This window comes from Triticum urartu, chromosome 4 (genome assembly GCF_003073215.2).
Source record: "Triticum urartu cultivar G1812 chromosome 4, Tu2.1, whole genome shotgun sequence".
Classification (NCBI taxonomy): Eukaryota; Viridiplantae; Streptophyta; class Magnoliopsida; order Poales; family Poaceae; genus Triticum; species Triticum urartu.
In genome coordinates this window covers 551,108,171-551,180,259 of record NC_053025.1, presented here as the reverse complement: position 1 = coordinate 551,180,259, position 72,089 = coordinate 551,108,171, and positions in this window count along the sequence as shown.

Below are 72,089 nucleotides of genomic sequence, written 5' to 3'. Positions count from 1 at the left end.
AAAACTAATTGATTTTGAATAAGATGAACTATAAGAATTAAATGAAGGTCTACATCAGGCATATATGACTCAGAGCTTACATGCTACAGTATGGTATTTATTCTGTCACACCCTAGCTAGTTCAAGCATTAGAGTGTGCATCATGTTTAAATTTCTCTTAAATTTGAAATGGGGATGACAGAACCCCCAGCACCACCCCCCTGGAACAACTAGGGTTTACTAAAAACTTTTTCAATGAACCTGAAATGCCCTTCTAAAAAGCCCACCCTTTTTGTTTTGGGTTAAAACCTTTGACAAAAATGGTGCACATTTTTCTAGGACATCTTAAGGTCATTGGATTAATTCTTATAGTATTTGCATTTGGGCATTTAAATGCTATAAAATATTTTAAATGCTCAAATAATCATAAACTAAAATGTTTGCTGTTGGATATATTCTAAACAGTGGCCATGATTAATTTTATGATTTTTGGAAATGCCCTGGCATTTTTAATAAAGCCCTGAAGTTACAGAAATAATAGAATAAATAAAAAACAGAAAAGGAGAGAGAGAACAAAGACTTACCTGGCGCAGCCCACTTGGCCCACCGGCTCGGCCCAGTCCACTGGCTCCTGCCAGTCGTCCTCCTCCTCTCGCCAGGAGGACGAGAAGCGCTTGGCCAGTGCCCGCGGCCACACGCCGGCCACCTCCTGCTTCCGCCGACGCCCCGGACGCACCTACGAGTTCCACGCACTCCCCCACGTCCCCCTCTCATTCTCCCCACTCCCCCCGTGGCCTCTCCCCCTCTCTGGCTCTCTCCCCTTTCCCTGTCGAGCGCAGCCGTCGCCGCCGACAAGCTCCACCGCAGCCACTGCCGTCCACTCGTTGCCTCGCCGTGCCAAGAAGCTCCGCCGTCGTCTGCTGCTTCGCCTCGACCCATCCCCGAGCGCTCGCTCGCCCTGGAGACGCTGCATCGAGCTCGTCTTCAACCTCGGTCTCTGGAGATCCCCCTCGCCGCCCCGCTCGCTCCAACTCTTCCCCGAGCTCGCTGATCGATCCCCTGCAACCGCAGTGAGCTACCGACCCATTTCCCCCTCTCCCCGTGCTCGTCCGCGTCCTCTAACCACCATGGCCATCGGAGCCGAAGCTCGCCGCCGCCACTGCACGTCGCCGTCGTGGCCACAGCCACGTTGGGTCACAACCGAGCACGCCTTTGTCTTCAACGCACTCGCAGGAGCCCGTAGCACCCCCGAACGCCCCTCGCCGTGCCTGCTATCGAATAGTTCAACCTCACCCGAACTCCGGCCGCCGCGGACGTGCTCGCCGCCGTCATCTCCGGCCACCCCAGCTCCACCTACTGCCACCCCTCGACGCGGCTCACTCCCCGCATCACGTAGATGGTCTTCGCCGTCCTTTTGGTCGCTGGAGTGCAAAACCCGAGCCCTCCACCGCGTCTGGCCTCGCCGGCGGCTAAACGCCGGTGAGTTTGACCCCTTTTGACCGTGGACTGACGCGTGGGCCCAGGTTGACTCCCCCCTGAGCCTATGACAGGTGGGGCCGGCCTGCTAATTAGTTTAGGATTAGAGTTAACTAATTTTAATTAGTTTAGTCCCTGACATGTGGGCACAGGCCCTACTGACAGTTAATTAGTACTAATTTAATCATGTTAATTAGCTGAGCCAATGACAGACAGGGCCCACCAGTCAGGTTTGACCTGGCCGACCCAGTTGACCCGCTGATGTCACACCTATGTCATGCTGACGCATTAATTCAATTACTGGAATTATTCTTATATAGAAAATTCCAGAAAATAGCCAAAACTTCTAAAATCATAGAAAATCAACCATAGCTCCAAATCAAACAATTTATATATGAAAAATGATCAGAAAAAATCAATCTATCCATCTGTAATGGTTTCATGCATGACAAAACAAGTAAAGCTTGTTGTGTAAGCAGAATAAGATAATGCACTAATAAGGCTATATTAAATGAACTAACATTTGAATCTTTGATTCAAATGAGCTCATTCCTTTCTGTTTTAGCTTGCATTAGGCCAAGACACATTCATTTTGCCATGTCATAGCATGCATCATATTGTTGCATATTGTCATGTGTTGATTATGTTCGGTGTGACTTTCGTGGTAGGTTCTGCCTCCGAGGATAACCCCGAGTATCCGTCTGAAGGGCAGTACCCTACTACCACTACAACAGGCAAGCAACCCATTGATCATTCCGATACAAACCCATGTTCTCGCTTTTCCTCTTGTTTACTGCATTAAGACAACGCGATTCAAACTTCTGTGTGCTACGGTAGTTGAACCCTTATCCTCTGCATGACCTGTCATTGCCACACTAACTAGATGAAACCCACAAGCATGTGTAGGAATTTAGTGAGCCATGTTTGTGTTTCCTACCTTGCTATGCCTGCTATGCTTAGAGTTGTGTCAGGTCTGGTTCATCTGGGTGATGGGCTAGAGTGATATGATTATGTCGGTAATGTGAGGGATGTGTTGAACATGATTTGGTAAAGGTATCGATGAGAGGCCATGTAGGAGTACATGGTGGGTTGTTTCATCGAGGCCGTCCATAAGAATTGAGATCTGTATGTGTGATTTTAAGAATCAGCTACTACCATGCATTGGGATCCTTAATTGACCCTCTCGGCTTCTTAATCACCCTAGTACTCTGTCCAGGAGTTGCAATTAGTTTCTGGTGTTTTTAGGTTATGTGTTGGCGGCCTTGCGTAGCGCTGACCCTAGGGGTGGGCTATGTTGCGGTAGATACACCGTGGCACGGTGTACCAAGTCACCCGTTTGGTGTCTCGGGAACCCTGTTCACATCGTTCGGGGCCGTATGTGGAAACCTCGGCCGGACTCCCTGCGGATGGAACCTGAATAGGCGATAAACCTAGACTAGAGGCTTGAGTGTTTAGGTAGGCTGTGGCCGACACCCTCGTTGGGCTTCCGCTTGAAGGTTGCCGAGTACATGTCGTGTAAACGGCGGTAAGTGGTGATGGCGTGTATGAAGAAGTACACCCCTGCAGGGTAATAAACTATTCGAATAGCCGCGTCCGCGGTAAAGGACTACTTGATTACCTATACAGTTCATAGACAAGTTAATGGATACTACTAAAAGACTCAAGATAAGTGTGAGTACCGAGGATGGCCCTCTCGTAGGATGACGAGGGAGGATCCCCGGTGGATTATTGTGTTGGTGATTAGTGGACTCGTGTGTGAAAACTATTTTACTAGTGGAGTTCCGTAGGATTGCTTAGCCAAGAGTCAAAGCTGGCTTGCTGCAATAACCCCACCACCTTCTTGACAATGAGCATGTATAGTAGGTTCTGATGTAAGACTTGCTGAGTACCTTTGTACTCATGTTTGCTTAATTACTGTTTTCAGACGACAACACCGCCCCCTCCGATGGGTTTTATGTAGACCTTGATGTCGACGAGTGACTAGCCACCCAGGTGGTGATCCTGGCCATGGAGGGCCCTATGTAGATAGATAGGCTTCGAGAAGCCTTCTTGCTTTCTAGTGTCTGTACTCAGACTATTTGCTTCCGCATGTGCTTGTATGCTTGTATGACTTGAGTGTCGGGTCATGTGACCCCTATCTGTATGAACATGTTATGTATGGCTCTCTGGAGCTTTAAATAAAGTACTTGAGTTGTAGAGTTTTGTTGTGATGCCATGTTGTATGTATTCATATCGGGCATATTGTTAGTATGATTGAAATGATTGGTATGAGTGGGATCCGACAATCTAGTTGTTTATCCTTGGCAGCCTTTCTTATGGGGAAATGTAGTCTAGTGTTCCTCGAGCCATAGTAGTCTGCTACAGCCCGGTTCACCGGAGTCCTGCTAGCCCAGCACTACTGCTCATGACACTTGACTGGCCGGCATGTGTTTCACTTCGTTCCTATGTCTGTCCCTTCGGGGAAATGTCACGCGGTGACATCCGGAGTCCTGCCTAGCCTGCTACAGCCCGGGTTCCCTGGAGTCCTGTTAGCCCAGTGCCACAGCCCAGATTCACTCGCTGATGACCGACATGCTCGATGTGATTCATGTATGCCTGTCTCCATAGGTCTGCGCCGCTTTGGGTTCACGACTAGCCATGTCGGCCCGGGTTCTCTGTCATATGGACGCTAGCGACACTATCATATACGTGAGCCAAAAGGCGCAAACGGTCCCGGGCCATGGTAAGGCGACACCCGTGGGGATACCGTGCCTGAGGCCGCAATGTGATATGAGGTGTTACCGGCTAGATCGATGTGACTTGGAATCGGGGTCCTGACAGCGTTGGCATCAGAGTCGGACTGCCTGTAGGTTCATTGAGCCAAACTGGTCGATGTCGAGTCTAGAAATGCTTTAGCTATATGTAGGGGAATTGATTGTGGGAGGGAACGTAAGGCTCTTTTACTCTTTTACCTTATGCCCTCTGATCTGAGTCATTCTCTTCTCATTCAACGTGGGTTAAGGACTAGGCCCTCTTCTTCTATCAGGTTCACGTGTTACTAATCTGTAGTAGCTTATAGGATTGTTGTTACAAGCCTTAGTACAGTTTCTACTACTTTTAGTATGTTATCAGTTGAATCAGAACCTTGATATGATGTTGTTGAGTGGTATTGCAAACTGTTGTGGATGTCTCAAATCCTTTTCTGAGCATTTACAGCTGTTATGCCGTCCAATTTTCCCTAGGAATTCTAATGCCTTTGCATTGTGGTTGTGCTTTCAGATGTCCACTCGTGCTCAAAACCAAGTGGTTCGCCTGACCCGGTGCCTCGATGTGCCCGGTCATACTACTATGTTAGTCCGGGTAATGATCGAGACGGGTTACTGTTGGTATCCCGAATACACTGTCGAAGAGTAGTTCAGAGACTTCAACCAGAGCCAGTACCTCTGTACCATCAGGATATATCCCTCTTATCCTGGAGCCACTGAGCCCCTTCATTGTTCCTATGGACTCGGGGTTACTGTTGAGATAGCTGTGCAGGATGCTGCCTATTCCATGATAACCATCATGCGAGTCCGGACTAGCCTGCTTTGGAACAACGACTTCCGTTATATGCCAGCTTCACTTCCGGGAGCGCAAGGGTATCTCCAGGCTATCTATGCTGACCCTACACATGAGCAGTCACTACTCCGCACCACTGCCGAGATGCTCGAGGATAAGGACCGCGAAAATCGGGCCTTCCGTATGGAGCTTTTTAACTCTTGTGCTGATCACTGGGCTACTTTGACTCGGTTTGCACCGGCGGTACAGGCGGGATACATGGATCTGAGGGATCTGTACCCTATATGATCTGGATTGCCAGATTGTATGGAGAGGCGCGATGTGGGAGGCATCACCCCTCCTCGTGGTCCCCGTCTGCCACCACCTGTGGGACCAAGGCCACATCCGAGTCCCTTTGGTCCGCAGGTTCTGCAGGACCGTCTGTTCCCAGATGATCATGTTCCACTTCCAGGTTTTGGTGGCGACTTCTATGAGGATTACTATGGAGCCGTCTGAGCTAGTAGTAGTCTCACCAGTATTGTAGTAGCTATATTCTCCACAGTCCTGCGTGACCGTGGGATACGGCTTGGTGTGTATCACGCTCCGAAGGTATAGGAAAAATAATGTATAGGAGCTTGTAATGCCTTCGATGAGATGTAATGTCTTTCACCGTAGTTGTACTCTAGCCTGGGCTTGTACTAAACTATGTACGGTGGGTATGACCATTGGTATATATATGGTAGTTTCTATATTACCATGTCGTGCAATGAACATCTCTGCATTCCGTGTTATCCATTACATTCTGCACTTCCTTGCTAGGTTTGTGCCATCCTTATCTAAACTGTTGTCTTGTTTTCTTCTAGGATGGTCAACACCCGCAGCAACCCTGCTGCCCCGGAGCAGGGGGAAGCCAGTGCAGCTAGGGGTGAAAATCTGCCCCACCCGCCTTCTCTGGCCGAAGTAATGCTGGAAGTGGAAAGAAACAAGCGTGAGACTAACCGCTTGTTGGAGCGGATTGAGCAGAACACTGCTCGCCATCAGCGAAATGACTTGGTGTCAATCAATGACTTTATCAAGCTGTACCCACCAAAGTTTAACCATTCCGTCGAGCCTCTCGACGTGGATGACTGGCTTTGCAGCATCACCCACAAGCTACGTTCTGCCAACGTAGTCGAAGCCGATAAGGTTACTTATGCTGCGTATCACCTCGAAGGCCCTGCTAGCCTTTGGTGGGAAAACTTTGAAGCTATGCGCCCGGTCGGCCAAATCACTACTTGGGCTGAATTCAGTGAGGCTTTCCGTGAGCATCACATTCCAGAAGGTCTCATAGATCGCAAGAGGGAAGAGTTCTGCAACTTCACCCAAGGAAGACTGACTGTGGATGCACATAGTCATGAATTTGGGAATTTGGCACAATATGCTCGTGAAGAAGTATCTACCGACGCTAAGAAGCAGGCAAGGTTCCGCAAGGGACTTAGCCCTGAGCTTCGCCGCGATCTTCGTCTGCACGAGTGCACCTCCTTTCAGAAGTTGGTCAATAAAGCCATCAGTGCTGAGTCAGGCCAGTCTGACTATGACGCTTCACGCAAGCACTCACGTGATTTTGGCTCTTCATCCGGTTCTGGATCTCAGAAGCCCCGGGTGTGGATTCCAACCACGGCACTGCCACCCAGGTTCATTCCGAGGCCATCCTTTAAGGCGCCTCGTCCCAACCAGCAGTTTGCACCGCTCAAGCCCTATGGTGGCCCCGCTGCTAATGCTTCTCCACGTCCCAATGTTGTGACGTGTTTCAAGTGTGGAGAGCCGGGTCACTATAGCCGAGAGTGTCCTCAGAACAACAACCCCAATCAGTCTGGAAAATCCGTTGGCCGTGGTAAGCCAGCGGGAAAGACATTCTACGCCAAGCCGGTCACCACTGCACGTGGCCATGTCAACTATGTCTCAGCCGAGGAGGCTCATGAGGATCCTAACATCGTCCTTGGTACGCTCCTTGTTAATTGCCATCTGGCATCTGTTCTTTTCGACACTGGAGCATCTCATTCATTCATATTCGAGAACTATGCTCGATTGCATAACACGACATTCTGTGACATGCCCACTTCCATGGTAATTCAAACTTCGGGTTCCAAATGGCAAACTTCTAGAGTAAGCCATGGGAACGAAATTCTTGTCGATAGACTTGTCTTCCTTGCATCCTTAATAGCTCTCAAGTCCTCGGACATAAACATCATCTTGGGTATGGACTGGATGTCAGCTCATTATGCTAAGATTGATTGTGCCACTAGAACCGTTCAACTTACTCATCCATCGGGCAAGACAGTCAATGTCTTAACCCGAGTGGCCAAGCGCCAGCTTTACTCCCTAAATGCCAACCCCCTTCCAGACCTTGAGGATGTTCCGGCAGTCCGAGACTTTCCGGATGTCTTTCCAGAAGAACTGCCAGGTGTTCCACCTGACAGGGATGTTGAGTTTGTGATAGACCTTGTTCCAGGAACCGTTCCAATTTCTAGGAGACCCTATAAGATGGCACCCTTAGAACTAGCCGAGCTTAAGAACCAACTCGATGAGTCCTTGAGAAAGGGTTTCATCCGTCCTAGTTCCTCTCCTTGGGCTTGCCCCGTCCTCTTTGTCAAAAAGAAGGATGGAACGGATCGGATGGTTGTAGATTACCGACCTGTCAACTTGGTCACTATCAAGAACAAGTATCCGCATCCCAGGATCAACTATCTATATGATCAGCTCACTGGATCCTCAGTCTTTTCCAAGATGGATTTGAGGTTGGGCTACCATCAAATCAAAATCAGAAATGGGGACATTCCCAAAACGGCCTTTGTTACTCGTTATGGCCAATATGAGTACACCGTTATGTCCTTCGGTTTCTTAATCTGAGGCCGTCCATAAGAACTGAGATCTGTATGTGTGATTTTAAGAATTAGCTACTACCATGCATTGGGATCCTTAATTGACCCTCTCGGCTTCTTAATCACCCTAGTACTCTGTCCAGGAGTTGCAATTAGTTTCTGGTGTTTGTAGGTTATGTGTTGGCGGCCGTGCGTAGCGCTGACCCTAGGGGTGGGCCATGTTGCGGTAGATACACCGTAGCACGGTGTACCGAGTCACCCGTTTGGTGTCTCGGGAACCCTGTTCACATCTTTTCGGGCCGTATGTGGAAACCTCGGCCGGACTCCCTGCGGATGGAACCTGAATAGGCGATAAACCTGGACTAGAGGCTTGGGTGTTTAGGTAGGCCGTGGCCGACACCCTCATTGGGCTTCCGCTTGAAGGTTGCCGAGTACATGTCGTGTAAACGGCGGTAAGTGGTGAAGGCGTGTATGAAGAAGTACACCCCTGCAGGGTAATAAACTATTCGAATAGCCGCATCCGTGGTAAAGGACTACTTGGTTACCTATACAGTTCATAGACAAGTTAATGGATACTACTAAAAGACTCAAGATAAGTGTGAGTACCGAGGATGGCCCTCTCGTAGGATGACGAGGGAGGATCCCCGGTGGATTATTGTGTTGGTGATTAGTGGACTCGTGTGTGAAAACTATTTTACTAGTGGAGTTCCGTAGGATAGCTTAGCCAAGAGTCAAAGCTGGCTTGCTGCAATAACCCCACCACCTTCTTGAGAATGAGCATGTATAGTAGGTTCTGATGTAAGACTTGCTGAGTACCTTTGTACTCATGTTTGCTTAATTACTGTTTTCAGACGACAACACCGCCCCCTCCGATGGGTTTTATGTAGACCTTGATGTCGACGAGTGACTAGCCACCCAGGTGGTGATCCTGGCCATGGAGGGCCCTATGTAGATACACATGCTTCGAGAAGCCTTCTTGCTTTCTAGTGTCTGTACTAAGACTATTTGCTTCCGCATGTGCTTCTATGCTTGTATGACTTGAGTGTTGGGTCATGTGACCCCTATCTGTATGAACATGTTATGTATGGCTCTCTGGAGCCTTTAAATAAAGTACTTGAGTTGTAGAGTTTTGTTGTGATGCCATGTTGTATGTACTCATATCGGGCATATTGTTAGTATGATTGAAATGATTGGTATGAGTGGGATCCGACAATCTAGTTGTTTATCCTTGGCAGCCTTTCTTATGGGGAAATGTAGTCTAGTGTTCCTCGAGCCATAGTAGTCCGCTACAGCCCGGTTCACCGGAGTCCTGCTAGCCCAGCACTACTGCTCGGGACACTTGACTGGCCGGCATGTGTTTCACTTCGTTCCTATGTCTGTCCCTTCGGGGAAATGTCATGCGGTGACATCCGGAGTCCTGCCTAGCCTCCTGGAGTCCTGTTAGCCCAGTGCTACATCCCGGATTCACTCGCTGATGACCGACATGCTCGATGTGATTCATGTATGCCTGTCTCCATAGGTCTGCGCCGCTTTAGGTTCACGACTAGCCATGTCGGCCCGGGTTCTCTGTCATATGGATGCTAGCGACACTATCATATACGTGAGCCAAAAGGCGCAAACGGTCCAGGGCCATGGTAAGGCGACACTTGTGGGGATACCGTGCGTGAGGCCGCAATGTGATATAAGGTGTTACCGGCTAGATCGATGTGACTTGGAATCGGGGTCCTGACATATTCGTAATTTGGTTGAAAAATCTGACGCGTGCAATGCATGTGTACCTTACTAGTACTTCGAGTATGTGCAAAACACAATGGCACGCTTCACAGTGTCTCTCTTACAGTTCATGAAGCCACGTGGGCAGGTGGCACATGTGGAGGCGTTGTCGCGACATCCTTGTGTGGATTGATCACAGTGATGTGCTGCTGGTTCCAGAAGAATGTACTCGTCCTCCCTAAGCCGCCCTGGCGGTACATGCACGAAGCAAAGATGTGCACGCACGCCACACACGCACTCATTCCCTCGCATGCACAAGCGGGTACACGGGTGGACGCAATTTTGTACCAAGATCTACCCCATGTGATAATTTGACGCGTGTAAAGTCCTTCACTTCATTGATGGTCAATTAATACAGTGCATGCAAATTGAGTGGACGTGAGGGCAGAAGAAAGACATTACTACTCCACTGCGCGCATGCGAGTAGTTAAATCATGGGTTGCTAGTAGTACTTCCATTGATCTCCTTCGTATTTTGTGCCAATTTTTGACAGTAACGTAATATTTACGTATCTGAGCAGGGCAGTCTACTTGAAATTTATGTTCCACTAAACTCATAGGGAGCCGTTTCGGGCCTCGAAACAAAAAACCATCAATTAATCTTTACCTTGTTCCCATCACATTCGGAAGTACTAGTGCTACAATTAAGTGCAAGCCTGCTCACACCTACCAGTACGTACCAAACCTGAATGTGTTCCCACTATGCAGGTTTTAGTACTAGTGCTAGTACTTAGGTTATGAAAAGGGGAACTACCTAACCGAAAATGACTGCACATTCCTCCTCAACTCCTCATCCACAAGAAACAATCAAGCCATAGCCAGCGTGAGTTCTGGGTCGAGAGATTTCCACCAGGGAGAGGTGAGCATGGAAGAGGAAGCACGAGAGATGTCCCGCCTCGCCGCGAAAGCAGACGACATGTCCAGCCGCATAGCAGTAGCAGCACAGAGGTCCCGATGCGCCGCCGAAGCAGCATGGAGGTCCCGCCGCGCCATCACTATAGCAGACTGGTCCGGCCACGCCGCGGAAGCAGCAGAGATGTCCCGCCGCGCCGCCGAAGTAGCAGAGAGGTCCCGCCGCGCCGCGGCAGCTTGGGAAAATTTCTCGCTGTCAGTCGAGGACTCTTACAGGCGCATGCATGCGATAGTCCATAGCCAGATGGATCAGATCTCCGGCTGGGCGAGGATGCAGGACGAGGCTACCGGCGTCATCTGGCAACTCGAGGAGGGTAATGCGAAGCTCCGGGGCGAGTGCGACCTGCTGAGGGCGAAGATCGCCGGAAGGGCGAAGCAGGAGGAGGAGACCGCTGTCGTGTTGCAGAGGACGGGCGTCTCAATGTTTCCAGCTGAGCCATGACGCCTAGATGTTTGAATTTCATTCCCATTTCTGGCATGGGACCTAGAAATTTACCCGAGGACACACATGTGATTTTTCAACCAGCTTTGGTGCAGTGGAGCATGTGCTTGTATTTAAAATTTGAATTATGCACTCAAAGGTGACGCGTTCCCTCTTAGAACCATGAGCCTTCTTGAGAGAAGCTCCGGTTTGCAAGAAACTTATACCAAAACTTGTTCCTATTCTGCATTTTTTACCACATCATGGTAGTACCATGACATGACACCATGCCAAGTTTCATGATTTTCATGCGTGTTTTGGATTTACAAGAATTTTAAAACCAAGCTTCGCAATGTTCTCGGGCAAACCATGATGCCCAGATGTTTGAATTTCATTCCCATTTCTTGCATGGGACCTAGAAATTCACCCGAGGACACACATGTGATTTTTCAGTCAACTTTGGTGCACGGGAGCATGTTCTTGTAGTTCAATTTTGAATTATGCACATTGAATGACCAGAAACTCAATTAATGTATAAAAAAGGCCAAACGAACCTGGAATAATTCCAACATTTAACAAGGCACTCATATAGTTCTATGTTGCCTCTGTAAAGAAAATCTGGCGGTAGGCAGCGTATATTGTTTCGCACACAAAGGTATAAATAAATAAATAAATAAATTAGCCCTATTTAATTCTTGGGTTCTTATTATTTATGCCACTAGTTGTGTATCACTACTCAGTTTTGCATTAGAAGTTACAACTACTCAAAAAATGCCACCGATCCGTGAGATGCCTGCTCAAAAATGCAATTAGATATCTAAAAATGCCATCATTAAGTTAGATATTTGCTCAGAAATGCCATTAGACATTGTTATTTTCACGTCAACCCCCGTTGACCATGTTACATGACAAAAATAAACCGATTCTCACAATGATAAGTTAATGGTGTCCAGCACAACACACCCCTCAAATAAAACTAAGCACACCCTGGAATTTTTTGACAAAACTAAGCACCCTGAAATTCTTTGACAACTAAACTGATGGCTATATGATGTTGGCCATATATATTGTACGTATATAATGTTAAGAAACGAGTGGTAGTACTATACCAACTAAAAGATGAAATGTACGAAATATAACGAGAAGAAACATAACATAGTTCTGCTGGGGGGCTCAGCACAACACACCCCTCAAATAAAACTAAGCACACCAGAAATTAAACTAAGCAACTAATCCGGTAGACACTGCATTAGAACCACCATGAGCAACGACACTGCCACCTTACTCGGAGTCCTCGTCCACGTCCTCGACTTCGTCCTTGTCCCTCTTCCTCTTGGGCGATACTTCTTTGCTTGAACCGCACACTTGGCTCTTGCTCTTCATCCAACCCTTGTAGATATTGAAACAAAGGTAGCCATCCATTGCAGCGTAGTGGATGTGGTCCATATCTAGTACATTCCACTACCATGCATGATGATGAAACGTGTACGAAGTTTTCTCTAGTTTACCGTACGAAGGATGAACCATGGCTCCTGCCAGGGTTAGCATTGAAGGCTGGTCGAGGGAGGGCACCAGCCCTTCCTTCTGGAGGTCGAAGGGGTTGCCTACAACAAGGCCTATCCGACCCAGGATTTCCTTGTCATTCCTAAAGTCTACAGTAACGAATTTGACTCGGCCGCCCTTGAGGAACTTCTTAAATTCCTCGCACTCAACGTCGGCTTGGCATATGTGGTAGACCAAGCATAAGTCATGCACGCAAACCTGGATCACGGCGGGCTTCTTCTTCTCTGCCTCCTTTAGTTTCTTCTCGCTTCCCAGGACTGTGGTGTACTCAACATCTAGCCCAGCGACCCACTCATCATTTGAGTTTTCGAACATGCGTTTGAAGCGAGCAAGGCATTCTTTCACCGTTGCGGAAGAACGGGTGTAGATGACGTCGAACTCATCGCCGGTGATGGTTCTAACCTTGTACTCACTGCCGATCATGGAGATTTGGGATGCCATGGATTTGGGAGGAGGGTTAGGATTAGTGGAACTACCGTAATGTGGAAGGACGGGACGACTATGAGCGGTTTATCGATTGTAAAAATGTCGAGTGGGGGGTGGCGTGCGAATGGAAGGGTAGTCGCTTGCCTGGTGGATAAATGGATTCATGCACAGTACTATGGGGGCCCAATTAGATGTCATGTCTACTCAACGCCCATTTAAATGGCTTTCTATGTCATGTCAAGCGTCGGGAAAATTACACGTGATGCGAAGCTTTCCATTCTCCCAGGATACGGGCTTCTGAGAGCCCTTGGATCTGCGATCGAACGGTTGCATGGCGTGATTCTAGACCTATGGGTGAATATCCTATCCTAGAGGGTTATTCTGCAAATTTTCAGCAACTTAGCATGCGACCATTCGATCTCAGATCCAAGGGCTGCCAGCAGCCCGTATCATGGTCGCGCCTACCACGACCGTCGCCTCGCTCGCGCGGTCGCGCCCTTCACTACAAAAAAATACACTTCCGTGATGATACGTGTTTGTCATAGTAGGTTGCGTTTTTTGTCATGCATGTACATCCATGACAAATTTATGACAGAATCAAGATAGTCATACATGTGCTGTCGTAGAAGTGTTCCATGACATTACCAAAATTATCATCACGGAAGTGTCCACTTTCATGACGATAAATCGCGCGTCACAAAAGTGCTTTCGTCAAGGGTGACCGACACGTGACATCCACCATGACGGAACGCCGTTAAGCTATCGGGTCGGGTTTTGGATCCGATAACCCGTTAACAGCCCCGACCAATGGGAAATTTCCACGTGTAAAATTCTTATTGGCCGGGCGAAACACGTGTCAGATCGTCAGTGGGTCAGATAGGCGCCTATGATATGTCGACACGTGACACGGCCCACCACTTGCCCATTTAACTTACGAAGCCGGCCCGTTTGACTTGGTCAAAAGTTAACGGGCTGGCCCATGAAAAGCCTGTAATCGGTCTCTTCGCAAATAACACATTTTACGGCCCGTTAACTCACGGCCCGTTAGGCCCTAAAGGAAATCGGCCCAACAACGTCATGTGGGCCATTGAATATAACACCAGCCCATTTCACTTTCGGCCCATGTATGGCCCACGACGTCTTTCGGCCCATATGAGGCCTTCGTATCTTTCGGCCCTTTACAAGCCCACGGTGACTCTAGCCCATAACGAACAGTAATTTTCTTTATACCCGTTAACAGCCCATGACTTACATGGGCCGTTTCTAGCCTGTGTTAGCTTTCGGCCTATTGACGGCCCATACATTCTTGGGCTCCTTTTCGGCCCTCGGTTACTTCCGGCCCGTTACTGGCCTGTTCCCCTAATGGGCCAAATTCGTCCCATGGCAAGAGTCAGCCCGTTATTGGCCTGTTCCCTCAATGGGCCAAATTAGGCCCATGGCCAGAGTCGGCCCATTATTGGCCTGTTACCCTAATGTGCCAAATTCGGCCCATGGCAAGAGTCGGCCCGTTTCTGGCCTGTTAACCCGTTGCGCCGTTTCCAGCCCGTCCTATATTCTGGCCCATTAACGACTCGTTATGCCTGTGACAGAATTAAGCCTTTGCTGTCCTACGGCCTGTTACCGTGCTGGGCAGATACCAATTACGCCCGATTACGGCCCATGTAGACCCATTTATCCGACGGCCCGAGGCCCACCGATTACAAGCCCATTTATCGACGGCCCGTAGGAGACCCATGGATCCTACGGCCCGTATATGGCCCATGGTAGTTGTGGCCACTAGCAAACTAGGGAAAAATAAGACTAGGAAATAAATAAGGCCGAAACTAACGCTAGGCTATTAAGGCGATTGCATAGATTACATCCACTCGGCATCAAAGATCGCCACCAGTGCAAATATAGGGAACACCCTACACTATACAAAAATGGCTTGCTGTTTTCTTCAGTCGGTGGCTGCACGTTAAGAATAAATTTTGTATCGCACCAAAACAAATTACAACTATATAACAAAAGGAAGGTTGGCATAAAACTTAACAGTCTAGCAGATAAATGCACCACCAGAAGTTCAGAAGCTCAGTTCATTTGACCTGACTGTTATGTTTTCATGATGTATTGTCCGATGGAGCACCATAACCCTCGCCTTCATTTCCCCTAGGCTCCTGAACAACATAGCAAATGTCTGATAGTCTGGTTTCAAAACCATGCATATCTTGACGACATTTAGCAATGTTTCTCCTTGTTTCACAAAGGGTCTCTGTTAGGGAATGGACTTGTGTCTGGAGCGCAGATACAACATTGCTTTGAGCTTGCATATCTTGATCATGAGGTAGTTTGCACGATATTGCCTTAACAACCAACCCAGTATTACGCAGGAACATGCTTTTGGCACTGTTAGTGGACATGTACTGACCCACTGCAGCAAGAGCTGACATTGCGGATATAGTTGCCTCGCCACCTTTAGAAGGTGGCGGTTCCACCATTTTTCCCATAGCTCGCTGAAAACTTGAGGTTTTACATTAGTAGTACCAGAACAAAAGATATTAAGGAGGCAGCAAAACCAAACAAAATAGCTTTGGTCTATATACAGAACTTATTCTGGTGAACCCATGTAAAATATTAGTCGTATTTTATTGCAAAGTACATAATAAAACTAGGTTCCAAACATATGACCATGTACCATCGCTAATGTATTGTCTATTTCTTCACATTGTATTGAGGGCTAAGGATAAAGAGATGAAGTTTATAATACGGTAAGCATAGTATGACATCATTCATATCACAAAACAACTGAGAACAGACAAACAGGCAATTGTAACATTGTGTGGGCAAGTCCAGCACGGAACTAGATTACGGGTCAAGATCAAAGGAACATCACTCCTCTCTTTTAAACCTTGTAAGGTGCAATGATACGCTAAGACAATTGTGTATAAAATTGAAAAGAGTAATAGACAATGGCTATAAACCATGCAGTTCAAGGCACAAGTCAGAGTAAGTAGTAGTTAAAAGGCATGAGGATTAAGGACTTACAACAGCGGCTTTGACTGGTGTAGTCATGCTCTTCTTCTTGCGGGTGTGACAGTCCTTGAAGATTTCCACAACATTTGGTTCAGGTACTTTTTGGTCCTTGTGGGCTTTCCTCTGCAGTTCGAACAAGTCAATATAGATGTGATAATATGGTACAACGAAAAGAGTGAAACAACAGCTAATTACAAGAGCCTCGCAGCGTGCAATATAGTTACGAGATCCTGTCGTCTGTTGGAATTTCACTTTCGTACGGTTGGCCTTGTTCTTTGAACAGTTCACCTACAAGAAGATAGATTTGTGTGGCACATGTGTAAATAGGACTTCAACATGTGATCTGATCACACACACACACACACACACACACATATATATATATATATAATGTACCTGATACTTCGGATCAGACCAGTGTTTAACAAGGCCCCTCCAGTCTTCATCCGATATATTTTCACTGGAGATGTTTGGGAAAGTTCACTGTTAGCCCTGCCTTCAGAGTGAGTTTTCCTCAAGTTATACCGACACTGTCGCAGAGAAGACTTGAAAACATGGGTGCAAGCTTGTCTGGTTGCATCATCTTGGCTATCCAACTTGAACCTCATCTGTTGAAAATTATGGGAGTCTCATTATCAGCAACCTAGAAAGTATGGGACAGAGCAAGACGATATTACTAGTTTCCATACATAACCATACTTACAGATAAATGGTCAAGGAAGGTTTTGAACTGGGTTTCGTCTTTGTCATTCCTGTACTGGATCCATGTTGGGAGGATACGTACATGACACCTAACGGCAACCGCTGCCTCTGATACTAACTTGGCTGACTCTGTAGCATCACGTGGCCTTTTTAAACCTACCTCAAAACGGATCTCCATTCTTCCTCCTCTAGATTTAGTTAACCTATCGAGCATTATCCCTGATGTTTGTTTCCTCTTGCGCCTAGGTGCTAGTCCAACAACGAACATAGGAAGTGTTAGTGTACATCAAACTGTGAGACTACATATAAAGAAGCATGCAACTGTAACTTGACTCCAGCAACTACCTTCTTGCTGTTGAAGCTCACAATGTTCATCTGATATTGCCAACTCGTCTTTTGTCAAGAGTGCTTGGGAAGTAGTGTCAGGTGGCAAGGGAGCTTGGGAACATGCTGCTAGCTCAGTTGACACATGAGTAAGTCGTGCAGCTGGTAGTACTGTGGTAGGTGTTGCAAGAAGTAGGGCTGTCTCTGCTTGTTTGGTGGCAGCTATTTGTTTCTGTTTGGCTTTTTTTGCAACTCATGTAGCATGGGATGTCGTGTTTGTAGAATTTTCCACTGGACTTTGACCTTCTATTGCACCATCAGTACCAGTAGAATCTACAGGATTCATCCGCTTCTCATGCCCTGCCATTCTATGTTTCTTCCTCTTTCTCTGTGCCATGTTAAGTCAAGCCGACAAGAAAAACGAATAACAATTTAGTTCTTCAGAACAAACTGATGCGTGATGCAGACAAACTGAACTTTGATGTTAGACAACCACATGATAGGAGGATGTAATATGTATGAAAAACAGGACGGAAGAGATAACCAGAACTATGATGTGTAAACTAAGAAGAAGACATTTCACCAAATTAGAAGCAATGCAATGGAAGGTAGACACCATATGAAAGATGCTACAAATATCGCTCTGCCAAGTTAACAGTGTCTCATCATAAATGGCGTTTAAACAAATGTGAAGCAGTACAAGAAATAAATCATACGCAAGATGCAAACAACATCACACTACCATGTTAGAGGTCTCTCGTCATTAGTGCCATTGCATATTCACATCTTATGATGTGTAAACTAAGGAGAAGGCATTTCAACAAATTAGAAGCAATGAAAGCTAGACACCATATGAAAGATGCAACGAATATCACTCTAGCAAGTTAAAATTGTCTCGTCATAAGTGCCATTTCAACAAATTAGTAGTACAAGCTAGAAAAGAATGTGAGATGTAACCTATATCACACTCCAAAGTCAAACGTGTCTTATGATAAGTGATTGTTGCAGGTTACACAACAGTAGTAATTTTCTGTAAGAACATGGTGTGATAGACAGATATTGTATGTTCTAGAAACATGAACACATGTCTTATTCAAGTATAATGTGTAAAGTAAGTAGATGGAATTCAACAAAATTAGAAGCAATACAAGCTAGACATCACACATAACATGCAACCACATATAACAGTGCCAAGTTAGAGGGAGCACCGGTGATGCTGCACTAGGGGAGACGTGCTCATCATAAACACAGCTTTGTTGAGTGTCTATGCATGTGTTGTCTTGGAAATCATCTTGGGGGTGTGGAGGAGTAGAAACTGTAGAGGCCCTCCGTTCGGAAGGAGCACCTTTATCTGCTGCCTTGCTAACTTCCTTCCGCTTTATTGATTTTGAATTGTCAAGTAAAACCGACAAGAAAAAGCAATAAAATTCTCTCTTCATAACTCATTCATGCATGATACTGACAATCACTACTTTGATGTAAGGCAAACACATGATACCAGGATGGAATATGTACGAAAAACAGGACGGCATGGCATGTTCACAACTGTTTGTGTAAACTAAGCAGAAACCATTCCAGCAAATAAGAAGCAATGCAAGCTAGACACCACATGAAAGATGCAACCAATATGACTCTGCCAAGTTAAAAGCGTCCCATCATAAATGGAATTTCAAAAAATTAGAAGCAACGCATGCTATAAATCATATGAAAGATGCAACTAATATCGCACAGCATATACTAAAGGTGTCTTGTCATGTTGATTGATGCAGGATACAAAAAAAATAGTTTTATGTAAGGACATGCTTAATAGACAGATGTACTATGTACTAAATACAGGAAGGCATGTCACATTAACAGGTATAATGTATAAGCTAAGCAGACTAGCACATGCAGTTTAACCAGATTGGAAGAATTACAATCTAGACACCATATGCAACATGCAACCACATATCACGCTGCCAAGTTAGAGCAAGCACCTACGATGCTAGTGTAGGGGAAATGTTGCAATCAACTACAGAGCTACGTTCACTATCTTCATCTAGCATTTCTGTTTCTTGAGAATCATGTCGGGAGGCTGACGCTGCATTCTTTAAATGAGGAGTAGTCCCCTTGCCTGCATGCCTCGTCATAAGTGATTGATGAGGGATACACAAGAACATTAGTTTGCTGTAAGAACATGGTTAATACACAGATGTACAAGTATGTACCAAAAACAGACAGGCATGTCATATTCAAAGGTATAATGTGTAAGCTAAGCAGATGCAATTTAACCAAATTTGAAGCAATCACTACTGGAATCAGCTACTTTGCCATCTGCCAGCTCTTTGCCGTCAGCTAGCAGACGGCAAAGAAGATCTTTGCCATCAGCTACCAAAAAGCAGATGGCAAAGAACTGGCTGATGACAAAGACATAATTTGCCATCAGCCAGTTCTTTGCCGTCGGCTAGCAGACGACAAAGATTCTTTGCCGTCGGCTAGCGGACGGCAAAGAGGGAGGGGGCCCCACTGACGAGCTGCAAAAAAAAAAACCTAACGCCCCCCCTCTTTGCCGTCCGCTAGCGGACGGCAAAGGGGGGCGGACGGCAAAGAGGGAGGGCCCCACTAACGTTAACGGCCGCCCCACCCCGCCCCTCTCTCTCTCTCTTTCTCTCCCCTCGCCGCCGCCCCGTCGCCCCACCACCCCGCCGCCGCCCCAGTGCCCCCCCGCCCCGTCGCCCCACCACCCCGCCGCCGCCCCGGCGCCCCCCCGCCCCGTCGCCCCCGCCGCCTGCCGTCTGGGCGCCGCCACGCCCGGCCCGTCGCCCTCGCCGCCCCGGCCGCCCGCCCCTCCTCCGCCGCCCCAGGCCGCCCCGCCCCCCTCCTCCACCCAGGTGAGCTCTCTGCCTCCTTTTTTTCCTTTTTCTATTTTTTTAGTTTTAGGTTTATGTTTAGTTTAGATTTAGGTTTTAGTTTTAGTTTTAGGATTAGTTTTAGGTTTATAGTTTAGTTTTAGTTTAGTTTTAGGTTTAGATTTAGTTTTTTCCTTTTTCTGTTTTTTTAGTTTTAGGTTTAGGTTTAGTTTAGTTTTAGGAAAGAAGAAGAAGAGAAAAAGAGGAGAGGAGAAGAAGAAGAAGAAGAAGAGAAGAGGAGGAGGAAGAAGAAAAGAAGAAGAAGAGGAAGAAGAAGAAAAAAGAGGAGAGGAGGAGAAGAAGAAGAGGAAAAAGGAAAGGAGGAAGAAGAAGAAGAAGAAGAAGAAGAAGAAGAAGGAAAAAAAGGAAGAAAAGGAAGAAGAGGAAGAAGAAGAAAAGGAAAAAAACCCGACCCGGACACGGTACCCAAACCCCGACCCGGCACCCCGACACGACCACCCCGACCCCGAGACCCCGACCCCGACACCCCGACCCCGAGACCCCGACCCCGACCCCGAGCCTGACCCGACACCCCGACACCCCGACCCCGACCCGACCCCGACACCCCGACCCCCCGAGCCTGACCCGACACCCTGACCCCGACACCACACCCCGACCCCGAAACAACACCCCAACACCGACACGGCACTACCCCGACATCAACACGACACCCCGACCCGACATGGTACCCAGACCTCGACCCGGCACCCCGACACGACAGAAGTTGATGTTCCCCGATGGGTATGCAGCGAATCTAAAGAGGGGAGCGAATCTTGATAAACTGAAGATATTTGGTCTCAAGAGTCATGATTGGCACATATGGATTGAGCGGGTAATGCCGGTGATGTTGCGTGGCTTCATCCCTGAGGATGAATGGCTAGTACTGGCAGAACTCAGCTATTTCTTCCGTGTTCTTTGTGCTAAAGAACTATCGCCTGGCGTGCTAGAAGAAATTGAAGAGTTGGCGCCGGAGTTGATCTAAAAGTTAGAGAAGATCTTTCCACCGGGCTTCTTTAATCCAATGCAGCATTTGATTTTGCATCTCCCGACCGAGGCAAGATTGGGGGGGCCCGTGCAAAACCGTTGGTGCTACCCAACTGAGAGGATGCAGAAGACGCTTCAAGAAAAATGTAAAAATAAACGTAGAATTGAAGCATCGATGGCTGAGGCATTCATCACAGAGGAGGCGGCAAACTTCGTAACAGCGCACTATGAAGCCAAAAATCTTCATTTGCATAATCCAAAGCCACGGTACAATGCTGACGAGCCTAAAAAGGGTGGATCCAACCTCAGCCTATTCAAAGGGAATCTCGCACCAGCTAGTGTTTCACATCCAGTATCTTTGGATAACGAAGAATGGCGGACCATTTCGTTGTATATCTTCAACAACCTGATAGAAGTGCGGCCGTACATCGAGTAAGTTCTCGGTACATTGTTTCGCAACTTCTATTTCCTTTGAACTGCTCTTATTCCTGGATATGTCATACAGTCGATACGTCGCCATATTCTCATATGGAGCGGAGATCCAAAAGGATTCCGTCGAAGAGTATGAGCTTCTCGCAAAGCAAGGAGGTGGCTATCCCGGTTTCATCTCTTGGTTCAAACAAACGGTAGTTTCTATTAGACAATTTCATTTCATTCGCTAATTTGTGCATAATACAACAATCCTTTCATATTAAACTTGTAGGCTAATTCAGAGTCTATGGACGCCGAATTGAGACAAGTCGCTAATGGTTTTGACTATAAGGCCCGTTCATTTGACAAGTACGACATCAACGGGTATCGCTTTCGTACCTATGGCAAAGAGCTATCTATGGCCGACCAAAAGTCTACAAATTGTTGTGTATCTTCTATCGGCGAAGGAGGTACCGAGTATTATGGGAGAGTTGAAGCAATTTATGACCTTCTGTTCTATGGTGAAAACCCACCGAATGTCGTAGTCTTCAAATGTTATTGGTTTCAGCCGAAGGAGACTAGAAGGACTCATGAACATATAGGGATAGTTGAAATCAACCAAACACCCATTTAGATGTTCCTGATGTCTATATTACGGCTCAACAGGCGACCCAAGTATTCTATCTACCGTGGGCCTGCCAAACTAATCCAAATCTAAAAGGTTGGGATGTCGTTTATGAAGTGCCGCCACGTGCTAGACTTTCTCCCCCAAAGGAAGAGGATTATGAACCTCACATTAACCCAGACACATATGAAGGAGAATTCTTCCAAGAGACACGTCTTTCCAAAAAGCGTTTCAAGAACCGCTATACTTCACCCCAAAACATTGAAGTAGACAGCGACAATGAATCCGACATCACCCCAGAGGAGGAACAAGAAGAGCCGGAACAAGAAGAGGTTACTGCTGCGGATGACCTGTCAATGCTTGACCGATTACGTCAAGGTGGCCTTGCACATGTTGATGCGAATGAACCCTATGATCCCATCATTGATTATAGTGATGATGATGATTATGCATTTATTGATGATACTGATCGAGATTATTAGTAGTGTCAGGTATTCAATTTTTTTATGTTGTACTTGATGATGATGATACACTTAAGTGATATACATATTATTATTCATGTCGGTACTTTTTTTATGTTGTACTAATTTCATTTATTCTTTGTCATGGCAGGTGTTGAAAGATGGTGGGGGCTGGTCGGGAGCGCGCCGATGCCCCTTCTTCGTCGGCGCGTGGTGCGAGGTCTTCCATTCCACACGCACCTCTCCGTCGAGCGTTGCTGGACAGTATGGCGACACCGCCGGGCCCTTCTTCGTCGACCGCGGTGCCCAGCAGGGGACGAGGTAAAAAGAAGAGAGGAGGTGGAGCACGTGGTCGCGGGAGAGGAGGTAGGGTGACTCTTACGGCGCCTTCCTCGCCGCCGCCCCCAGCTGTTTCACCCGAGCACGTGACTGCTAGGGTGGACTCGTCTGAGGAGGAGGTTGCACGAACTCCGGTCCATGAGCCTCCGGTCCACGGGTCTTCGGCCCACAAGCCTCGGGTCGATGGGCCTTCGACCCACAAGACCCTGGAGGAGCACACGTCTGGATGGGGTACCTGGCCTGAGGAGCCGAGTGGCCACGCTGATGATGGCGGGGAGCCGAGTGGCCATGCTGATGATGGCGGGGAGCCGACTGATGAGGAGGGGGAGGAGGGGGCAACGTCTACCAGCGTGGTGCTACACGGCTCCCGTCCGTGCCAGCGACCCGTGAGCAGAGGTGGTTGATTTTCCCTGATGGGGAGAGGTAAGTGCATTTAATCTTTTTGTACCTTCTGCATTCACGTTTCTTCAAATAACTGATGTGTTGGGCTTGTCACGCTGCAGGGGTTGGGACCACCATGAAAGTGTCCGCCAGCCCAACTCCGTCCTTGGAGTTCTGATTCGACAAAACTTCCCGCGGTTTGTCATGTTGCCTGGTGAGGGTCGGCTTCCAGAGGTTGGATTGACTTGGGAGCACTACTTGGCTACCCCGGCCCCGCCGGGTGAGATTATCGACGGTGTCTTGTTCAAGACGAGGGCAGACATCGTGAACAGAAAGTTCTGGGTAATTGCTCCCTTACACAATTAAAAATCTTCAACTAGCTAGTTATTAATTGTACTAATCAATATTGTCTCATTTGATTGCAGACATTCTATAGGTGTGAGGAGGGATACGAGGAGGAGGCGGATCATGTTATCCACAAGGAGTGCAAGCGCCTACTTCAGAACTTACGGCATGAGGTTCGGGTGAAGGCTGTTCGAGACTACTACGCCGGGCATGGTATCAAGAAGCCCAAGCAGGAGTGCCGCGATAAGTTCTTGAGTAAGGAGAAGTACATGAAGGTAATTCTTAAGGCCTTGTACTTACTTCCTTCATTTAGTAATTCATAGCCGTAGCGCTCAAGTTTCTATTTGCTAACTTAGGCCCCTCCGAGATGGTGTGCGGATCGGATGGATTGTTGGGAGGTGTTGGTCAATGAGTGGTGCTCAAAAGAATGGCTGGCCACCCACAAAGAGGCCAAGGACAAACGTGCCCAAATGGAAGGTGTGCCACACCACCAAGGCAGCTCCAACTTATTTCAGTACGGGCGGAACTGGGTATGTGGTTTGCTTCATGATTCATGCAATTCATTCATCATGCTAGCTTTAGCCCTTTAATTACTAATTTACTTTGTTTCTCTCTTTCAGGCACGCTACAATAAGGCGGATAAGGTGCTAGAGGTGTACGACCTGTATGCCATGGCCCACACTGGCCCTTACAAGAAAGTCAAGGCATTCTCTGTGTCTGACCTCGATGATCCAAAGAACTTCACCAACATCTCCGCCCACGACAAGCTCGTGCAATATAGAGATCAGGGGAAGGCGAGGAAAGGGGAGGACTTTAACCCGAGCCAGGGTCCCATTGATACAGAGCTGCTGATGATATCTGGTGGCGGGAGGTCCCATGGCTCCATAGTCATGGGAGATGGACTTATCCGTTGTCCTAGCACTCTCCCGGAGATCAAGGCACGCTAGTCGAGCTCCGCTCCTGAGATAAGGCCTCGTCAACGGCCAGTCGAACTCGCCTTCAAGGTTAGTTATACATACTCAGCTATCTTTCTCCATTACATTGTGTGCGCTTCCATCAATGATTACAAATGGTCATGTGAGTGGTCTTGCAGGCTGCTATACAGAGTGAGAGAGATAGAACGGAGAAACTTCTGGCGGAGGTGGCGGAGAGGCAGCGGGAGTTGGAGGAGAGGACGACAAAGATGTTGGAGGAGGAGAGGGCACGGAATGACATGCGGGCAAGGGCCATGTACGAGCTCCTTGTGGTAAGTTTCTTCTGCAGATTACTTGCTAGTCTTAACATTTGAGTCTCATTACTAACTAGTATGACTCTGTTTTGAAAACCAAATGTGTAGTCTGTGTGCGAGAAGTCCGGTCAGACCGCTCCGCCGATGCCAGTGATTGCTCCTGGGAGCACGGTGAGTTTAATTTGAATGGACATTACTTGCTAGTCTTAACATTTGAGTGTCATAATGCTAACGAGACATTGGAAATGATCTTTGGTGCAGCTTAACTCAAGAAACGCATCGCACGATCCTTCTCCAGCTACCGGTGCGAGCAGCCCGCTCCTTCTCCAGCTACCGGCGCGAGCCAGCCCGCTCCTACATCTCCGTGATCACGGTAAGTTTCTCTAGTGTTTTGCTTAACAAATGCATAAAGACCTAGACTTAGCTTTATTTCCTTCAATATGCTTACCATAATGACCTAGAGTTAGCTTCTTTTCCTCCAAAATGACTTAATAAGCTTACTGACCTCATAAACCATCCATTCTACCTAAGTTAGCTCTAAAATGACTTATTTTACCTTAGTTAGCTTACAAGTCATCCAATTTATCCAAGTTAGCTCTAAAATGACCCATTTTACGTAGATTAGCTCCTAAATGATCCATTTTACCTACGTTAGCTTTAAAATGACCCATTTCACCTAGGTTAGCTCCAAAATGACCCATTTCACCTAGGTTAGCTCCAAAATGACCCATTTCACCTAAGTTAGCTAAAAAACGATCCATTTTACCTTAGTTAGCTCAAAAACGTGGCATTTCACCTTAGTTAGCTCATAAAAGACCCATTTCAACTAAGTTAGCTCCAAAATGATCAATTTCACCTAGGTTAGCTCATAAACGACCCATTTCACCTAAGTTAGCTAAAAAACGATCCATTTTACCTTAGTTAGCTCAAAAACGTGGCATTTCACCTTAGTTAGCTCATAAAAGACCCATTTCAACTAAGTTAGCTCCAAAATGATCAATTTCACCTAGGTTAGCTCATAAACGACCCATTTCACCTAAGTTAGCTAAAAACGATCCATTTTACCTTAGTTAGCTCAAAAACGTGGCATTTCACCTTAGTTAGCTCATAAAAGACCCATTTCAACTAAGTTAGCTCCAAAATGATCAATTTCACATAGGTTAGCTCATAAACGACCCATTTCACCTAACTTAGCTCAAAAATGATCCATTTTACCTTACTTAGCTCAAAAACGTGGCATTTCACCTTAGTTAGCTCATAAAAGACCCATTTCAACTAAGTTAGCTCCAAAATGATCAATTTCACCTAGGTTAGCTCATAAACGACCCATTTCACCTAAGTTAGCTCAAAAACGATCCATTTTACCTTAGTTAGCTCAAAAACGTGGCATTTCACCTTAGTTAGCTCATAAAAGACCCCATTTCAACTAAGTTAGCTCCAAAATGATCAATTTCACCTAGGTTAGCTCATAAACGACCCATTTCACCTAAGTTAGCTCAAAAACGATCCATTTTACCTCAGTTAGCTCAAAACGTGGCATTTCACCTTAGTTAGCTCATAAAAGACCCATTTCAACTAAGTTAGCTCCAAAATGATCAATTTCACCTAGGTTAGCTCATAAACGACCCATTTCACCTAAGTTAGCTCAAAAACGATCCATTTTACCTCAGTTAGCTCAAAACGTGGCATTTCACCTTAGTTAGCTCATAAAAGACCCATTTCAACTAAGTTAGCTCCAAAATGATCAATTTCACCTAGGTTAGCTCATAAACGACCCATTTCACCTAAGTTAGCCCAAAAACAATCCATTTTACCTTACTTAGCTCAAAAACGTGGCATTTCACCTTAGTTAGCTCATAAAAGACCCATTTCTACTAAGTTAGCTCCAAAATGATCAATTTCACCTAGGTTAGCTCATAAACGACCCATTTGACCTAGGTTAGCTCATAAATGACCCATTTCACCTTGGTTAGCTCATAAACAACCTATTTCACCTAGGTTAGCTCATAAACTACCCATTTCACCTAGGTTAGCTCATAAACGTGGCATTTCACCTAAGTTAGCTAATATATGGCATATACTTCTTCTTCTAGTCTTCTTCTTCTATTCTTTTTCTTCTAGTCTAATTCTTCTTCTAGTCTTCTTTTTCTAACTTTCTTATTTGTCATTTTGCAGGTTTCATTCACTTCACGGAAGCCAGCTTCCTATGATGGATTGCTTGCTTTTTCCTGTTTTTTCCTTTGATGCACTTCTTGTATTCTGCTCGCTTGCTATGATGAAACTTTGCATATTGTAATATGTATGGATCGATGGAACTATGTGCAACCTACTATGTATGTATGGATGGATATATATGTGCTGGATATTTATTATGTTGGATATATATGTGCTGGATATTTATGTGATGGATATATATGTGCTGTGAAATATTTGTTGTGATAATTGTTGGATATAAGAAAAACAGAACAAAAAAGAGGCAGTGCAGGCTCTTTGCCGTCCGCGGCAGACGGCAAAGACCCCTTTGCCGTCGGTGGCAGACGGCAAAGGGGGCACGTGGCGCCCACCTGTGCTTCCTGGGGATGGACCATTTGGCCAATTTGCCTACCGTGGCGGACGGCAAAGCCAAGCTGATCGCAAAGACTTTGCCTTTGCCGTCCGCCGGGCGGACGGCAAAAAAGAGCGGGCGCTGACGTATAGCTGACGTCGTCTGACGGACGGCAAAGAGGCGCTCAAATTTGCCGTCCGCTGGCGGATGGCAAAGGCCGCCTTTAGCCGCCTAACGGAGTGACGCTGGCGGACGTGCAACATTTTGTCGTCCCCCCTCTTTGTCGTCAGCCGCTGTAGGCAAAGGGCTCTTTGCCGTCCGCCATAAAAAGCCGACGGCAAAGGAGCTGTTTGCCGACCCTATCTTTGCCGTCACTGTTTGCCGTCCGCGGCGGATGGAAAAGTGCTTTGCCGTCAGCCGTCCCTGCCTTTGCCGTCCGCCATGGCAGACGGCAAAGTACTGGATTCCTGTAGTGAATACAAGCTAGACATCCGGCTGGAGTGGTGAGCATGATCATCTAGGACCTGAGAGCCTGGTGGGAGGCGGGCTGCTTCGCCACCATCGCGGCTTTTTAGTTGGCTTCCAGGTGATGCCTATCTTTGTTGGGCTTGTCACTGGCTCGGCCAGTGCCCTGACTAGCTATTTGTCGTCTTGTGCTCACGGGATGGTGGTTCATCTAAAAAAATATCTTTCCTTATCTTACCGACTTCGGCCTTTCGAATACAAGCTAGACACCATATGGAACATGCAACCACATATGACACCACGAAGTTAAAGCAAGCACCTGGGATGGTGGTTCATTGCGAGCGAGGTCATCAACTCCAGAGCTACGTTTACCGTCTCCATCTGCTGACACTGCACCCTTTATAGCGCTATAACGTGTCTTGCCTACCCGCATACAAAGCTGGAGCGACTTCTCTCTTTTCTTTTTGGCTTCTCTTGTGGCAGCAGAGTCTGAAATACCCTTGCATAAAAACACAATAGTGAGAGTAAGGTTGAAGTGTGTGCAGAACTAGTGCACTGTAAAAGTAGCAGATAACATGTGGCTAAAAAATAAATGACAGGAGACATATGATAGCTCTACAACATTGCATGGAAAAAAAATTAGATTCTACTACGTATGATTTTGTAATATATGAGCACAGGAAATGCAGGTACTCCTCCAGCACACCACCACATGTGGTCATATCTAAGATAACAGTCGACTGAAAATAAATAGGTCAGTTGATTTTTTTTAACGAACCGTCTGATCTATAAGGAACAGGCAGATGGCCTTCGTCTACCTCCCGCCAGTCACTGTTGACGATCTTTCTCGAACCGCCAGCGACCACCGGCCCAGACCCCTACCTCCGCCGCCACGCCCTCCCATCGACCTCACAGCACCGCCGTGCTTGCCAGCACCCCGAGGCCATCCCTTTAATCCAGGCCGAGCTCCAGATCGGGCGCCAGTAGCTCTAGGCCGCACACGCCCCTAAGATATACAGCAAGGCGCTGCTTCCCCGGTGTAATAGGCGCACTAGCGCCTGTTATGCCGGGGAATGCTTCCGTTAATTGGGAATCAACTGGCCAGAAATTGAAATTCAGGGGGCGACAGACCTCTAGCTAAGGTGAAATAATATATGAGGAGAAACCTTGTGCATCGCGAGTTACTAGGAACATCTAGTATCAAGAAGAAGCGGTCAACTAGTGTCCTCTGTGGGATGAATACCGTGCAAGAAGAGACGTAAGATTTGCACGAATAAGGGAAGAGGAGTACCTTTTTCGGTTGCCGGTGTGGTCACCTCCACATGTCGCGCCGATCTTCTTCTTTTTACCGGGGAAACCGATGTTCTGGAGGGTGCAGGCTTGGACGAACCCATGGCCAAATTGTTGACTGTGTTGCCGTGGCCGTATGTCGGCGGAGGGGAAACAGATCCGAGACGGCGAAGGACGGCGTAGCAGGAACAGCTCCGGTGCGGTGGAGGGTGGCAAAGTTGGAGTGGCAGTGGTGAGGCGCAGGACGGCGTGGTTGAACTGGCTCGTGTACGGACGGCTCGGCCTCGGCTTCAACTACTAGCCATGGAGGGCATTGCCGTTGAGGTTGCGGTGGACGACAACGTCGAGGTATCGGCTCCGGCGTGATGGAGGAGGGCGGCGGTTGATGGGTGGGATGGGTGGCGGACGGAGGACGCCGGGGTTTCGCGGCTGGTGGAGAGGTAGTTTTGGCTACCACAGAGTATGAATGGGGAATAGGACGGGTGGGGGGAATCGTGTTTCGGTCTAGGACGCGCTTGGTTTTGGCTTTTTTTTAATAGAAGATGGGACGCGCTTGTTTGAAATTTGGGGAAAGTACAAACTTTTCCCCCCTCTTAAACTTCAGACCTACTGCGGGTCGGGGGTAGGATGGTAATCCCAGGTGTCCCAAATAGTGGGCGGGAGCGATTTCGGCCGCGCGCATGTCTGCTTAGGCGGCCATTGTGTATGAATGTTTTTCGGATGCGGTTGCGTGGCGTCTAGATGAAGCTACAAACCTACCCTGGTTTAGACCATTGGACGTCGGGCCGGTAGGTTTCACGGGTCGGAGTTATTAGAAAAGTAATTTCCTTGTACTACCAAAGATTGGTCTCACGCGGTTTCGGGCGAGTAGAGGCTCTTTTGGCGCTTCGTTCGAAATTTTGAAACACACGCATTCACATTTAGAGTACTCTTTTACTATGAGGATTGACCTAAATAGACAACGTTATATTTGACCTTGTATTTTTGAAAACCTCATTAAATTATCCGCTTCTTTTTGAAATTTTGACATTTGAAAATCCTATAACTACGATTATTTTGGAATGGAGGAGCTAAATTTGAATCTATTTTGTACACGACTACATATGCTATTATGTACAAAATCAGAGAAAAGATTGGTGCCCCCATAATTTAGGTATGGTTTACAAATGCCATGATATCAAATTCAAATAATTTAATGGACTTCATGTTGAATTCGATTTTTTAAACCACCTTAAGTTGAATTCAAATGTATGCTAGTTCATAGGTAGCTATTTATAATGTCCATTGTGTAACTTTCGTATGTATAATGTGCTTTACACACACAACATGAACTATACTCATGTTTATATTTGATTGCTAAAGCTATGCATTGTCTGGAGTTCAAAATACTAACTATGTGGATCAATTTTGTCGAATAATAACATAGACATGCTCAAATTTTATAGAATCTAGATGTCTGATGGATCAATGACCGCTCCTTACGTGAATTGCAAACATCATGATCCCATCCTAATATTTGGATACAATTTATATCTTTAATCAAATGTGTAGAGTAGTCTTTTACGTGTAGTTTCACTCTCCATCGGTGGTCTCTCACACATGCTCACACACGCTATCCCGAGGTGTCTTTCTCGCACACATGCTCTAGATATAACCCTCCCTCCCTCTCGTAACCATTTACAAGTGTTTCCACTAACCTTTATCACAAGCACTCTTCCTCTCGCAAACATACACAGGCACAATCCTCATCGACCCTTTCTATATACATGGACCTGCCTACGTGTCTCATGTATGCACATTATCTTTACACATGTCTCTCACGCATTGTCTCACACCTCTCTTCCTAATCGACGAGTATGATTCTAGCAGAGCATTCTGTAGGATGCCCCTTAAAGTTAGGTTGGATGAATAGTAATATCAGAGATAAAGGGGTTACCTTAGTCCGAGAACCTAGGGTTACAAATCCTAGCCGGCTTTGTCAGTGGACACAGAGTCCTTCACAATTCTGCTATCTTTGTCTTGTATGACTAGTCATCCATGGGTCTTCCTAAATGCGTCACGGGCCGACCAATGTGGCGCAGGACAGAACCGAACGAAGGGCCTCACCTCGACCCACCGGACCTCACGCGGTGACACACCCTCTGCCCCCACGTCTCATTATCTTCTCACACACACACATACCAACACAAACACCACACACACACAGAAAATTTCTCCGGGTGCCTCTATTCCCTCTCCCCCTTGCATATACACACTCAAGGGAATGGAATCTCTTGTCGTGACGGCATATTCCTCTCTCTCTCTCTCTAGACCACTCTCATTTCGCGTGCTATCTCTCCCACACACCCCCCCGTTGGCCCCTCTATCCATGCCTCTCTCGAATATGTAATACACACACATACCTCTCTAGGCCCCGCCAAATGCATCAACTACACATTTACACATGTTACATCACGTACCCCATTGATCTAAAAAGCCCTCTCTTCACGTTTATTTCACATACAACATTCCTTTTGAATAAAGTGTGGGCAAAAAATTATTTTAGCTTTTCTACATATATACAACATTAGAAAGTTATATCGAGGAGTACGAACGCTAATTTGCATTGCATGGTGCCCACAATGATATTTAATCTGCACTGTGAATTTGTATATTTTTATACTATATACAAAGTTAGTCATAATAAAGAGAAACGAAGAGCATCTCTCTCCATCGCATACCCCCATGTACGCCCCTTTCACGTATGCACACAAAACTATCTCCAGGTCCTCTAAAAGTAAGCCCCCAAAAAATTCACGCATGTTTCATCTTTCTCTCGCGATATATGCAATGACAATCATTGTATTTGAAGCGAAAGCACGATACATACATTGGACTTCAGAATCTACTCATTACGGTCACCATTTACGTTTAGTGGTTATTATACGGTCACGGGCTCACCATACAACTCTGTATTTGCTCATGACATGACTAGTTGACCAGTTAAACGCTCCACGTGGCACCTCTAGTGTTGCATCACATTATCTCACTACCATCGTGCCCACTTGTCGACTTGTATCTACTCTACATCTACACTCTTAATAAATACATAAAATACACCCTTATAAAAAACAGAGTTGGTGATGATGGTGTGCCTGCCATCCTGCAATATAGGCCGTCCGATCTATATCTGACGGATAGGAAAGAAACTATGGCAATTTTGCAAAAAGGTACCCACACACCTCTCCACATTTGCAAATAAGGCCTTCCCTCGTTCATCCTTTTCTCTCACAAGATAAAAAAGTCATACAAATGCATCTTGATGTTACATGCAACGCATGGGCATCTTGCTAGTAAGAATGAAAACAAGCGACAAAAATATATTTGGACGGTGGTTCGAAGTCATGACCGCGGGCACAGCGGACAAGGTGGCCATGTATTGGTATGTTGAGCCGTCTGTTTTAACACACAGGAGCTGGTGTGGTGATTATACACACACGCATGCATGCACACGAACTGCATCCACGCAGCACTCACACAAACACATGCACCCACGCATGCACGCAACACTCACACATACACACACAGCCACGCACGCACGCAACACTCACACGCACACACGCACGCATGCATGCACACACCAGTACACCACACAACCAACACACACTCTCATGCTCAAGTGCTCAACCTACATGTGCATGCGCACACATCAAGCCCTGACAAACACATACACAACCAGGTGATTCCCGCGCACGGGTTGGAGCCTTGTCGCGCCTGCATAAATTTGTGTTTATCTGACATTTTGCCTATGCGAACTGACAGGTGGAACCCACAAGGAACGTGGTCGATTTAACTAGTCAACATGGCTCCACGCAGACTATTTGGCCAGTCAACAGAGTGCAATCCGATGCTGAACTATGAGCAAGTGACCGTATAATCACCGCAAAATGTATATAGTGACCGTAATCAGCTTATTCTGAAGTTCGGTGACCGTATTACGCTTTTCTCTCTGTAGGCCCTCCAAAACTACATCTCTACACGTTCTCGCATGTTACATCTAACAACTATGCAATACAGCACTACTACTACACTCTAACACAATAAATCATATGTGTTTTTAGTTTTACTAGATATCATATTGTTACTTATAATTATTCAGTTTGCATACATTAAAATTGCCTTTGAAATGTATGGCCAGTATCATCTACCGCGCAGGAAAAATCCTGCCCTTTCCTGTTTAATCGGGTTTGTATCGATGGATCGTGCAAGACAGCAAAACTATAGTACTATACAGTACAAGTGACAGTTGACTGGGTCGTCGTGTCGTCTACTCCTCCATCGTAAGAGTTGAGCGCTCGCTTTCATAAATCTTCTAGTCCCTTTCACCGACATGTGGGACATCAAGCTACCAGGTCCACGTGCCATAACGGATACAGTGCAGAGCAGCCGGGGTGAAGCACCGCAGTCATGGCGCCGGCATAGTAATGAGCAATGAGGTGTCAAATCACAAAGTTGCACCTTTCCCACAGTTAACTTGGAGGGACGAAGCAACCATCATTTCACTCGTTGCTGAATCCGCTTCTCCCTCATCTTCTTCAACTTAACCACGTGTTGCTTCTGCCGTTGTTCTACCTCATGTGGGACGCGGATAGGCTTGGTAAAGCACTGACACGTGGGACCGCATGTTAGCAAACCACCATGACAACGTCCTCCGAAAATAAGAAGCCTAATCCTAGACTTACAAAGGGCTACGTAGCTGCTACTTATACTTTCCATCTAATCTATATATGCCCCCCTGATTTTCAGGTGGGGTGGGCCTAATCCTCTCCTTTAATCCAATCAAATAGTCCCACATCACATCAGTTCATAACTTTACGTAAACCATTACGTGAATGTAGCATTGCTCAAATAAGAAATCTCCCCCGCCATCCGCGCGGCAAAATCACCTCCTTTTTACTAATCTTGATTCTATAATTTTTAGATCAATATAATTGAGATTTGTATAGATAGCACACAGGAGCAAAACCAAGTGGTATGGTTAAGGGCATCCACAATGTGTAGCCAAATGTGAAAATAGCTTTTGGCATCGTGGGAACCATTGTGGACAGTGTTGCCAAAGCCAAAAATATGGAACCGAAGCTCCCTGATTGATTGATTGATTGATTGAAGGAATAGAAAAATGCAACGTCTCTTGTCTTTCTCCCATGCTTGGACGCACGTAGTACAGTATAGAGCGCAGAGTCTACTCCCCTGTCCCTTCTATCACAATTCACAAAGCAGTGAGGCGTCAAATCACAAAAGCACGGACGAAGCAACCATCATTTCACTCTTCGCCGACTCCGCTTCTCCATCGTCTTCTTCGAGAAACCATCTCACCGCACTAGTACTCCTAGTAGTACTCCCTCCGGTCCTTTTTTGTTTGCGTCTAAGAAAATTTCGTTTTCCCCGCAATGCTCTGCGCATTGGCATTTTTTTGCTGCTCTTTCCAACCGGGCCCTCCATCCCTTTCCACCGCATGCGTGCCTGCAGTAATCCCATCTTTCTTTCGCATGTGCTTCGCATCTTCCCAAGGCAGAGAGAGCTGCTTGCATGCAGAAACAGGAGAGAGAGCGAGAGGCACATGCGTGTAGAGAGATGGACAGTGGAGAGAGAGAGATGACATGCATGCAAAGTCTGAGCCAATCTCGCATGCGACCAGGGTCTCCTCGGATGAATCCAGGGGCAAAACAGTCCATTTGCAAAGGGCCACTAACACTAATTGAGGCAAAATTGATGGGGTTAGCAACCAAGGACATTAATATCCCCTACATGCATGCGGAAGTGAGAAGGTTGGTTTGCATGGCGCTGCATTAATCAAGCGATGAGGAGTGAGATGGTTAGCTCTTTGGTCTTTGGAGAGAAAAATACGCATTAATTGACACGTGAAACGAGGATTTGTATCGATTAAATCCCGCGAAGGAAAACCCCGCCTTTCTTTTTTAACACTAGTACTCCTAGTACATACGTACTTATCCTGTTTGGGTCTAGGCCTTGCATTGCCAAACTTTGCCACACATTTTTGCCAAGCTTGCCTACAGTTTTCAAAATGAGAAGGAGGTACACTTGCGCACGGCTGTCGCGGTCGCACCGCACCCTCACACGGTCGCTCCTGCACGCCGTGGTCGCACCACACCCTCACACAGTCGCTCCTGCACGCCGCAAACCCAACCAAGGGAACCCACCCTCACTGACACATGTTGTCGCATGTGAACAAATCAAACTCAGCCATCCTATCGCTGGCACATAATTTTCGTTCATAGAGTATGTTTATCCAACCGCATGTTGGGGAGTATCCGTACGGCCCGTGCGGTGGTCTGTTGGGGAAGAAGAAGAGGTGAGGAAGAAGGAAAGAAGGGTTAGGAGACGTAGGATATTCATCCAACCGCCTGAAATGGTAGACTGACCCAAGTCAGGCGACTTGCATAACAAATATATGTTTTTACACAGCAAAAGATCCATAAAAACAACAACATAAAGAAAAACTATCATTGCTCGTGGAAAGAGACGGCCTCGTCGTCTTTGGCTGGCGGCACGAACCAGCCGACGTGTGTCTCCGCACCGTGGTTGTCGTGGAATTGTCACGACAGATGTCCTTAGTATCAGGACTTAGTCGCAAGGCCAACACATATATGTGGTAGCTTGAGAGGGGTTGAGCGGGACGAGAGACACGATGTTTTACCCAGGTTCGGCCCCTCACGGTGGAGGTAAAAGCCTACATCCTGCTTCATTGATATTGATGATGATGATCACGGTTACAAGAGTGCTCTATCTCGAGAGCTATTGTCTAAACCTAACTTGTCCAACTTGTGGAACTTGTGAATCTTGTCCCCTTTTGAGGAGCCCTGCCCCTCCTTATATATGTTGGAGGGGCGGGTTACATGTAGAGTCCTATTTGGATTAGGACTAGTCTATCTCTAATACAAACCGGATACAAGTCCAGGTCTTAGCTCCTTGTAAGATAATATTCCTCCTGCCTTCCCTCTTAAACTGGCCCACCATTAAACGTGAACCGGCCTTCTGGGTCTTGGGCCTTGTCATCTGTCTGTCCCGCACGCCGGATCACCAGTGAATCATAATGACCAGGTGGGTTGCTTGTAAACCGCCAGGTCAAGGTGGGTCGCCAGTAACTCGCCAAGTGTCAGCGGGGTCTTCAGATAATCCGCCAAGTCCGGCCGGGTTAACTTCCGACCGGTTTACACCGCCAATCATGTAAGCCGCCAATCCTCTGGCGGTTTACCAATGAAACGCCTAGTCCGACCGGGTTATACTTCCGGCTGGTTTACGCCGCGGGGTATATCCCCGACATTAACCCCCAAGTTTAGCTTGGATTTATTCATGGTAAACTTATGCTGCAAAATAAACACAAGAACAAATATGACAGGTTATGCTTCGGGTTAAGAATTTTTGTAAACCGGTACATGATCATCCTTAAGTCCTTGTTGTTTCCTCCTTCTGGAAAATCCGGGTCAACAGACCAGCTTCATAATCAATTTGCCGACATTGGTTTGTCACCGAGAAATATTGAAAGGAATAACTCCTTTAACTCAGCTCCCAAAGCACCGGTTTAAGAAATATGGGTCTAAAAATGCTTATCTGATATTCAGTCGGTTTGAAGATATAAAACTTGCCGGTTTAATATTACCAAAATGGCCGGCTCATTATAATATGATGAGTCGGGTCTTCAATAAGACTAGTAAAAATGACTTTGCATTAGCCCCCAAGTGTCATGATGCATGCTTGCAGCGACATGAGACTTGCATGTAATCTCAATTTGAATAATGTAGCCCCAAGTGCCGGGTTGTAAGCTTGCAGTGACTCAGGACTATTCCTTCCATTGTAGAAACGTCCTCGGCCTCCAGCTACTCGTTCAAGCGAAGCGTGCGGGCGCTCTGCACGGACGAGAGCACAGCCCGATTCAAGTCGAGGACGTCCGGTTCCGCCTGCAGGAGGGCCTCGATGGCAGCACCATCCGCGCGCTCCGTGTCGAGTCGAGCCTCCGTCGCCCAGTTCAAGTCCAGGACGTCCGGTTCCGCCTGGAGGAGGGCGTCGATGAGAGCGGCATCTGCGCTCTCTATGTCGAGTCGAGCCTCTGCCACCCGGTTCAAGTCCAGGACGTCCGATTTCGCCTGCAGGAGGGCCTCAATGGCAGCGGCATCCGCGCGCTCTGCCTCAAGTTGAGCCTCTGCCGCCCGGTTCACATCCACGACATCCGGTTCCGCCTGCAGGAGAGCCTCGATGGCAGCGGCATGCGCGCGCTCCGCGTCGAGTTGAGCGTCTGCCTCCCGGTCCTCCTTTGGTATCGCCATGTTGAACCGCTGGTCCGCCTGCGCCATGGGGGACTCGGACACCAGCACGAAGTCGACGTACATCGTCTCATACCCATCGGGGGCCTTCTGTGCCGCGACCTCCGCCACGAACATTGGATCGGCTTCCTCCTCCTGGTATCTTGGCTCCAGAGAACTTGCGGATTGGCCCACCGGAAAGCGAGCTTGGGAACGGAGATCTGTGGCGCTGACACCCGCCGCGATTTCTGTGCGGCGCTCCGGTGTCAGCATCTTGTAGTACGTGATCTTGCGGCACACCATGGCTTTTCGGCGAACTAGGGGACGCTTGATGCACGCTAGGGGATCGAAAGGTGGGGGAATGGGCTGGAGATTTGGTGTGAATAGTGGTTCCGGTGACGACCAGTCAATCGGTTTTGACTGTACATCGTTCTTGTCGCGTTCGCGTTGCAGCCCGGCACGCTGGACCCTCCACGTCGCTCACCGAATGGAACGTGCTTCATCTTGCGTTTTTGCTTGCTTGTGGGACCGCAGTTGAGAGCAAACCGACGTCCCTCCCCCTCCCCCGCCCGCGTCAGTTATTATACCACCACTCCCTCTATTTTATGCGGAGTAAATAAAAACAGAGGGAGTATACTACAGATGAGGATCCCCTGACGTGGCCGAACCCATTGAGTAACTGACATGCGAGGCCTAGCAAGCATGGGGTCCACTAGTAAGTGACCGAAAAGGAGGGTAAGGCAGGGATACCTACGTCAGAGGATCCACTTCCACTATAGTACTTTGACCAAATGTTAAAGTAATAATATATGATATGCAACTTACACAAATGTTAGAGTAATAATATATGACATGCAACTTACACAAAGCATACAGGGTCTAATGCGTTTTTCGAGGCTAACTTTGACCAAATGTTAGAGTAATAATATATGACATGCAACTTACACAAAGCATACGGTCAAATTCGTATGTGAAAGGTGTTGGGTTTCGTAGTAATTTCAAAAAAATTCCTACGCACACGCAAGATCATGTGATGCATAGCAATGAGAGGGGAGAGTGTTGTCTACGTACCCACGCAGACCGACTGCGGAAGCGTTGACACAACATAGAGGAAGTAGTCGTACGTCTTCACGATCCAACCGATCAAGCAACGAAACTATGGCACCTCCGAGTTCGAGCACACGTTCAGCTCGACGACGATCCCCGGACTCCGATCCAGCAAAGTGTCGGGGAAGAGTTCCGTCAGCACGACGGCGTGGTGACGATCTTGATGCACTACAGCAGCAGGGCTTTGCCTAAACTCCTCTACAGTATTATCGAGGAATATAGTGGCTAGGGGCACCGCACACGGCTAAGGAATAGATCACGTGGATCAACTTTTGTGTTCTAGGGTGCCTCTGCCTCAGTATATAAACGACTAGTGGGGGGGAGGCTGGCCGGCCACAGGAGGCGCGCCAGGAGAGTCCTACTCCCTCTGGGAGTAGGATTCCCCCCCCCCAATCCTAGTTGGAATAGGATTCGCGGAGGGGGGAAAGAGAGAGAGGAGGCCGGCCACCTCTCCTAGTCCTAATAGGCCTAGGGGAAGGGGGGAGGCGCGCAGCCCATGTTGGGCTGCCTCTTCTCTTTTCCACTAAGGCCCATCATGGCCCATTTAGCTCCCGGGGGGTTCCGGTAACCTTCCCGGTACTCCGGTAAAATCCCGATTTCACCCGGAACACTTCCGATATCCAAACATAGGCTTCCAATATATCAATCTTTACGTCTCGACCATTTCGAGACTCCTCGTCATGTCCGTGATCACATCCGGGACTCCGAACAACCTTCGGTACATCAAAATGTATAAACTCATAATATAACTGTCATCGTAACCTTAAGCGTGCGGACCCTACGGGTTCGAGAACAATGTAGACATGACCGAGACATGTCTCTGGTCAATAACCAATAGCGGGACCTGGATGCCCATATTGGCTCCTACATATTCTACGAAGATCTTTATCGGTCAGACCGCATAACAACATACGTTGTTCCCTTTGTCATCGGTATGTTACTTGCCCGAGATTCGATCGTCGGTATCCCATACCTAGTTCAATCTCGTTGCCGGCAAGTCTCTTTACTCGTTCTGTAATACATCATCCCGCAACTAAGTCATTAGTTGCAATGCTTGCAAGGCTTATGTGATGTGCATTACCGAGAGGGCCCAGAGATACCTCTCCGACAATCGGAGTGACAAAACCTAATCTCGAAATACGCCAACCCAACATCTACCTTTGGAGACACCTGTAATACTCCTTTATAATCACCCAGTTACGTTGTGACGTTTGGTAGCACCCAAAGTGTTCCTCCGGTAAACGGGAGTTGCATAATCTCATAGTTACAGGAACATGTATAAGTCATGAAGAAAGCAATAGCAACATACTAAACGATCGGGTGCTAAGCTAATGGAATGGGTCATGTCAATCAGATCATTCTCTTAATGATGTGATCCCGTTAATCAAATAACAACTCATTGTTCATGGTTAGGAAACATAACCATCTTTGATTAACGAGCTAGTCAAGTAGAGGCATACTAGTGACACTCTGTTTGTCTATGTATTCACACATGTATTATGTTTCCGGTTAATACAATTCTAGCATGAATAATAAACCTTTATCATGATTATAAGGAAATAAATAATAACTTTATTATTGCCTCTAGGGCATATTTCCTTCAAAAGGAGTTTCCAATGATATAATTTTCACATTATACATCTCATGTACTATTAATCTTGTCAATAGTCAAATTGGAAACCATCTCGAGTACAAATCTAGGAGTACGTACGAATCTAACAATATTGATTGGCGTTGTTGAATGTTGATACCTTTTTGATCAAAGTAGAGATACTTTGACTACACATAAAACTTATATGTAAACTAGAAAGGATAGGAGGGAGTATATTGTACGTTCAAAAATGAAACGAACATTGAATACCCTTTATATATGATTTGCGGATGCTATGATCACCGGTTCAAAATTTTGAATCCGCCTTAGGTATCACGTGCCCCCACTCGTTCCCTCTCGATTTCATCTCAGGGTCCGGAGATCTATTGAAAGAGGATTAGGGTGGGTACATTCGAATGATACTCGGCGGAATGTTCAAATGAGGCATGCGGGAGGATAGACTCGACTGGAGGGCGACATGATCGATGGAGAAGAGGGTTGGGGAGGAATGAGAAATAAGCAAACGCCACATGATTATACTTGAACGGCTCAAATAAACAATAAGTTGTCTCGCTTGGCCTACATAGTGAAAGGCCTAATGCGCAACGCGGAGCACTGACGCTCGAATATGGCCGGGAAAACAGGGAAACCGACATGTGGGGCACACCCGTCGGGACGACGTAGCTCAGACTAGTCCAATGGAGGAGCTGGCCCACGACCTCCTCGCCACCGACAACCGTTCATGTGGGTCGTTGGGGCCAACAACGGGGCGCAGCTCCAGCACCGCCTCTGGACACGGCGACCGCGGTGAGCGACACGCTCATATCGTAGCTAGACACGGTCGGTTTTAGTGTGCTGAGGGTGGCGTTAGTGCTGTGGCACGACCAACGGTATGTTTGGTTTGTGCCCAAGGTTGCCCCATCAAAGCATTGGGTAGCCAAAATTTTGGTTAAGGTATTGGTTGCCCATGATTTGGCCAACATTAGCAAGAAAAATGAACTAGAGTTGGCTAGAGTTCATTGGCATGCCAAAGAAATGGCAACCATCCAAACAAAGACCAATTTTTGGGTCATGACCAAAATTTTGGTTGAGGTATTGGTTGCCCATGATTTGGCCGACATTGGCAAGAAAAATGAACTAGAGTTGGCTAGAGTTCATTGGCATGCCAAAAAAAATGGCAACCATCCAAACAAAGACCAATCTTTGGGTTATGACCAAAATTTTGGTAAGGTGCACTTTGGCCACAATCCAAACACACCCCAACACCCGGCTCGTCGAGGATGCATGGGGCGCCGCGACGCGTCCGCGGAGTGGTGTAGCACGGCCAACTGCATCCTATGGACCTGAGACCATGCCGGGTCGTCTTGCTTTTTCAATGACATGCGGGGGTCGCATGTGAGCAAAGGGCATCTCCAACGTTGCCACGACCGCAGCTGACTACCCTGGCACACCAAAACCCTCGTCCCTCGCGCCGTCATGCGGTGCGTTCCTAGCCGGCGCCAGCTGCCCGCATTCATGCCATCTATTCATATGTTGTCGTTAAGAGGCTCGGTGCCCGAGGAACCTACTCCGGCGACTTAATGACGCACCTGGACGCTTGGCCTCACCGGAATGCGCCACTTAAAGCGGCAACGCCCAGCTAACCTCCACACCATAGCGCATCGTCCTCCTACCTGGCACCACATCCGCCATGACCGCAAGTGCGAACGCTCTGCGGGAGAGCTTGTCTTCGGGGATGAAGCTCGAGGTCGCCGCCCTCACTCAAGTTGCCTCTCGCAACGCAATAGCGGCGTAGCCGGACGCGGACGCGGCCGCACAAGCGGTGGCCACGTTGGCGGCCGATGACGGGAGCACTGTGAGCCACACGTCCTACTTGCTGTCGTCCAACATCCGGCACCGCCGAGGTCGGGGACTCCTCCGAGGATGAGTAGGGCATGGGAGGCGTCAGGGCATGGTGTGCCAACTGGCCGGTCCGTATCCCGTGTTCTACTCTTCCTCGCCGGAGACCGCGCCTTCACTTCACGGGTCTTGAACCCCGCCCCGTACATAGAGATCGCAGATGGAGGACGTTGGTCACCGCCGTAGAATAGGTTTAGGGTTGGGTTTCTTTTATTTTTTTGTCCTATAAAAGTTCGAAATGTAATGAAAATCTGCCGTGTTTGCATTAATCTCGGCCGGTGTATATGAACTTTCACAATAATGTACATATTGTAGGAGTACTAGCAAGATGCCCGTGCATTGCATGGAAGATCAAGATCTTGTGGGAGAAAAGGATGAACGAGGGAAAGCCTTATCTGCAAATGTGGAGAGGAGTGCAGGAAAATTGTCATGGTTTCCTTCCTATCCGTTAGATATAGATCGGACGGCCTATATTGCAGGATGACAGGCACACCATCATTACCAACTCTGCTTTTTATTGAACCGAGACAAATCTAACATGCGAAGTAAAATAAACACATAGGGTCTATACATACACAAATTATCTTAGGCACTCCAATAGTACGTCCACTACACATTCACGCATTTCACATCTTTCTACATCTACGGGAACCTACAAAAGGGTTAACGTAAATTTCCTCTCTCTCTCTCCTCCCCTGATTTTCATGGTAGTGGGCCCCTCCCTCCCCCCAATCTACAATCAACAGCTCACATGTTTCACATTACGTTAATTACGTAACTGGGATTACGTAGGTGTAGCATTACTCGTCCTAAAAAACCCAACTAAGGCAACCTCCCAGCATATCGCGCGGGAAAAGACCCGGCTACGCCGTTTTAGTCGGGATTACCAGATTACTAGTAGTAGTATCGATGGATCGCGCGAAGCAACAAATTTTTTTGAGGGGGCGAAGCACCTAGTTTAAAAGGAAAAAAGGCGGTACACTGACAGCACTCCTGTCGCGGTCGCATTGCACCCCACACATGTTCAGTCCTGCACACGGCTCACGCAAACGGAACGCGCTTCGGCTTGCCTCTTCACTGACACGTGGGACTGCACTTGGAGAAACCGACCATGCGCCAAACTCCCCCTGCCCACCGCACGAAAATCCTCCCCCCCCCCCCCACACACACCCAAAAATTCCCGCCAAATCCGATTCAACCGCCCTTCGGCCAACTAGCCAATAATATTCCCCAAACCCCCTCCCCCCCTGTCCCCCTCCACTCCATTCGCTCCGCCAAAGCCGCCCTCCCTGCCGTGCCGATACGTCGGGCTGCGGTTCGGCGATCCTCTCGCTCCCACAGTACGCTCTCGTAGACTTCCGTCCTCTAGCCACGCCACCACCTCTGGCTACGTTCTTGTGGAGGCGCACGGCGGTCAGTGCCGCCACCGCTGGCGACATTCGTGTGGAGACGCACAGCGGTCAGCTTCTCCCATGGTACGCGCATTCTAGACTGAGGCCCCATTCATGTCGGTGTAGCACTGAATGTTAGCTGATAGACGATGTTAATCTCACTGTTTGCCGAAGTAGTTTACTGTCAATATAATCTTCTTAAGAAGCTTCCTTGCCCTGTTCTGCACTCAATCTGCTTAGCTGAGATGGCATGCCAAGGCCGATTAGTTGCTAAAATATCCTGCCATATATTTATTGTGACGTACATTGCCATGGTTTAGTAGCCAATCTGTTAGGTGAAATAGCTCTACACCGTTTTATACTCGATCTTTGTTGCTATGATGGCCTTCGATAGTTCGATGGCTGTGTGCTCGGCCTCATTGACTGCTGAAACAGCCTGCCATAATTTGGCACTCAAATCTATTTGCTGAATTAGCTTTACATATATTTTGTTACTTAGATCTGCTCGTCCAAATATCTTGCCATAGCTTTAGACATCGACCTAGGTATTTTTTTCTGGACTTCATAAAAAAGCATATATGTTTTTCCTGTAATATCTAGTAGAAGAACTAATTTGTATGTCTAATAGATGGACATGACTTGGATAACTTCTGCTTGAAGATTCTCCGCTGCATATGTCGAGGGGGTTGAAAACTTCATGAACTTTATCAGAGCTGAGTACGGTGGTCCGAAATCAGATGTGCTCTGCCCGTGTAGCAGTTGTATGAATTCAGTTACAAGACCCCAGTCAACTGTGCAAAATCATCTACACTTGTATGGGATGTCGGTCACATATACTAGGTGGGTTCATCATGGTGAAGCTGTGAGTCAATGTTATTGACTACATGGAAGCAGCAGATCACCATCTTGATCTGCCTGATGCTCAGGTGGAAGAGGAGGAGGAGGTGGTGGTGGCGGAGCTAGTGAGTTTGACCAACATTCAAACAATGCTACGAAATGCTCATGCATTCCGTGAACTTTCACCTGCAGAAGAAAAACGGTGGGCCTGCATGTTGGAACAATGCAACGTTGCTGTCACCCCAGGAAATAAGCTGTCAGTATTCTCAGCTATGGTCACCTTTCTTCAGGTGAAGACATCTGAGAAGATGACCAACAAATCATTCGATGCAATGTTGGCTGCTTTCCGCAAATCTTTCCCGGATGCGTCTGAGCTGCCACACACCTACAGTAAAATGAAGAATTTCCTTCGTGCAGTTGAAATTGGATATGATATGATCCATGTTTGTAAGAATAATTGTGTCCTGTTCCGGAAGGATTATGCTAACTTAAGTGAATGCCTAAAATGCAAATCATCAAGATGGAAAGATGGCGATGCTGTGAAGAGGATTCCTCATAATGTTCTGAGACATTTTCCAATTACACCAAGATTGCAGAGGTTGTTTCATGATGCTGAAACAAGAGAGGATGTACTGTGGCATTCTAGGAACCAGGAGTACAGAGATCAGAATGTAATGAGCCATCCATCTCATGGTAGTGAGTGGAAAAGCTTCAATGATAAACACAAAGAGATTGCTGCTGACTCGAGAAACATTAGACTTGGCTTAGCTTCAGATGGATTTAACCCATTTGGCCACTAGAGCGCCACATATAGCATGTGTCCAGTGCTTGTTATCCCTTACAACATGCCTCCAAATGTCTGCACCAAAGAATCAAACTACATGATGGCCTTGCTCATCCCAGGTCCAAAAAGTCCTGGAAAGGATTTTGATTTGTTCATGGAGCCTCTTGTGGAGGAACTTCAACAGCTATGGAAGGGTGTTCTCACTCGAGACCTATATAGCAGCCCACCAGCTGATTTCTTTCTACATGCTGTTATAATTTGGTGCATCCATGATTATCCGGCTTTGGGCACTATGTCAGGGCGAACGACACATGGTAACAATGCATGTGTTCGCTGTGACAGGAATCCGCTGTCATACGCAATACTTAGCAAGATATGTTACATTGGACACCGCCGTTTCCTTGCCAAGGACAAGCCGCATTCTAGAAAATACTGAAGACATGTGTTCAATGCAAAGCATGAAAACCGTGATGCGCCAAAGAGGCTCACCGCCGATGAGTTGCAAGTGGAATTAGAGAAGGTCAAGCATATTACACCAGGAAACCATCCTGGTAATGGTAGCGGGAAAAGGAAGTGTGGCAGGGTAGAAGAGAGATTATTGTTTACCCGCAGGTCCACTTTGTGGGACTTGGAGTATTGGAAAGATTTGGATCTGCGGCATAATCTTGATGTGATGCACATCGAGAAAAATATATGTGACAGCATTATCGGCACACTTCTTAATATTGAAGGCAAGACGAAAGATACCTTAAAATCTAGGATTGATTTGACACACCTGGGTACCAGAAAGGATTTACAGGTGCAAGATGAAGGTAAACCACGGGATATGGCACCAGCTGTGTACGTCTTGGACAAGGTAAAAAGAAAAGAATTCTGCGAGGTCCTGTCACATGTGAGATTCCCACATGGATTTGCTTCCAACCCTGAAAGGAGAGTCAGTGCAGATGGAAACAAGGTACAAGGGTTGAAAACTCATGACTCCCACGTCCTACTTCAAAGGGTTTTACCTGTTATCCTTAGAGGATTGGGCCGCCCTGACTTATACAGAGCAGTTGCAGAGTTGGGACAATTCTTCAGGGAACTCTGCAGTAGGAATATCAGGATAGATGCTTTGGAGCGTCTTAGAGACAAGATACCAACTATCCTATGCGACCTTGAGAAGATATATCCTCCAGCCTTCTTTGATGTGATGGTGCATTTGGCTATTCATCTACCTGATGAGGCACTACTTAGAGGTCCAGTACAGTATGGCTGGATGTACCCTATTGAAAGGCGGCTAGGCACTTTCAAGGGCTATGTTAGGAACAGAGCTAGACCCGAGGGATCCATTGCAGAGGCCTACATTGCTACAGAAGCGTTGACATTCTGCTAAAAATACATTGAAACAGTTGATCAGCTTAGCAAAGAGGTGGGTGAAGACAATCCTGGGCTCAATGTTTTTGATTATTCTGTTCGAGTTACAGGGAAGAGTCGACAAGAGGACAAACCTAAAGATTTGGACAAAATGGTTTGGCATGTGTTGAATAACTGTCCTGAGATACTACCTTATATCAAGTAAGTGCAGTACTGCAGCTTATACATCGTAATCTACTAAACTTGCAGCACAGTCTTATATATTTAGATGTTTGACGCGATCACTGTGCTGTGTAGCATCTACAAAGAGGAGTTACTGCCGCAAAATCCAAGAAACATTAACAAACTGGTTATGGCAGGATTTGCAAAATGGTTCAAGAACCATGTAAGCTTTTGAAGTGCACTATCAGTTTTTTTAATATATTGAGTACATAAGATGATCAGCTTGTCTATTTTCTAACCATAGGTTAAGAAGATGCGGGAGGATGGGCAAGCAGTTGATGATGCCCTTTACTCACTAGCAATGGGTCCTGATACTCGGGTAAGACATTATGAATCTTGCGTTGTTGGAGATGTGCGCTACAACACCCTTGCACGAGACGAAGGCAGGAAGACACAAAACAGTGCCATCATCAGCACGGATACGTATGACAAAGAGACAACTGAAATGTATGCTAACATAACAGACATTGTTCAGTTGCAGTATATCTCCAGTTTCGAGGATCATCAGTGTGTGGTTCTGTGGTGCTGTCGTTGGTATAACCTGTTTTCTAGGATCGCAAAACCCAGAGCTGATGATTATTTCAAATCCATCAATGTCAAGGCGGCGTGCCAGACCAGCAAGCCTTTTATTTTGGCAAATCAAGCAACACAGATATTTTTCTTGGAAGACACATTTGCACGTAGCGATGTCTGGATAGTATTGCAAAGGTTTGAGAAGAGGAATTCGTTTAATGAAGTTGCACAACAAGATGATGCTTACACTACTCCTGATGTACAAGATAACATAGATGTTCCTAATATCTTTGAGAACCATCACATCAATGACGCCGGCGAAAAGATTGCCTGTCGTGCTGTGGCCATACAAGACTTGATCAAGAAGAAGCCAACATTCGAGGACGTTGAGGATGAAGAAGAAGATGACACCGTGGGGAATTATGATTCAGACTGATACACATGGCGAAGATGTTGACGCTGCTGCTGCGGATGATGATTACATTGCTTTTGTCGTATTTGCCTGTCAGAAGACATTTTTATCTACTATGTGAACTTGTGTTTGCTATGACAACTGAAACCTGATGAACAAGTTGTTTAGTATTTTGCTGTGAGAACAACACTTGTTATGTATGCTGATTTGTGTTTGGTGATTGTATGACAACTAAAACATGATGACATTGTTGTTTAGTTGTACTCATATTTGGCTGTGAAACTTGAATTTGATGACATAGTTTGCTATTGTACTGCAATTTGCTCAACGTCTTCGAATGAGAACAAAGCTGACCTGACAGGGCATCTGCTATTTATTTATTTATATGAGCAAAAGGGGATACCCCCTGATTTCCGTTAATAAAAATCATTAGATGTTGACAACACTACGCCCAGCCTGCTACACAGGTTTCATTCATTACTAGTTTCAGCAAAGTGCTCATGTCGTAGCCACTGAATACATCACGAGTGCTACATACACTGGAAATAAAGAGACAATCATCCTACAGAGCACATCGATTTTGCCCATTATCTTCACAAGCTCTTTCATCTCCTCATTGCTGTCAAGGCCGTTCAGCAGCTGTTGCTTGGCCATGATCAGAGAAACTGCATCTTTAACCTTCTGCTATGCATCTTCCTCTTCTGCCGTTCCTTCAGTTACTTGTCCAACAACCCAACCTGCTGGTATTGGGATTCCTCGGCTAACCAAATAATCAGCGTAGTTGCATTCCCCCACATCAGCAACTTCCCAGAAATACAAATCACACGAATCTTCCCTTTTCTGCACGAATCAAATTGGAAGATCATCACCCAAACTATTAAAAAAATCAGCAACTGAAAGCAGCAGAACAACACTTAAACATATTATTACCCCATGATTCGGGCATTTGTAGAAGACTCGGCCAGGGTTGCGGATTGTGGTTGAGACGCGACAGATGACTCTGCGTGATTTGCAGCAGTGGCACCACACCAACGGCAGCGGGTTGCGATGAGACCCACAGGCGATGGTATGGGTTGTGACTTGGCGCATATTTGGTTGTTGCCTGCTGAAGAGCAGGTGGACGAGCAGCCAGCGAACATGGTTGCTGCGGCCAGAGCTTCTGATGCTAGGCAGAGTAAGTAGAGAAGAGGAGAAGCGAACGTTGGATATGTCAGTTTCATTACTTGCAGAGTAGCATAGCACCATATATAGTCATAGTCTAGGTTTGGATTTGAACCAGCTACAAGAGCACGTCTTTCTTTTTTCTAAAACTCGGCAACGTCTCTTTACTGGTACACTAGCTTGTTCTGTACGCCTTCCCAAGCCTTTGATTTTCTTTCTATATATAAAAAAGTATGCTACTTGGTGTCCGCTTAGTCAACAAACGATTGTGCCAACCTTGACCGTTGGATTGACATTCAAAGTCTGTCGCGTTTCTTCAGTCTCTTCTTCCTTGAGCCGCCAAAGCCAAACCAGCGCCGGCGGGACCGCCTGCTCCCGCCTCCCACGGCTGGCTGTGATCTTCCCTGGCTCCTGTTCGTTCCCGTCCGAGGCCTCACCATCGTCCTCCGCCTTGGTTCGCTCGCTGCAGCACCGTCCTCCGGTGTTGTCAACATGGTCAACAACCGAGAGGAATAAGGAGATGACTGTACATGGTGAGGATGACAGTAGGGACCCAGCAGCGTGCACAGTAATTTTGTTTTTCGGGATGGAGAAGGGTATCAGCTGGGTTGTGTGGGACCCGTGGCCCATCTAGCCCAGGCTTTTATTTCATATGTTTAGCACATGACCAGCCTAGTTTGTTTTTTTCCTTTCTGAAAATGGCTAGCCAGCTATTTTGTTTTTTGCAGAATAACCAACGTAGGCCTACTTGCTTTTCTACGCCCTACTGGGCCGGAAATCTTTCAAGACGAGGAGGGATGCATTTTGCCCAGAAAATGGGCTATAAGTAACAAGAAATGGGCTATAAGTAATAATAAGTGGGTTGTAAAATGAAAAAAATACAACAAACAGGTAATTAGTTCCAAAATACTGTTTTCTTTCAGATTTTGATATTTTAAATTTCATTGTTTTTGTGCGGGTAAAATTTCATTGAATTTAAATTAACGTATATTTAGATTTAAAATTAATTTGAATCTGGCTAGAAATTTCGGGTTGTATGCTGTTTGGGACAGATTTGGAGGCTGACTTGTGGGTCTACTAGGTTGACGTGTACTTTGGCTTTGTCAACTTTGTCCACAAACGATTCTAGCAGCAGTGACCGTTGGATGTTAATCCAACGGCCATGCTGCTTCTTCAATATCTGATCTTCTTGCTCCAGCCGCCCAAACTAGCTCCGATGGGACTGCCTGCTCCCGCCTCCCGTGGCCGGCTGTGCTGCCGCACAGGCCGCACCGCCCCACCCTACTTCATTGTTGGCCAGGCCATTCCTCTACTCACCAGCATCCCCTGTTATTTTCCGGCGACGGCAGCCGGACCAGTAAACCCTCGTACTCCCCACCACGTGGGCAACCATTGCCGAGTCTTCCCTAGCTCCGTGTCGTTACCTTCCTAGGCCTCGCCGTCGTCCACCGCCATGGTGCTCTCGGCGCGGCCTGGTCAACGAACGACATCCATCGGCCGTGGACTGTACGCGCAAAATAATGATTCCTCCACCTGACAGCTGGGACCCACCGGAAGGGCCTCTGTATTTCGCAAAAAAACATTCCCCCGCTGACATGTCGGACCCACCAGCTATATCTTCGCACGCAAGGAAATGCCTCCTTATTACGCACAAAAAATGAATACCCCCTGCTAGCTGGGACCCACCATTGTGGGAGGCTGACTTGTGGGCCTACTAAGTTGATGGGGACGGAGGGGTTTGTGAACTTAAGTCAATATGAACGATTCTAGCTCCAGTGACCGTACGATGTCCATCCAACGGCCGTAGTGCTTCTTCAACCTCTGGTCTTCTTGCTCCAGCCGCCCAAAGCAGCACCGGTCGTGCCGCATGCTCCTGCCTCCCGTGGCTGGCTGTGCTGCCGCGGAGGCCTCACCGCCCCTTACTATTCCCACTGTTGTCCAGGCCCTGCAGCGATGGCAGCCTCACACCGCAGCCGAACCAGTGATCCCTCATACTCCTCTCCGTGCGGGCTTCCTCTACCGCGTCTCCCCCGGCTCCGCGTCGTCCCCTTCCTAGGCCTCACCGTCGTCCACCGCCATGGTGCTCTCCGCGCGGCGTGGTCAACGTGGTCAAGGAACGACTTCCATCGGAAGAGTACTGTACGTGGAGAGGCTGACAGCTGGGTCCACGGCCACAACCCAGTTTTTTTGTGATTTGCCAAGTAAGTCGCTTTGTGAGGCCTGTTGGGCTGCAAATCTTTGAAGACGAGGAGAGCTTTCATTCGGCTGGCCGAGAAAATGGCCCATCAGTAATGAGAAATGGGTTGTACATTTTTAAAACACATCAAACCGGCAATTAGTTTCAAATATCTTTTTTTCATTTTGAGATTTTAAATTACATTAATTTTTATGCGTGGAGAATTTGTTGGATTTTATATTGATATACATTTATTTTTAAAATCAGTTTGAATGTGAGTCGAAATTTCGGGATTAAAAACAATTCGGACCGCACCGAAATATGCAAAATTTCGTATAATTTTTTAACCGTGGCCACAATATGGGCTGTAATGCTAACAAAAAGAATATGGGCTCCAAAAAAAACCTTAAGCTGTAAATTATTAGAAATAATGGCAGATGGGTTGTATGATGTTTTCCACAGATTTGAGGCTTTCCTAAAAAAGGTTGACGCACAAGCAGTGACTGTTAGATGTCCATCGAACGGCCGTCGTGCTTCTTCAATCTCTGCTCTTCCTGCTCCAGCCGCTCAAACAAGCGCCGGCGGGACTACCTGCTCCCTCCTCCCCACGGCCGGCTGTGCTGCCGCGCAGGCCTCACCGCCCCACCGTACTCCCATCGCTGGCCTAGCCATCCCTCTACTCACCCACACCTATTGTTATTCTTAGGCGACGGCAGACGAACCAGTAAACCCTCATACAGTCGTACTCCCCTCCGCGTGGGAAACAACGGTTGAGTCTTCCCTGCCTCCGTGTCGTTCCCTTCCTAGGCCTCACCGTCGTCCACCGCCCTGGTGCTCTCGGCACGGCCTAGTCAACGTGGTCAACGACCGACATGCATCTGAAGTGGACTGTACGTGGAGAGGCCGACAGCTGGGTCCACGGCCGCACGCAAGGAAATGCCTCCTTATTACGCGCAAAATAATGATTCCTCCACCTGACATCAGGGACCCACCGAAAGGGCCTCTGTATTTCGCGAAAAAACGTTACCGTCGCTGATAGCTCGGACCCACCAGCTATATCTTCGCACGCAAGGAAGTGCCTCCTTATTACGCACAAAAAAATGAATACTCCCCCTGTTAGCTGGGACCCAGTATAGTGGCAGGCTGACTTGTGGGCCTACTAAGTTGACGGGGACAAAGGGCTTTGTCAACTTAGCCAATATGCATAATTCTAGCTCCAGTAACCGTACGATGTCCATCCAACGGACGTAGTGCTTCTTCAACCTCTGGTCTTCTTGCTCTAGCAGCCCAAACCAATGCCGGTCGTGCCTCGTGCTCCTGCCTCCCATGGCCGGCTACGATGCGCAGAGGCCTCACCGCCCCCTACTACTCCCACCGTTGGCCAGACCATCCCTCTACTCACCCACACCCCCTGTTATTCTACGGCGACGGCAGCCTCACACCGCAGCGAACCAGTGAACCCTCGTACTCCTCTACGCGTGGGCATCCACTGTCGCGTCTTCCCCGGCTCCGCATCGTCCCCTTCCTAGGCCTCGCCGTCGTACACCACCCTGGTGCTCTCGGCGCGGCGTGGTCAAGGAACAGCTTCCATCGGACGTGGACTGTGCATGGAGAGGCTGACAGCTAGGTCCACGGCCGCAGCAAGGAGGTGCCTCCTTATTACGTGAAAAATAATTATTCCTCCACCTGACAATGGGGACCCACCGGACGGGCCATCGTATTTCGCAAAAAAAAAAACATTTTCCCTTGACTGCTGGGACCCACCAGCTACATCTTCGCACGCAAGGAAGTGCGGTCGGGCAAAAAAATTATTCGCCCCCCTGACTGCTGGGACCCACCAGCTACATCTTCGCAGGCAAGGAAGTGCCTGACAGTCGGGACCCACCTGGTCGAAGCGTACATAGCGCTGTCATTCTGGTCGCGAACGTGTACGTACATATATACTGGTGGATGTAGAGGCGCGCACGTGTCATAGTAGAGGCGCGTATGTGTCGTAGTAGAGGCGCGCACGTAGCATGTACACGTACGTACAGCGGCTAGGGTGTAAGAAAGAAAATACGGCCACGTATGTGTACATACTGGCGGGGTCTCGAACGCCTACTCGCGCATACGTACGGCCAGGGCTCGTATACATGGCTGGGTCAGAACGGAGAAACAGCATCGTCAGCGTGTTCATGGGGAGGCAACGGAATGCGTCGTGTTCATGGGGAGGCAACGGAATGCGTCGTGTTCATGGGGAGGCAACGGAATGCATCATGTTCATTGGGAGGCAACGGAACGCGTGAGAGCCAACCGGCTGGGTCGGAACGGAATGCGTGGTCGTGTTCATCAGGAGGGCTTGGACAGAAGAGGCGATGGAAACGTGGCCTGGCATACCGCACAACGGAGGAAACGGACCTCCTGCGTTTGGAACGGGGTCCTGTTGATCGGGAGGGGTCTGGCGTACTGCAAAACGGAGGAAACGGACCTCCTACGGTCGAAACAGGGGTCCTGTTCATCGGGAGGGGTGTGGCGTACCGCAAAACGGACGAAACGGGGGTCCTGTTGATCGGGAGGAGTGTGGCGTACCACAAAACGGACGAAACGGACTTGTGTTGGAGCACTGCAGTCGAAACGGGGGTCCTGTTCATCGGGAGGGGTGTGGCGTACTGCAAAATGGGACTCCACGGGATACTGTTCATCTCCACCATCGACCTCCTCCAGCCTCCACGGGCTACCATCGACCTCCTCCAGCCTCCACGGGCTCCTGTTCATCCAGCCTCCACCGCGCGCTACTCCACCGACTTCTGTTCAACCACCCCTCCACGGGCACCCCTCCAGCGTCTACTGTTCATCCAGCCCTCCACACCATGGCATCCTGTTCAACCACCCCTCCACGGGCACCCCTCCACCGTCTACTGTTCATCCAGCCCTCCACCACACCACGGGGTCCTGTTCATCCAGAGGCAACGCCACCGCTCACTGTTCATCCAAATCCCCCAGCAACGCTCACTGTTCATCCTAGAGGCAGCATCGATCGGCTTCAGTTAGCAGCAATAGCGAAGGAATCGCTCGATCGGGTTCAGTTAACAGCCATCGATCGATCGCTCGGGTTCAGTAACGCGTAGCCTGCAGTGCAATCACTCGGGTTCAGTTAGAGCCCAACGCCTCACTCGGGTTCAGTTAGAGCCAACGCCTCGCATACACGCGCGTATGTGTACGAGAGAAACGCGCATCGCTCAGCCCCTGACCTCCCACTGTAACCGGGAACTCCTCGAAATTTTCCTCGCCCTCGCTTCTACCACGGTTTTTTCCGTCATGGACGGCCCAAAGAATGTCATGCAGCTGCGTCTCCGGCCCGCCCAGGATGAAAAGCCCATTTTCTGTCATGATTTTTTGTCATATAAGTAGGAGCCCACCACATCTATGATGATACCGGGTTTTGTCACAATTATCGTCATAGAAGTGTCATATGTATGACAGAAAAAAAAATCGTTCGGCCCAAAATGTCACGGATGTGTCTTTTTTTGTAGTGCTTGGAGATTTAACACAGTGCGTTAGGCTATCTGATGTTGGCATGTCATACATAGTCATCACTTAGTCACTCATACAACAAGGTTAGCTACAAGGTTGGCTATAAGAGTATTTTTTGTTTACTTCTCTCTATCTCTTTCTTCGTAGTATTTATTGCATTTGCCAAGGAGTGACCTCTTCCAATGAAATGGTGCTTAGATGAGGTGCTATGGGCATTAAATGGCTTAGCAACTCAAGTCCCCAATGCATAGGTGCTTAGTTTTTTATTGCTAAGTTTGCTTCATCTAGGTACACGCGCTTAGCACCGTTTCTTCCTGGGGTCACCAAACTAGTCTCTCTCTTCTTAATTAACTTGCCACATCAGACTTTATGCCTGTGTGGCAGGCTTAGCACCTGTAGGATCAAGTACAATAGTGGGCTATAAGCCCGCTTTACATGGCATCTTTGCATATGTGGGGGAAAGAGGCAAGGAAAAAGTGGAGGAGTGGGCTCTCAAGCAAGAGCCAACCTCTACATGGTGGAGCATGGGGAGAGGCACCTGTATGGAGGTGGTCGGGAATCGGGAGACTCAAGTCGGTCGTAGCGCCGCAGTGAAAATGATAATGGCAAGTTAAATCACCGTGCCGCACCTGTCCAGCAGTAACTCACTATCAAATCACACAGGCCTACGTTTGCAGCAGCCTACTCCCTCATCTTCTCGCGTCTCTGTCGAACCGACTAGGTGGAACTGCCCCACCTACCGCATGGGAAAAGCCCCGCCCTCGACTTTTAAATAGTACAGTATACTAATTTTGTATCCATGGATTGTGCCATGGAGCAAAGCCTAAAAAACGGCGGTACACATGTACGGAGTATACAGCACACCCGTCGCATTTGCGTCGCACCCCAGACGGTCGGTCGGTCTGGCACGCCGCTCTCCGAATGGAACACGCGTCATATTGCGTTTACACACACATGTGGGACCGCAATTGAGAACCGGCCATAGGCACACTCCCCGGCCCCGCAAGTCGGCTGGGTTAATAGAAGCACATACTCCACCTTGGTACTTGGACGATCCCTGCAAGACACGAAAGATCAGTTCGTCCATGCATGTGACCAGACTCCAGCAGACATGCCTGGATTGGCTATCATCTACATGTCGTGCAGGTTGTTTTGTATAGGGCTGTAGTTCTGGTGAGATATCTAAAAAAAAAGGTTTCTTTTCATCTCGCAAAATTAGGTGTCATGTGCTTCGAATCACTGCGAGGGTTAAACAGCGACAACTGAGTTGGGCTAGTCATTGGGGGCACATGCACGAAGACTACTCGGCTGTCATCTAGGTCAAGCCGGCTATATTAATTAGGACATCTATCGACGGACCCCTTTTCTACGAATTTATCTTTAATTTGAGCTTTGATCCTCGTCTAGTTTGTCCGTCGGGATTCATCTTGTCTCCTTTGGGCAGTGAGGTTATGATTTCTTTTCATGTGGCATTTTTTCGTGTTATATGTTATAATCCGGTGCTTCAGATCAAAATGACGACAACTGCGCCTCCGGGGCACGTGCATGAAGACTTCTCGATAGTCATTGCTGAGGTTAATCCGGCTCCGGCCGGTAGACAAAAGAAAACTAGTACTCCATTATATAGGCAGGAGCCTCCGCTCTTGCTTGCTAGTGTTGCTCTCTTCACACTGTCTCGTCCACTCCAGGTCTAAACACGACAGCGGTGGCCACACACTCTCTCTACTCACCGACGGTCACAGATCCAGCCGGATCCTCTCCGCCGGGGAAGGTGAGAAGGTGCAACATTCACGCGGTCGTCCTCGGCGACGGCTCTTACCCACTACCGGCGCGTCCCGATCAGCGTGCCTTGCCATTCTCTCCCAAGCATCGCTCGCGAGGGAGGGCCTCCCACCCCTTCTTCGTTGCTGCCGTAGTGTGGGCAGATCCGGCCTCCCGGTGACCCTCAGGTATAACTTCCTTCGAAATCGGCCTTGCTCTACTTCCCGAGCTCCTGACGTCACTGCATTTGTATCTTTTACTATTTCTCAGGCCCCCTCGAGTAGATAGGATCGATCGGCTATTCGAAAACCACCTAATTTCTTACTGTTAAGAGGTAAAACTAGTTCATGCACTCGAATCTAGTAGTACTTGGTTCAAACAAGGAAGAAAGGGGTGGGTGGGGGAAGATTTGTTACCTGAATCTAGGACTTGGTCGAAAGAGGAAATAATGGGGGCGAAAAGTAGCAGAGACTGGCTATCCAACTGGTCTCTAGGTCTAATAGGGAAATAAAGGTAATGCAGTAAAAACTCAATATAAACCCAATCTATTGGTTGAAAAAGGAAAGAAAGTGGGGACTGGGGGACAAGTCAAAAGAGTAAGTCCAGCACTAGATTTGCTAGCCTCACACAGTATAAGGTGGCTATATACCGAAAAAATGGGACCAACCCAGATATCCTCTTCTGCTGTTTGTTGCCCCGAGCCGCTCTTATGTAATGCCACTGGTAAAATGTAGCAGTCACACTGCTAAAAGTAAGGACACGTTAAACCAATGTTGTTTTGAATGTAATGCCTCCAGTAATATGAATCAATGGCACTTTTTTTCATGTCCTGCTAAATTTCCCATTAAGATAAGTTGCTTCTTTACGTTAGAGATGCAGTTGTCCTGGTCCGCCTACTCTCCAAGAGCTTCACGACCAACCTTGATGTTGCTCAATTTTATTGCAACTAATGAAGAAGCTCTGTGGGTTTTGTTTTCTGATGGAAATGTAACCGGGGCTGGAGCCCTTTTCTTAAAAAAATAAGAAGAACTAGCTGCTAGCTCATGGGACGTTGCTTCATTTTAGGTGAACTGCACCAAAAGGTCCCATGAATTAAATCATCCATGTTGGTGACTGGTGTCATCCCTTCTACGATGGCGTTGACTGCAGATATGGTTCCCATCACGAGGTATGTTCCTTTTTGGTCTGACCATTTGCCAAAGATCCTGCATGTTGATCCTGCTCTTGTCCTACTGTTTTGGCACTGCCATGATAAAGCAGTAATGTTATTATTTTGCACCTTAATATAGTGGCACTATTAATTTGAGGCAATGTTTTGGCACCGCTAGTGCCACTGTTTTTTTTATATATAAGCATTGGCATCCACCACCATCAGTGGGATGTGTGGCGCTCACTATGGACGAATCTTTCTTGACAGCAAATCCTCTAACCAAATACTAGTAGCTTAGACTTCAAAAAAATACTAGTAGCTTATATTGGCAGTTTTCTAGGGGTGTACTCTTTTCTGAAAGATGCACCAATCTATTTTTCTTTATTTGTACACAGTGTCACAAGTTTGACCCAAAGGTCCAAAGCTATTCTAGGGTGATTGGCGTAGTACTCGGAGACTGATTGTAAGCATGATTTTTATTAGTTGTCACACTGATTGTAAGCATGAGCAGATGGAAGATTAGGTTAGTGCGAAGCTTACCTTAAACCCTACCGACGACGTTGAAATGAGGCGAGCGTCGAGGGAACCGTGGAGAACGGCGGGGAAGCGACGTCGCGCCATCCGGCCTCCTCTTGCGGTGGGAGAACGAATACTCCTGTGGCTCTAGCTGGCTCTGCACCCTCACGAATGGCACATCGTACTTGATCGATTCCTTATCCTCTGGGTGCTCGACCTTTGACCTGTATGCCCACCACCTCCGCCTGATTTTTGCCTCGGGCGAATCTGTCTGCTCGATCGCCCAGAGGAGATACTCGATGAACTCGAAGGACTGCGACGTGACTGCCGCCGAGGAGTACATCGCCGCCCTCATCGTTGTCGTCTCGCTCTTTCGCACACATTGCCACATGGCCCTCACCGTCCTTGAAATCTCCCACTCATTGTCAAACCAAGTAAGGATCTCCTTCAACCTGGCTAACTTTGCCTGGTCGCCGCCGGTGATCTACCAGATTCGCTGCTACATCCCCTCCATAGATGTCCTTCTGAGAGGTCCGGTGCTAGCTTTGGAAGATGGGAGGAGAGACGGTGGTCTTGCAATAGAGAAGAGGGAGAGGCGAGATGGTGGTTTTGGAATGAAGATGATGGAGAGGAGAGGTTCCCCCGCCTTTCGGTCACTGACAGGTGGGCCCCGCGCTTGGTGGGACCCATGTGTCAGTGTCTCAATGGTAGGATGGGCTACGTCAGGGGATCCTCGTCCGAGGAGAGAGGAGGTGGTTTTGCAATGGAGAAGAGGGAGAGGCGAGACAGTGGTTTTGGAATGGAGATGATGGAGAGGAGAGGAGGTGGTTTTGCAATGGAGAAGAGGGAGAGGAGCGTGCGGCGGCGATTTAGGATTGGACGAGAGGGCCGACGCGCTGTGACTGGATCAAAATCAAAATCAATTTACCCTTCAATTAAGAAAGTGACCCCACATTAACTAGTCTCCCTTTTATTCTGGGTCATAATTGATCATGATTTTCGCAAATAAAATATATGTTATACGTTGCAAAAATAATATAATTTGAAAGTACATTCAGATACGAACCAAACGATACAATTTTTGGTGACATGCATTCACATTTTGCTTGTCAAATACAGTACGTGGTCAAACTTTGACCCAAAATACGCAAAACAAAAAAAATACTTCCAAGACCAGCGCCGCTCTTCCGCTCTTCTCCTCTTAAACCACCGTCGCTCCTCTCCTGTTCCAATCTAAATCCAGCGCTGCTCCTCTCCTCTTCCATTTCAAAACCACCGCCCCTCCTCATGTTCCATTACAAAACCAGCGTCGCTCCTCTCCCATTCTAAACCAAAACCAGCGCTGCTCCTCTCCTCTTCCATTCAAAAACCACCGCCGGCGAGTGAAGGTGCTGTGGAGAAGTAGATCGATGGAGGAGTACAACCGACACGTGAGGATCACAGACGGCGACCCTATGAAGCTAGCTAGGATGTTGGAGATACAGTCTTGGTTTGACAACAAGGACCAACTAGCAGCGACGGCGACATCCATGGCCAAATATCTGCAACAGAGCGAAAAGGCAGCGATACTCACGAAGGGAGTCGCGCGGGAGTACATAGAGCTGCTCCTCTGGGCCATGGAGCAAATAGATTCACCGAATCCGATCGTGAGGGAGCGGTGGTGGGAGTATCGATCCCAGATGGAGAATCCACTAGAGATTGAAGGATCGAGCATCTACACGGTGCCGTTTGTGAGGGTGACGTGCCAGAGCGAGCCGGTGGAGTCTTCGTCGACCGAATCCAACTGCAAGAGGAGAAAAACAGTTGGCCCAACAATGCTTCCCCACCATCCTCTCCCTCGTCGTTCACATCGTCTCACGGGGCGGTTGTTTGATGCCGAGGAATAGGAGGGATTTGCCCCTCCCCCCGACCAATAGTCAGGCAGGTTGTGAATTGTCAGGAGGAGCTTAGGGTTGTTAGTATTTGCAGGTTGTGAATTTTCAGGAGGAGCTTAGGGTTGTTAGTATTTGCAGGTTGTGAATTGTGTTTTGTGTTGTGTATTTTGAGAGTACTTTCAGATATGAATGTCTTTTGAATTTCAGATTTGCAGTATTGAGCATATGAAGTATTTTATGAATTCTAGAGATCTATTTTTAGCACTTAAAAAAACGTAGTTTCATAGGAGTATAAAAGTGCAGACAATGTGATTCTCAGAGAAGAAACTGCAAGTTTCAGTTTCAGATAAGAAACTCCAAGTACAGTTTCAGATAAGAAACTTCAACTTTCAGAGCAGAGCATTTATATTAACACGACCTTTTCAAACAGTGTTAACATCATGCTGGAAGTTTTATTCATGGTCAAAACTGGAACTACCAGCCAGTTAACATCATGCTGATCAACATTCATGCATAGCACATCTTCATATGATACACAGTCAAAAAGATATGCTATTTTAAAAATGCCCACACAATGTCGAGTGTGCCAAAAACAGAGAAAACGAGGGACGAAGTTTTGGCAAGTGTAGGACGTGGTGTGCGTAGATGACAATTGGGACCCACATGTCAATAAAGGCAGAGGCAAAAAATTGGAGATATTTTCTCTGCATAGGTGGAATCGAACCCGGGCGGAACAGCTGTCGGGTAGTGTCACTCGGCCACTGGGCTAGTTTAGTTGTTTCGTTAGTAATAAGGCACTTCCTCAGGTTGTCGGATCTCCTCCTACGCCTTTGTGCGCTCACCGCAACGCCGCTATCTACTGTCATGAGCATGTTGAACAAACGAGAGGAATCCGGAGAGGACTGTACATGGAGAGGCGGACAGTCGGGACCCACCAGGTCTACGGCCGTACGGAAGCAAGTGCCTCATCGAAAAAAATACTTCCTCCTAATGCTATACTAACGTTGGGGCCCATGGGTTTGTCAACATAGTTACATTTTTTAGGTGCTTCAACGTAGTTACTATAGGAGATAAATTCACAACGAAGCCGGGGAGCTAGCAGGTATCATTTATTATCACCGGGGCAGCAAGTATCAGCTGGGTTTTGGGCTGCCCCGTCTAGGCTTTCTTTTTTAACATGCGCAACCCACGACCTCGGATGGGAGGTCCATAAGGCTGTTTGTATTTTCTTGAGGGCCGTCATGTATCGACTGGCCTATGGACCTCCCATCTGAGGTTTTATTTTTCCTGAAACATCGATAGCCCAATTTATGTATTTTTTGAAGAAAACGCAGAGGTCTGTTCTATTTTTCTATATAAGAATAGGAACGCCTGGTCCAATTTATGTTTCCCTTCTAACTATATTATATATATTTAAATTATTTTATATGTTATTATATATTATTGCTATTGTCATCATATATTTAACAGATACTTACATATGTAAGAAACCAATATCCCACATCTTGTTAACTCATAAAAATAATTTCTTAACAATAAAATCCTGGATTTTTTTGGCAACGAAAATCCTGGTGATTGTGTACAAAAGCTTGGTAAGATTTAAGGACCAATGTAATAATAAATCACTTATTATTTAAATATATATATATAACAAAATGCTCAGCCCCTGTTTATTTTTTGATAACATTGCTGCGCCCACCCCAACATTATAATTAGAATCAGCCCAACAAAATCCTGTATTTCAAGAAAGTGCCAATGGCCTGTATTTTTTAGGAAAAACATAAATGGGCCGCACGGACGCTACATTATTTGTTCACCCAGCCCAGCTAATGGACTGTAATTCAAAAAAAAGATATCAAATGGACTGTAAATTCTACCCCACAAAAAAAGACTATAAATTCTGAAAAAATGGGTTGAATACGTGCCACATTTTTGGAGGCTGAAATGTGGGCCAATAGGCCGAAGCCAGTGCAAGTCATTGTCAACTTAGTCAACAAATGATTCTGACATCATTAGCCGTTGGATTTACATCCAACGACCGGCATCCATCTTTAATCTCTCGTCTTCTTCCTCCAGCGCCGCCAGGACCACCTGCTCCCGCCTCTTGCTGCTAGCAGCTCTGCTTAGCATGCTTCGCTGTGAAGCGCTACTCCAGCGTTCGCCAGGCCATCCCTCCCCCCTCCACACCTCCTATTCTTCTCCACCGACTGCCGAACCACACCGCACCAGAACCACTTAACCCTCGCACACCTCTCCGTCTGCGACTCTACTCCCGCGTCTTCCCAGCTCTGGCCCGTTCTTGTCCGGGGCCTCGTCGTCGTCCACCACCTTGGATGCGCTCGGCGTGGAGTGGTCAACGAACGACACCATCGGAAGTAGACTGTGCATGGAGAGGCTGACAGCTGGGTCCACGGCCACACGCAAGGAAATGCCTCCTTATTACGCGTAAAATAATGATTCCTCCACCTAACAGCTGGGACCCACCGGAAGGGCCTCTATATTTCATGAAAAAAAACGTTCCCACCGCTGACAGGTCAGACCCACCAGCTATATCTTCACACGCAAGGAAGTGCCTCCTTATTACGCACAAAAAAATGAATACTCCCCCTGCTAGTTGGGACCCATCTTGGGCCTACTAAGTTGACGGGGACGGAGTGCTTTGTCAACTTAGTCAATATGAACGATTCTAGATCCAGTGACCGTACGATGTCCATCCAATGGCCATAGTGCTTCTTTAACCTCTGGTCTTGTTGCTCCAGCCGCCCAAAGCAGTGTCGGTCGTGCCGCATGCTCCTGCCTCCCATGGCCGGTTATGCTGCCGCAGAGGCCTCACCGCCCCCTACTATTCCCACCGCTAGCCAGGCCATCCCTCTACTCACCCACACCCCCTGTTATTCTGCTGCGACGGCAGTCTCACACCGCAGCGAGCCAGTGAACCCTCGTACTCCTCTACGTGTGGGCATCCACTGCCACGTCTTTGAAAGCACAAGTGCTCCCTAGGTGGTTTTGGTAATTAATGTCAACATATCTCTTGTTGGACTAACATTTTTATCTAGTATGTTTCAGATAAGTTCAACGGTGAAGTGGCATGGACTAGAGGATGTGAAACCCCTTCAAAATGCTAAGGACAAAGGATTGGCTCAAGATCAAAGCTCAAGACTCCACATTTTCCATTTTAGTGATCCAAGATCACATTGAGTCTATAGGAAAAGCCAATACTATCAAGGAGGGATGAGGTGTTGCTTAATGAGGTTCTTGCTCAAATGCTTAGTGATATGCTCCAAAGCCCTCAACTACTTTCTCACATCCACATATGACCTAAACCAAAAGTCAAACTCGGCCCCACCGATTCTTCCTATTCGGCGCCACCGAGTTACAAATGTCATAGCCACTGCCACAAACCCTAGGCAAATCGGTCTCACCGATAGGGATCTCGATCTCACCGAGATGGGATTGCAAACTCTCTATTGCATATTGCAATACTTTCGGTCTCACCGAAACTTGCGATCGGTCCCACCGAGATTGCAATGTATGAAACTATTTTAGATGGACGCTCTAGCTCTAAAGCAAGCTTATACGCACTCATAAAGGTGCCGTCTAGTGCCGTGAAGATAAACTCTCTGTTTTCCCTTCGTAACATTTCGGTCTCACCGAAATGAGTGATCGGTCCCACCGAGTTTACCTTACCAACTCTCTGGTTAGCTTATTACCAAAATCGGTCCCACCGAGTTTGTGTAATCGGTCTCACCGAGATTACGTTATGCCCTAACCCTAATCATATCGGTCCTACCGAGTTGCATGTCGGTCCCACCGAAAACCCTAACGGTCACTAGCTTTGCTAAATCGGTCCGATCGAGTTTAACCATTCGGTCCCATCGAGTTTGGGAAGTTGTGTGTAACGGTTAGATTTTGTGTGGAGGCTATATATACCCCTCCACCACCTCTTCATTCGTGGAGAGAGCCATCAGAACAAACCTACACTTCCGACTTACTTTTTCTGAGAGAGAACCACCTACACTTGTGTTGAGACCAAGATATTCCATTCCTACCATATGAATCTTGATCTCTAGCCTTCCCCAAGTTGCTTTCCACTCAAATCTTCTTTCCACCAAATCCAAACCATGTGAGATAGAGTTGAGTGTTGGGGAGACTATCATTTGAAGCACAAGAGCAAGGAGTTCATCATTAACACACCATTTGTTACTCCTTGGAGAGTGGTGTCTCCTAGATTGGCTAGGTGTCACTTGGGAGCCTCCGACAAGATTGTGGAGTTGAACCAAGGAGTTTGTAAGGGCAAGGAGATTGCCTACTTCGTGAAGATCTACCGCTAGTGAGGCAAGTCCTTCGTGGGCGATGGCCATGGTGGGATAGACAAGGTTGCTTCTTCGTGGACCCTTCGTGGGTGGAGCCCTCCATGGACTTGCACAACCGTTACCCTTCGTGGGTTGAAGTCTCCATCAATGTGGATGTACGATAGCACCACAAATCGGAACCACGACAAAAACATCCGTGTCTCCAATTGCGTTTGAATCTGCCAATCCCATCTCTTTACATTCTTGCAAGTTGCATGCTTTACTTTCCGCTGCTCATATACTCTTTGCATGCTTGCTTGATATGTATTGTGTTTGTTAAACTTGTGCCTAAACTCCACTTCAACTTAAGAAAATTAAAAACTGCAACTTTTAGCACTTAGTGTCTAATCACACCCCCCCTCTAGACACCTCTTCACGATCCTTTCAATTGGTATCAGAGCTTTAGTCTCCATTGCCTTGGTTTAAACACCATTGGAGGAAGATGGATGAGTCTACTTTGGGGAGTCTTAGATGTAGAGTGCCTATTCTTGATGGAGAATATTTTCATGAGTGGAAAAATGAAATGCTTGAGATTTTTAATGAATATCATTTGAGCAAGTATATTGCTAGCCCTTGTGCACCTCATGTCGATCCCATGCATCCTACCCTTGATGAGTCAATTGACATGATTCGCAATCTTAGAACTGTTAATCTTATCACTAGAGGCTTGCCTAGAAACCTGATTGGATGTTTGCCTACTCTTAAGTGTGCCTACACCATATGGAAATTTCTTGAGGAACTCTTTCCAAATTATTCCTTGAAAGATCTAGATGAAATTCTCCATAAATCCATTGCCTTGATTAAGATGAATTCCAATGATCCCAAATTTGGTGACTGCTTATTTGAGCTCACTAATCTTACGAGTGCCAAAGGAGATGTTGGAATCATTAGCAATATCATTTCCAGAGCTATTAGAATTCATAAAGATAACTATAAAAATGATCATTTATCTAATGAATTACCCTCTCTACGAATTGATCAATCACAAGATGATGTTGAACATGGATACTCTGATGAGGATGAGGATGACAGTGACTATGATCTTAATGATGCAATGAGACACTTTGGCATTATGGCAAATCTTCGCGGTTACATGGCTTGAGGAAAGGAATGGGTCCTTGATAGTGGATGTACTGATCATATGACCGGAGATAAAGATATGTTTCGTGAGCTTGCTGAAAATGAAGGCCCTCGAAAACATGTCACCTTTGGTGATAACTCAAAGGGTAAGGTGGTTGGCCTCGGTAAGGTGGCCATCTCACATGATAGCTCCATACAAAATGTCATGCTCGTTGAATCTCTTCACTACAATTTACTTTCAGTATCTAGACTTGCTGATTTCGGTTTCAATGTTCTATTCACTGAAGTAGATTGCCAAGTGTTTCGAAGAGATAATCATAAAATAGTCTTTACCGGTATACGCAGAGGTGATCTTTACATTGTTGATTTCACTAAAAAGTCTTAACCTAGAACTTGCTTAATTGCTAAATCCTCTAAAGGTTGGTTATGGCATAGACGATTAGGTCATTTTGGTATGCGAAACCTTGACAAGCTTATTATAGAAAATCATATCCTTGGCATTAACGATGTCATATTTGATAAGGATAGACTTTGCAGTGCTTGTGAAGCAGGTAAACAGGTTGGAGGAAGGCATCCCGTGAAGAACATCATGACCACAAGGAGACCACTCGAGCTACTTCACATGGATAATTTTGGTCCTAACGCTTACAAAAGTCTCGGTGGAAATTCTTTTGGTCTAGTTATAGTTGATGATTTTTCAAGATGTACGTGGGTGTTCTTTCTTGATGACAAATCGCAGGTCCAAAAGATCTTCAAAACTTCGCTAGGAAGGCCCAAAATCAATTTGAAGTGAAAATCAAGAAGGTTCGCAGCGACAACGGAACGAAGTTCAAGAACGCAAATGTGGACCTTTCTTGATGAAGAAGGGATTTCACATGAGTTCTCAGCTACGTACACACCTCAACAAAATGGAGTTGTTGAGAGGAAGAACCGGACACTCATTGAAATGGTAAGAACGATGCTTGATGAGTACAAGACGCCAAAGCACTTTTGGGCGGAAGCGGTTGAGACCAAGGTAGTCAGAATCCCGACTCGACTACTAGAATCCTACGACTTCACGACCCTACAGAAGCATGTCGATCCAAATCCCACTATGAATCCGGACCAGGTAGAATCCATGTTGAGTCGCAATCCAAATCATAGAATCCTGTACAATCCCAACTATGCTATGGACTATGTACGATTCTACTAATTTATCTAAGACGTTTGTTTAGTTGTAGCAGAATAGTTCCATCATCCAAACCCATTTTCATATACCTCATGGACCTTTATTCCCCTCCCAAGCCCAAATGCTCAGCCGCTGACACCTTTGATCTAGCTCTCAGAAACCCTAGATTGAAATTGAGGATCAGGCTTGTCGACAGATGGAATTGGTGTGAAAAGGAGGATGCTTCAAGACTGATTGGAGAAGGAGAGCAAGATCTTTCAAGGTTTAGCACTGCAGGTTGGATAGACAAGTGATCGACTATTCACGCACTCTAAAAAGAACCTAAGTAAATTTCCTGCATTGAAGGCTTAAATGTTCTATACATTTCCCTCTCATATATGTTCCATACATGCGAGCTAGATGGTAGGTTAACCATAAAAAAGTGGAATACAACTAGCATTGATGGGCATGTTATTTGCTCCATATTTAGTGTCAAAACTCTATACAACCCATATAAATTTCTTGTGTGCATACAAAAATATCCTATTTGAGTAAATCTAGTAGAATCCTCGATTCCACGACTCGATCTTACGACTCGATTCTGTCTGAGGAAAATCGATCCAACTCCGAATCCCGACTCTGACTACCTTGGTTGAGATAGCTTGTCATGCAACAAATCGCTTGTATCTTCACAAGCTACTCGGCAAGACGACATACGAGCTCCTCACCGGTAACAAACCACAAGGTGGATACTTTCGAGTATTCGGCTCAAAGTGCTACATTCTTGATGAAAATCATCGTTCTAAATTTTCTCCTAAGTCTCATGAAGGTTTCCAACTTGGTTATGGCTCAAACTCTCACACATACCGTGTCTACAACAATTTCACCCGAAAGGTTGAAGAGACGGTAGATGTGAAGTTTGATGAATCTAATGGCTCGCAAGTAGAGCAATTGCCAGTTGATGTAGGAGACAAAGACCCTTCGGAAGCAATCCAAGACTTGTCTATTGGCAAGATTCGTCCAACGGAGGTGAAGGAGAGTACCTCGTCCATCCAAGTGGAAGCTTCTACCTCACGACAAGGTGAACCAAGAGTTGATACGGAAGCATCCACAAGTGGGACACATCAAGGTGAAGAAAACGAGGAAGTGCATCAAGATGAACGCCAACAACCTCCTTCTCCACCATGACAAGAGAAAAGCAAAGTCAACAACGAAGAAGGCCAAGAAGAATAACAAGATGAAGAAGATGTTCAACCAAGATCCAAGCAAAAGCTTTCACGAGTTCGATCAAAAATTGCTAAAGATCATCCCGTCGAGCAAATCTACAATGATATCCAAACCGGGAGAATCACTCGCTCAAAAACTCGTTTAGCTAACTTTTGTGAACACCATTCATTCATCTCTAGCATTGAACCTATGAAGGTTGAAGAAGCTTTGGAAGATCCGGATTGGATAAATGCCATGCATGAAGGGCTATACAACTTTGAGAGAAATCAAGTTTGGACATTAGTTGAGAAGCCCGACAACAACCACAACATCATTGGTACCAAATGGGTGTTTCGCAACAAGCAAGATGAAGATGGACAAGTAGTTCACAACAAAGCATGTCTCGTCGCCCAAGGCTACACTCAAGTCGAAGGTATGGAATATGGTGAGACATATGCCCCCGTTGCTAGACTTGAGTCCATTCGCATCTTACTTGCCCATGCTAATCATCATGATATCACCTTGTACCAAATGGACATTAAAAGTGCTTTTCTGAATGGTGAAATAGAGGAGGAAGTTTATGTTAAGCAACCTCCCGGATTTGTCAATCCTAAGAAACCTAATCATGTTTACAAACTTCAAAAAGCTCTTTATGGTCTTAAACAAGCTCCTAGAGCATGGTATAAATGCTTGACCAAGTTTCTTATTGAAAAAGGCTTTGAATTGGAAAAATAGATTCTACTCTTTTTACTAAAAGAGTTAATGGAGAACTATTTGTGTGCCAAATTTATGTCGATGATATTATATTTGGATCAACTAACCCTCATTTCAGTGAAAAGTTTGGAAAGCTAATGTCGAAGAAGTTTGAGATGTCAATGATGAGTGAACTCAAATTCTTTCTTGGTTTGCAAATCAAGCAAACTAAGGAGGGTACTTTTGTCTCTCAAACGAAGTACACCAAGGACTTATTCAAGAAGTTCAATATGCAAGAATGCAAAGGTATGACTACACCCATGCCTACTAGTGGACATCTTGATTTAACCAAAGATGGTGAACCGCTTGATCAAAAGGTTTATCGCTCTATGATTGGTTCATTGTTATATCTATGTGCTTCACGTCCCGATATTATGCTAAGTGTGTGCATGTGTGCACGATATCAAGCCGCTCCTAAAGAATGTCATCTTAAGGCCGTGAAAAGGATAGTGAGATACTTAATCCATACACCAAATTTTGGCATTTGGGATCCAAAAGGGCTTCCTTTGATCTTGTTGGCTACTCCAATTCAGACTATGCTGGTGACAAGGTTGATAGAAAGTCCATTTCGGGTACTTGTCAATTTCTTGGTAGATCTCTTGTGTATTGGTCTTCCAAGAAACAAAACTCGGTATCCTTATCCACCGCCGAAGCGGAATACATTGCCGCTGGATCATGTTGTGCTCAATTACTTTGGATGACCCAAACTCTTAAAGATTATGGGATATATGTGAAACATGTTCCGTTACTTTGTGACAATGAAAGTGCCATTAAGATTTCTCACAATCCCGTGCAACATTCTCGAACTAAGCATATTGAAGTTCGTCATCATTTCATTCGAGATCATGTTGCCAAAGGGGACATTAATCTTAAGCATGTTCGCACCGATAAGCAATTGGCGGATATATTTACCAAACCACTTGATGAGAAAGTGTTTTGCAGGTTAAGAGATGAATTGAACATCATTGATGCTTCAAACTTGGAGTAGGAACTCCATTTAATACATGCAAGGCATGAGCCTATGACTAATCCTTGATATTTCTCTTATGTTGACTATCTTATGTCTTGGATATATTTGCACCTTGCATGCTATCTAACCCGTGTAGGTACTTGGATGAATCGAAATCTATGAGATTGCAACTCACTCACCTCTTGAGCAATTTCTATATCACCAAGTTGCTACACAATGGTGGATGAAGACAAGGAAGCACGCAACCATTCAAACATATCATTTGACAAATTCTATCATGATTGTCATTTTGGATACACAAGTGCTCTTCCTTGCAAAAACTAGCCCATGTAGGTAGAAGAACTCAAACTTCAAATGATGCTCCCAACTCTTGATGAGCTACAACAACCTTGAGCAAGCCACACAAGTTCGACTACATGATCATGATCAACACCACCACCCAAGGTATGTTATTCCATCTTAGAGAAGCTTTACTCCAAGTCATGGGATAAAGCAACTCAACAAGATGTGAATACATCAAGATGCTTTAATGAAAAATGGTAACCCCATTTTGAGCTTAAACGATGAGTATGACCAAAGATCAAGTGATCTCACTTGACTCCTAAGTCAATATACTCTAACATAGGTGACTTTGTCACCGCCCAATTCTAGATGAAGTTCTCTTGTGTTCTTTTATGTGCTCTTGCATTTGTCTCATGCATATTTGTTTCCGTCTTCAAAAAAACTTCATCTAGATTCTTTTTAGTTTCTTCTCTTTTATTTTATGTTCTGCATTCCTTGCATCCAATTCATTGCAAATCTTTCAATTAAATTCCTTGCAAATCCTTGTGAGTTCTTACTTGTCTAGTGAGCTGAGGTGACAAGTGTTTTCTCTGTGATGAACTCGGACACACCGGGCTGTTTACTTTGGTCCAACCGAACCCTTTCGGTGCCACCGAAGCACCAAACTCGGTGCTACCGATTTCACTGCAGGAAAAACATCTTGCCACTTGTTTCTGAATTCTTTTTGATCTAGCTTCACTCAATGAATCTTGTCCTCGACCAGCATCCTACTCAAATTGCTGCTTTGTTCTGTGACTCAAGGACCAAACCCATCATGACAAAAAATCTAGAAGAACCCTTCTTGGAAATTGATGTCAAAGGGGGAGAGAGAGATTATCACATCAAAGCTTAATCATATCTATAGGGGGAGAGAATACTCTAGGGAAGAAAGAGACCCCAGATGCTTAGTGTTCAAGAGGAGAGAAGTCACATGTCTTCAAGAGGGGAAAGACATGTTCATATTTGCTCGATTGCATTAGCTCTATTTATTTCCTTTGAGCTCTAATTTTGCTTTGATTTTCTGTTCCCTATCTTCTCCCAATATCCCATGTTAGATTCAGGGGGAGCAAGACATCTAAGGGAAGGAAATCCTTGAATTTATTGCATATCTTTACCTTTGGGGACATGTCTTTATCCAATGTGGTACTTCGTACTCACTCTACATGTCATCCCAGTCTTGGTACTCTTGTGGTTTCTCTTGTTTGCTCTGGCCAGTAGGTGTATCTGTGTTATCTAACCTTGTTTACGCAGGTTCATCCCATCCTAAGCCAACTCAAGACCACAAGGTAAGTATATGCATCACAGTCATGTGAATGAGAATTTCTTGCTGATGTACATACTGTTTGCAAGAAGGACTCATGAGCATGAAGGTACATTTCTCATATTTTCATCATTTGCTCTGGTGCATATAGCCAAGATACATGTAACACTTTGCTTACTATGTCATGTTTATGCATTCACATGCTCCTATATTCCATATTAACATGATTGCATACATGTAGGGGGAGCCTATGCAAGTTACATGTCTTTCCAAAGCTTTACTTACTACTCTTAATATCTTGATCTAAAGCTTTGATGTATGTTGTCATAAATTACCAAAAAGGGGGAGATTGAAAGCACAAGTGCTCCCTAGGTGGTTTTGGTAATTAATGTCAACATATCTCTTGTTGGAGTAACATTTTTATCTAGTATGTTTCAGATAAGTTCAACGGTGAAGTGGAATGGACTAGAGGATGTGAAACCCCTTCAAAATGCTAAGGACAAAGTATTGGCTCAAGCTCAAAGCTCAAGACTCTACATTTTCCATTTTAGTGATCCAAGATCACATTGAGTCTATAGGAAAAGCCAATACTATCAAGGAGGGATGAGGTGTTGCTTAATGAGGTTCTTGCTCAAATGCTTAGTGATATGCTCCAAAGCCCTCAACTACTTTCTCACATCCACATATGACCTAAACCAAAAGTCAAACTCGGCCCCACCGATTCTTTCTATCTGGCGCCATCGAGTTTCAAATGTCATAGCCACTGCCACAAACCCTAGGCAAATCGGTCTCACCGATAGGGATCTCGGTCTCACCGAGATGGGATTGCAAACTCTCTGTTGCCTATTGCAATGCTTTCGATCTCACCGAAACTTGCGATCGGTCCCACCTAGATTGCAATGTAAACTCTCTATTTTCCCTTCGTAACGTTTCAGTCTCACCGAAATGAGCGATCGGTCCCAACGAGTTTACCTGACCAACTCTCTGGTTAGCTTATTACCAAAATCGGTCCCACCGAGTTTGTGTAATCGGTCTCACCGAGATTACGCCATGCCCTAACCCTAATCATATCAGTCCTACCGAGTTGCATGTCGGTCTCACTGGAAACCCTAACGGTCACTAGCTTTGCTGAATCGGTCTGACCGAGTTTAACCATTCGGTCCCACCGAGTTTGGGAAGTTGTGTGTAACGTTAGATTTTGTGTGGAGGCTATATATACCCCTCCACCACCTCCTCATTCGTGGAGAGAGCCATCAGAACCAACCTACACTTCCAACTTACTTTTTCTAAGAGAGAACCACCTACACTTGTGTTGAGACCAAGATATTCCATTCCTACCATATGAATCTTGATCTTTAGCCTTCCCCAAGTTGCTTTCCACTCAAATCTTCTTTCCACCAAATCCAAATCCTATGAGAGAGGGTTGAGTGTTGGGGAGACTATCATTTGAAGCACAAGAGCAAGGAGTACATCATCAACACACCATTTGTTACTTCTTGGAGAGTGGTGTCTC